The sequence below is a fragment of the Staurois parvus genome, unplaced genomic scaffold (assembly GCF_062004578.1).
Source record: "Staurois parvus isolate SC_StPar_1 unplaced genomic scaffold, SC_StPar_1.0 ptg000564l, whole genome shotgun sequence".
NCBI lineage: Eukaryota > Metazoa > Chordata > Amphibia > Anura > Ranidae > Staurois > Staurois parvus.
Window position 1 is genome coordinate 10454346 of NW_028318360.1, and position 72089 is coordinate 10526434.

Sequence of the window (72089 nt, forward strand, 5' to 3'; positions counted from 1 at the left end):
TCATTTATGACCAGCTTTAGGAAGGGTTACCCTTTTTTAGGTAACACTTCTTCAAATGAAACCACTCCTCCTCCAAATGCAGTATTAGGATAAAGACAGGAGACTTTATGAATGCTGTCACTTGATAGAGAGCAGTGTGCAAAATAAAAGAGCCCTGATTGGCTCAGATTAATGACCCTCCATTTCCCAGTATAAGAGTCACTACAGCTATGTACACACTGGGGGAAAGTTACTAAAACTGGAGAGTGCAAAATTTGGTGCAGATGTGCATGGTAGCCAATCAGCTTCTAACTTCAGCTTGTTCAATGAAGCTTTAACAATAAAACCTGGAAGCTTGTTGGTTTCTGTGCTGAGCTGCACAAGATTTTGCACTCTCCAGTTTTAGTAAATAACCCCCCATGAGTTAGTTTTATTTATTTTAGGTACTTATATAGTGCCATCAATTTATGCAGTGCTTTACATATATATTGTACATTCACATCAGTCCCTAGCCCTGATGGAGCGTACAATCTAAGGTCCCTAACTTACATTCATATACTAGGGCCAATTTAGACAGGATCCAGTTAACATACCTGCATGTCTTTGGAGTGTGGGAGGAACCCAAAGGAAACCCATGCAGGCACAGCAAGAACGTGCAAACTCCAGGCAGATGGTGCCATGGCTGGGATTCAAACCAACAACCCTAGTACTGCCAGGCGGAAGTGCTAACCAGTTAGCCACTGTTCTGCCCATACTAAGTATGCTTAAAAGAGAAGAATGACAAAAGGCTTTTTACACTTACTTTTGTTCCCTAGAGTCACAGTCTTTCATGTCTGCCTTGAGCCTAATTTTATACAGACCATGTCAACAGTTTTTTTTTTTTTAAACAAAGGGCCCATTTAAAAGGGAAATGCTCATACCCACCTTTCCAGTGTGTGCTGACTCACTCCGATGAAGAACTATGGTCACAGACACCTCTTCAATGTTTAACACTTTGGTTACGGTTTAAATGCCAGAGAACAAATCTGTTGCTATTTTTTCTATTGGTAAGTCGGCTTGCACGCTAAATATGCATAACAGAACTGGGAATAGCTTGTGCACAATATAACATAGTATGCACCTATGCTGGCTGCTGGCAGCTTGAACTTTTGCAGAAAAATTGGTTCCTAGCTCCTGAGAATGTGAAGAACTGTAGGTTTAGTAATGTCAGGATAGAGTTGACATATACACACATTTATGTGTATGTATCAATGTATCATTATATAAACCAGACTGCAAACGTACCTCATCCCTCATATATCGTATAAAGAACCACAAAAAAACAAATGGGACTTTACTGGTACAGAAAATGGACAACCTATCTTGTTGTTGAAACATATCTTCCACAAATTTACCATAAAAACAGTATTTTAGCTAGTCAGCCTAATAGTTTACAGCATTATATCTCATGACATCAAAGTCGTTCAGAGGTTGATGCATTTCGCTTATTAGCTTCCTCAGGACCCCAAAAGAGTTGGAGGCAAAGAAGTTCAATGCCCTAGATGGAAGATACATATGTGCATATATATATATATATATATATATATATATATATATATATATATATACACAAAACATTAGTTAAATAATTGTAATTATTACACAAACGTTACCAAAAGAAACCATCTCCACAAACTCACATGTCACCATGAGCGGTAATAAAGGGTAGTAGCATCCACACATAGGTTAAAATGGTCATAGATAAAAATCTGCACACACGGCCAAATCCCCTCATACCCCATACAGTAAGGCCCTGTAAATATACCAAATAATCATATTTCATCCTAAGACAGAAAGTGGGGAGGGGAGAAGAAGAGGAGAAAAGGAGGTGAACAAGAAAAATCCCAAATATGACTCACACTAGGTAACTCACTGAAAAGAGGCAGTCAGAAAAACTATCCACATATCGATGTCAAACATATGCGATATGTCCTGTGCACACTCTCCATGGAGCAGTGTAAACACAATAATACAGAGTCAGTGTGAGCATCCACATTTCTCACCGTTCCATCAATACCACTCAACCTTAAATCGGTAGACTCATACCTGGGAATCCCAACATCAAGGTGGAGATAGAAAAAGTCCACCCACAAATAATAATTATGCAGTATCACTAAATTGCTTGTCCAACAACTCTTCAGTGTCAGTCACTGGGATCATCCACATATGGCTCCTTTAATCACATAAATTTGTGGCCATATTCAGTAAACAGTACTGTTCCCAACTCCAACCACTCCAAACAACATGCCTCTGTGTGCATCCTTCAACGCTGGCGCCAAATCACTCATCTATTGGGGCATTTAAATGATGTCATCAATCAAGGCCGGACTTATTCATCCCATGGGAATGAACTGCCCATCCTGCGGTCGGCGCACATCGCGCGTGCCTGTCTAAGTCACTTAGGCCCTTACCAGTTTTTGGGTGGAAGTGCATCCTCACATCTAGAAGACGGCCATGACACCTGTATATTCTCCTTAATCACCTTCCGCCTGCCATATAGTCCAATGACAGGCGCAAGGTGGTTCTCTCTTTCTGAGAGGACGTCATATGATGTCCTCCTATTCTCACCGTACATGCGCAGCTCCAGGAGTGATTGGCGGTGCGCTGTGTCCCTCGGATACAGTGGACCACCGATCCATGGAAAGAGCCAAAGATGTCGGCTCGGTCATGTGATCAGCTGTGTCCAATCACAGCTGATCACATGTAAACAGGGAAATGCCGGTTATCGGCATTTCTCTCCTCACAAGCTGTCACGCTGACAGCTCGAGAGGAGAGGAGAGCCGGTAATCGGCATTCCTCGGAGGGGACATCTACACTGATCATCAGAGTACTGATGATCAGTGCGCCCTGATGATCAGTGTAGCCCCAGCAGAGCCACCTGTCAGTGTCCATCAGTGCCAGCTGTCAGTGCTCATCAGTGCCACATCCAGACCAGACCACAAGTAGGCGTCACAAACCCCAAAAACCCCCTTCCATGACATATGTTACATTAACGTGGAGAATAATTTATCAAGGATTAAACAAAAAATATGTATAAATCAACAAAGTTAGCGCCCCATAGCACCGTTCTCACAAGTGGGATTTATGGTATCAAAAAGGGTTATATAATTGTAAATCAACCCCATAACATAATCATAATGAAGGATGATCACATATCTACCGAGAAAACACACAGAAATATCCACACCAATGGCTATGAAAATACCCATCTTATAAGAAGGGTGTATAACTCAATGCCTCATTGAAGCCAGGAGGGGAGGTTGCATTTAACCACCTCCCGTCCGGTTGTTGTATATAAACGGCCGGACTGTGACAGTGCAGGGGCGGGTGGCCGTTTATAAACGGCCTCCCTCCCCCCTGCTTGTGCTCGCTCCCTGGGAGTGCGCAGCACAGCGATCCGGTGCCCGCTGTGTCCTCCGGACACATACAGGACCTCTGTGTGAGGTCCCGATCATGTGATCACTGATTGGCTAATCAGTGATCACATGCAGAGTAGTAAGCAAGATGTCACTTCTGACATCATTGCTTACTACGTGTGAAATCTGTGAATGATCACAGAGGTCATATGGTACAAGGCTATTCACAACAGCCTTGTACCATGTGACAAGCTGTGACCAATCACACAGTATTTCTCAATGGCTGCAAGAATTCAGCCAGAGTGAAGGAAAAATGATTGTTTTTACAGCCCTTTTGGGTGTAAAAGCAATCAGTGTAAAAAAAAAAAAAAAATCTTCATCACCCCCCACAAGTAGTACAGTGTCACCATGGTGACACTGTACTGCTAGGGTGACAGTATGTTAAAAAAAGACATAAATAATAATATAAAAATGATAATATAAAATGTTTTTAAAAACTATAATTTTTGGTTATAAACTAATTTGGGTTTTTTTTTTTTTTTACTAAAAAGATAACTGAATACATTTTGGCCAAGATTTATGATGAAATATTATTTATTTGCAAAATTTTATAAGAAAAACACTTTTAAAAATGTTTGGACTTTTTAATTTATATAGCAAAAAAAATAAAAATCCCAGCAGTGAATAAATATCACCAAAATAAAGCTTTATCTGTCTCAAAAAAATGCTAAAAATTCATATGGGTACAGTGTTGCATGACCGCGCAATTGTCATTCAAAGTGTGACAGCGCTGAAAGCTGAAAATTGGCCGGGACAGCAAGGGGGTAAAAGTGTCTGGACTTGAAGTGGTTAAACTACAGTATACAGTATATCCATCTAGCCTCTTTTTGCAGCATCCTCCGATCAAAATGTCCACCACGTGGATCCTACAGAACCCTTTCAAGGGCTGCAAATCGTATACAGGTGAAACTCGAAAAATTAGAATATCGTGCAAAAGTTCATTTATTTCAGTAATGCAACTTAAGAGGTGAAACTAATATATGAGATAGACTCATTACATGCAAAGCAAGATAGTTCAAGCCGTGATTTGTCATAACTGTGATGATCTGTGATGATCAGGGAAGCCTACCCCACCCTCACCTAACGGCCATCCTCCCTCATTCCTCCTACCACTTCATCCCCCTCAGCCACTTCCTACTGTACCTTTACCCCCTCCCTCCTAGATTGTAAGCTCGTAAGAGTAGGGCCCTCGTACCCCTCGTACGCTATCTGTCTTTGTTGTACTGTGCCATGTATTGTCCCCCCCTATTGTACAGCGCTGAGCAAACCCTTTGGCGCTATATAAACTCGTAGTAATAATAATAATAATAATAATGATTATGGCTTACAGCTCATGAAAACCCCAAATCCACAATCTCAGAAAACTAGAATATTACATGCAATCAATAAAACAAGGATTGTACATAGAACAATATTGGACCTCTGAAAAGTATAAGCATGCATATGTACTCAGTACTTGGTTTGGGCCCCTTTTGCAGCAATTACTGCCTCAATGCTGCATGGCATGGAAACTATCAGCCTGTGGCGCTGCTGAGATGTCATGGAAGACCAGGATGCTTCAATAGCGGCCTTCAGCTCTTCTGCATTGTTTGGTCTCATGTCTCTCATCTTTCTCTTGGCAATGCCCCTTAGATTCTCTATGGGGTTCAGGCCAGTCGAGTTTGTTGGCCAATCAAGCACAGTAATCCCACGGTCATTGAACTAGGTTTTGGTGCTTTTGGCAGTGTGGGAAGGTGCCAAATCCTGCTGGAAAATGAAGTCAGCATCCCCATAAAGCTCGCCTGCAGAAGGAAGCATGAAGTGCTCCATAATCTCCTGGTAGACGGCTGCATTGACCCTGGACTTGATGAAGCACAGTGGACCAACACCAGCAGATGACATGGCTCCCCAAATCAACACAGACTGTGGAAACTTCACACTGCAATTCAAGCATCTTGCAGTGTGTGCCTCTCCATTCTTCCTCCATACTCTGGGTCCTTGGTTTCCAAATGAGATGCAAAAGTTACTCTCATCAGAAAAGTGGACTTTGGACCACTGAGCAACAGACCAGGTCTGTTTTTCTTTAGCCCAGGTACGACGCTTCTGACGTTGTTTGTTGTTCAGGAGCGGCTTGACAAGAGGAATACGACATTTGAAGCCCATGTCCAGGATCCGTCTGTGTGTGGTGGCTCTTGATGCACTGACTCCAGCCTCAGTCCACTCCTTGTGAAAGTCCCCAACACTTTTGAATGGCCTTTTCCTGACAATCCTCTCCAGGCTGCGGTCATCCCTGCTGCTTGTGCACCTTTTTCTTCCACACTTTTTCCCTTCCACATAACTTTCTATTAATGTGCTTTGATACAGCACTTTGGGAACATCCAGCTTCTTTTGCAATTACCTTTTGAGGCTTTCCCTCCTTATGGAGGGTGTCCGTGATGGTTTTCTGCACAACTGTCTGGTCAGCAGTCTTTCCCATGATTGTGATTCCTACTGAACCAGACTGAGAGACCATTTAAAGGCTCAGGAACCCTTTGCAGGTGTTATGGCTTAATTAGCTGATTAGAGTGGGACACTTTGAGCCTAGAATATTGCACCTTTTCACAATATTCTAATTTTCTGAGATTGTGGATTTGAGGTTTTCATGAGCTGTAAGCCATAATCATCGCAATTATGACAAATCACGGCTTGAACTATCTTGCTTTGCATGTAATGAGTCTATCTCATATATTAGTTTCACCTTTTAAGTTGCATTACTGAAATAAATTAACTTTTGCACAATATTCTAATTTTTCGAGTTTCACCTGTATCTATATTATGAATGTGTTTCAGAGCCACATGTCTTCCAATAGGTGTGTAGAGCAAATTTCATCTAATATAGTAGATGTTGTCATATATCCTTCTCCAAAAATTTTGGGGGGAGCTGATAAACACCGTTAATGAGACTCTGCCCATGAGATTGTAATAGATGTAGTTTGAACACTCGGCTATGGATGATATCTGGTGGACTGGACTGTTATTGGCCTTAGGCCCACCTACCAATGTAAGGTTGAGTGGTATTGATGGAACGGTGAGAAATGTGGATGCTCACACTGACTCTGTATTATTGTGTTTAGACTGCTCCATGGAGAGTGTGCACAGGACATATCGCATATGTTTGACATCGATATGTGGATAGTTTTGCTGTTTGCCTCTTTTCCAGTGAGTTACCTAGTGTGAGTCATATTTGGGATTTTTCTTATTCACCTACTTTTCTCCTCTTCTTCTCTCCTCTCCCCCCCACTTTCTGTTTTAGGATAAAATATGATTATTTGGTCTATTTACAGGGCCGCACTGTGTGGGGTATGGGGGGATTTGGCCGTGTGTGAGGATATTCATCTATGACCATTTTAACCACTGTGTGGATGCTGCTACCCTTTATTACGGCTTATGGTGACATTTGAGTTTGTGGAGATGGTTTCTTTTGGTAAAGTTTGTGTAATAATTACGATTATTAAACTATATATATATATATATACATATATGTATCTTCCAGCTAGGGCATTGGACTTCTTTGGCCTCCAACTCTTTCAGGTTCCTGAAGAAGCTAATAATTGAAACGCGTCGACCTCTGGATAACTTTGATGTCATGATATATAATGCTGTAAACTATTGGGCTGACTAGCTAAAATACTGTTTTTATGGTACATTTTTGGAAGATATGTTTCAATAAACATGTTTTTATACAATAATAGGAGGTTGTCCCTTTTCTGTACCAGTAAAGTCCCCTTTGTTTTTTTGTGGTTCTTTATATGTATCAATGTACTTGGAGTTCCCTTATTTGTATCTTTTCATTTAAAATATTGTGGCACCCAGTGCTGTTGCCCCATTTCAATCTCCTCTGCATTATCCTGTGTGTGACCCTGGTTCCATCTAGGCATGCTTATCAGTAAATATTTTATGTATTATTCCTTTATTTTGTGTATGTCTACATGGGGCTGGGTTGCACCAAATCAGACCACATTGTGTTAATATTGTAATGATTTTTTGTATTATGTGTTTTTTTATTGTTCTCTTTCTTCTGTTCTAATCCTCAGAATGCCCACTCCTGAAGAAGCTTTCTTGCGAAGCACGTCAAGATACTGGCAACTCTACCACAGCTCTACAGATTGATACTTACCTTGTTGTAAATTTCTGATGTACATGTATATGATATACACTGGAGGGGTCCAATTTATGGCCTATTATTAGATAGGTGTATGTGTTAGATGTAGAAGGAAGCTGTGGTTGAGCCCATACAAAGCTTTTGGGGTTCTGTCTACGTGTTTTTCTGACACTCTGATGTTGTCTTTTATCTTTGATCTATATGTTTTTAACATGACCAACTAGTGCTCTGGTTGAGTCAAGAATAATAAACTTAGCCTTTTATGTATATAACACCCTGCATTAGTACTCATTGCAGGATGTTAAGTGAGCACAAGATGGCAGTGGTCTGCTGTTCAGTTATGCAGACTCTATTGAAGAAAAGCCTTGTTGAACTTGTATGCTGGCAGCAGGACTTCTGCACTCAGAGTGAACAGACTACATTTCCCAGAAGCACTAGCAAATGGGCGGAAGCATCTATATTGAGTAGCCCAGGAACTGTACAGGAAAGAAGTGGATGGTGAGAGGGAAGGACGGGGTGTGGAGAAGGACTCTGGAGATCCGGGTAGGATTGTGCCGCTGAATGGAGAAGTAGGGAAAGATTGCAGACCGCATGTATTGCTGACAAGGAGGACAGACAACCCTGAAGGCAGAAGAGAACATGGGGGCCCCCAACAGAGAGACTACCTGTTATGCTGAAGAGGCTACAAATCAGGTGAGAGGGTTCCTAACCCAGATCGTCACAAGTTGCAAGTGACTGTTTAGTTCAATTGTTTTTTTTCACTTCAGTACACCTTAGGCCACAGCTTACCACACTGAGGCCCAGACCATGCTCTATTGTGGCCTACTGCTTTAGTGCTGCATTAACATCCTGAAATTGCAGGACTTTGACCACAGCATATGTACTCTGCAGACAGGATTGTATTAGTATCTCATTTCAAGTCTCTTCCAACCCCAAAGGGACCAGTTTCACCAGACTAGTTCACCATCTTTAGGAGGAGTCAACCTCTGCTGAACTCTGCTTCTGCCCCTTTCTACATTTTTACCCAATTTGTGCCTTTATCCTTTGTGTTAAAGAGACTTTACCCAAATTCAGCATCACCCAAGGAAGGATCTGAACCTTAATGTGCACCAACTAGGGCTCCATCAAGCACGCAGACGATTTGACACCTTTATTTATAGAGTTACTCAAAGGGACACTATTACTCATAGCAAAGTATTTATCTCCAGAGTACCCATTTACCAGCAACTGAGAACCCAAAAGTGAGTTAGCCTGATGGCTTGAAAGTTCCCTCAAGCTCACTTGGGGAGAGACGTTCCAGAAGCTGGAGTTGATGTTTAAATTCTGATCCTGCAGGACATTTGAGATTGCTTAAAGTAATACTGTGTTTTATTACTTTGCTGAACCTTTTAGAGTGTTAACTTCTTTTATGCACATCTACTGTCATTTTTGTTATGTTTACACTTGTTATATTCTGATCTCAATATAACCAGAATATCTGCTTACTCTAAACTGTGTGTTTATTTCATGGTTCAAGGCCAGGGGCTGTGCTTTCAAAGCAGGCTAAGGGCAGACAGGAAACCCAAAAATACTCAACGGTCCAAATACTCAGCGGCCCTCAAGGGGGTAGCGCTACATGTAATTATGGTGTATTGGTTGTCAACAACTTTATTAGAGGTCACCCAACTGTAAAATCCCAGAGTTCTGTGTTTACAGCCCAACTTGGGAAAGAGGTTCAAGTGTCAGGATAGCAGTTAGGATGCTTTTAAACCAGGCTTACCCGCTATCCTTTGAGAGACCTTGGATGAAAACTTAGGGTATATAAAAAAAAAGAGTGCTAAAAAGGATGAATTGATGAAGCAGTCAATGTAGACCCTGAATAGTGGATTACTGTGTCAAAGCTTCACTAAACTGACACCTCAGTAACAAAAAAGAAGACACACACAGATCTTTGCTGCAGCAGCTGCAATTTATACTGCTGAATTGCTTTCGTATACATTCAAGCCTTGAACAAAGCAAACTTTATTCCTAAAGTATGCTGGTCACCAACTTATATTATAAGTTTCTGCCTCATCAGTTTGTCCTTTTTGGCACTTTGTTTCTTCTACACTTCAAATTTTGAACCTTTGTTTGAGTTTGATATAGTAAATAAAAAACACACAAATTACTATATAAAATATTATTTTATGAAATTTTTGAAAAGCTAGCAATATTCCTCAAGCATACAAACTGTCTATATTACCTATTTACATACAATTCCCAAATAGATTCAGAACTAGGTTCTCTTACATAAAATGATCAGTTTTTGTTATTCAGAAATTTCCGTTTTAACCCTTAATGGGCAATTCAGTACCTCACAACTCTGCTTTCAAAAACTCCATATGTTCAATTCTACCTTTTACTATACTTTATGCTAGAAAAAATCCACCTTTCTTATCTTTCTGATAAAAAAAAAGAAAAATTAAACCTCACTTGTGCACACTAATTGTAAAAAGAGCGGAAAGCAGCAACCATACTATAAGATATTCATCATAATATCAATGATTTGAAATAGACATGTTGTGCCGACTTATCAAGCTTAATGTGCAATAAACAAATTATCAATCAATTATTCATCAATAAACATAAATTAAGTGAAGTGAAAAAAGTGTCCAGTTATTAAAGAGTTCATGAGAAGTAAAGAATTAATCAGTTCTTGTATGTATATCACAAATCCACCACCATAGAAACTTCAAATCCACCACCTGTGTAAACACAGAGCACAGAACTCTGTATGTGATTGGACACAGCCAAACAGCTGACTTCAGCCAAAATCATTGGCTGAATTCAGCTGCCAAACTAGTGCTGTGTTCAATCACAGCACGGATCGTCAGGAGGCATGCACATGCATGCCGCAGACCCAGGAGAAAGATCGCAACGTATGGGTATTTCACCCAGCCTGGAGCTCTCGCCCACGCGCAGTACAACTACTGTGGGCGAGCGGCATGCAGTAAAAATGGGTGTAAACCTTGGACATGAAATATAAACAAAGCACATCACTCTATAATGTATAATTGTCTCAGTCCAGAGGACAGAGGGTGAGATTTACTAAAGAAACCAATCATCTTCCAGATTTTATTGTCAAAGCGTAACTGAGCAAGCTGAAGTTAGAAGCTGATTGGCTACCATGCACAGCTGCACCAGATTCTGAGTGCTCCAGTTTTAGTTAAGTCTCCCCCTAAGTGTTATTTTTCTCTACTGCCTCATTCGTCTTCTATCTGCATGAGCCACTTCTGACAAGTTTTCCTGACACCAAGAGAAAAAAGGTGACAGGGGAGGAAGCTCCAGTGCACAGCCTGTGATTGACAGCCTCAGCTCTGTTCATGTGTGCTATGTGAAGGGGGAAGTATCTCTTCCCTCCTATCAGCTCTCACTGAGCTCTCCTCTCTGAGCTATGCAGAGCGTAACTTCAGCTCCCCACCCCCTGCTTTTCAGAGATGAGAGATCCTGTGTAAATACTACACTTTTTACAGATGTAGAGAAGAAAGGCTGCAGATAAACAGGTACAACTATAGGAGGATTTGTTTCATCTCTGTGTATCATCAGTGGCCAGTCACTTCCCTGGGTATATGTAAGGGTTTCTAACCACTTTAATACTGACAGTAATATTTTATACTCTAATGCCAATACTGACATTGGATAACAACCCTTAGACAAATCACATTTCAACAAAATGGCGCCTGTCTGCACACAGACATCAACTCCTTCTTGCATGAATGTAAATAGAATAGGTAAAAGATGGCTTCAGCTCCTGTTCCCCACCTGTAAAGAACTTCTCAGATGCCTTTCTCCCTTTTGGGGCTTAATTATAGAGGCCCCTACGATGACGGCTTGCAAAGACACAGCCATTCAGTTAAAATTGGACTTAGGCTCTTAAACCCTCGGCTATATACTGCATGTCAACTAAGTATGCATGAAACGTTGTAAGACATCTCTAATGGTATATCTGCTGAGCGAAGCCCAAGCTTGTATCCAGAACCCATGGAAACAATCTGGAAATTCAGGAAATGGAAGACTAAATGTCCACTCTGCACAACCAGTAGGATAAATTCTGTACTACCTGGCTCCCATGGACAGCCTTCAGTTGCTTCACTCAATTCGTTTCAATTTTGACCCCAACTCCTAATGTTCTGGTGACCTGAAAAATGTACACAATTGGATACAAATTCTGGTAATACTGCCTTATGCACACTCTGACCACCCAGGGGCTTATGCAACCCTAATTGCTGACCACCACCCCCCTTCGCAACCCCCATCACCCCAGCTTCCCCCACCCTTTTAAAAATTTTGTTTTCTTTCTCTGATTTATCTTATCAGGAAGGCTTACTTTCCCTTCCTTCCCCTCATAGGGATCCATACTCTAATTCCTCCTTACCTTCTAAGTAAAAAATTATGGACACTGATGATGTTGGACTTCTGTTTAGGATTCCTTGAACAGTCCCTTACATCTGCCCTTGAAAATGATCATTGTTGTATGGTACGGTTTGAAATTCTGAATTTGGAATAATGTTGGACAATGTATGATTGTTGTGGAAACTTTGTTTATTACATGTAATCCAATGACTCACAGTGTACATTCTCCTGTTGTCCATGTGTACACGAATCAGCCATAACTTCGTAACCACTGACAGAGTAAATGAATAACATTGATTATCTTGTTACAATGGCATCTGAAAGTCAGTGGCAGCAAGTAAACATGTTGGCCCCAAAGCTGATGTGTTGAAAGCAGAAAAAATGGGCATCACAATGTTGTGTATGGGGTCGTGTAGCCACAGATCGGTTAGGATGCCCATGCTGACCCGTGTTCATAAAAGTGCATACATAGGGCACATGAGCATCAGAACTGGACCATAAAGCAATGGAAGAAGGTGGCTTGGTCTGATGAATCACATTTTCCTTTACATCATGAGGATGGCTGGGTAAGTGTGCATCATTTACATGCGTAAGAGAAGGCACCAGGATGCAGTATGGGAGGCAAAGGCAGTGTGATGCTTTGGGCAATGTTCTGCTGGGAAACCTTGGGTCCTGCCATTCATGTGGATGTTACTTTGACATATACCACCTACCTAAATAATTATGTCAACACAAGGAGATGTGCTTGCTGCAGGCCAAAAGCAATAGTCACAGTTAGATGGCCCTAGAGGCAGACTTGACCTCTGCTGATAAAAATGGGGGTTTTGGGATAGAATACAGACATAGACCTTATTGTGAAGCCATCTTTATTTCTAAAGGATAGTCATTGCTGTGACTGTTTCTTCACCTGCAAATCTATGACTGTTTATACAATACTGTGAAATTGTTGCTAACCAAGCATTCAACTGTTCCATGCTAGCTCAAATCCTCATTTGTCAAAACCTAGAGTGCCCACAAGGGCATTTTCTCCACCTCTTGCCTTACTAACCCTACCTCAGTCTTGACAGATACTGTTCATAAAAGCAGTTTCACTGATCACTGTTAATCAATGTGAATAGAAAATGCTTTTTATAATTTTTTTTATCTCATAAACAGTTCAGCTTGATTTCACACATACTGTGCTGAATGCGAAATGTTAGTTCATTTATTGCAAGTAGGCATCAAAACTAGTTCACTTTCTTCTACTTTCCTTTTTTGTGTCTGAACAGGCAGCAGGTGTTTCAGGACAAGTAGTGGCTCCAATAGAGCAGACAGTAATCTGCTCATAGATGGCAGCAGGATCATCAGAGCAGGCAGCAGGATCATCAGAGGAGGCAAAAGGAATATTCGAGCAGGTAGCAGGATCACTGGAGCTGGCAGCAGGACCAATGGAACAGCCAGCACGTTTGTCAGAGCTCTCTGCAGGGTTCCCATCTTTGTTCTTCATTGAAAAGTAGTCAAATGATTCATAAACTGTTGAGATAGCCTGTAAATCCACAGAAGAAAATGTAAAGTTTAATTTTATGGTGTTGACATCACCAGGCCTGGTAAAACTGGAAGCTTGAGTATTTAGGATGGGTAGTGTACATATAGGGGTATATTTACCAAGTATTGAATGTGGCTTTTACCAAACATTCACTGGCTGTGAATCAATCACAGTCATTTAAAACACATGCACTGGGGAGATTCACCTGCAGTGATTGTTTGGTGAATTTAATTTATTTATTATTTGATAAATTAGGGAATGGCTAAGACCCTTTTCAGCTGTTTTTTTGTGAGTCTGTGTCCTGTTGGAGGGATTTCCCATCACTCTCTGTAAGACAGGACAGGAAACCCTCTCTTAAGACAGTTGTCATCAGAAACAGTTTCCTCATTGAAAGAGTTTGACTCACCACCTGTTCTGAAACATCTGAAGCATTTTGGATTTTCTATTACATTTTTGTACTGGAGATAAAGGCCACCCAAGCCAGTAGTGAGGGCAAGTCTCCCTAGTGGGAACACAGCAGTAGAGGTTCTAACATGCTCCACTCTATTCTAAACAAATCCACTTTTGGCTTTACATATACTTTGAAGTAATGAGAGAAGTATAATGGTTTTTGGAACAATTATATTTTAAAGGTAGGAGGAGGGTTAAAATGGTTGCAAGCTTCAGATTTTTTAAAATAATAAACATGTAATATTTACCTGCTCTGTGCAATGGTCTTGCACAGAGCAGCCAGAATCCTCTTCTCTTCTTGGGTTCCCCACTGGTGCTCCAGGCCCCTCCTCCCCGCTGAGTGCCCCCAATGCAAACTGCCTGCTCTGGGGGCACTTGTGTGTTCTCACTCCTGAGCCGCCTCTGTGTGTTTGTGTCCCGCCTTCCGCTCCCTCCTCACTGACTGTGATTGACAGTAGATGGCACCCGCTGCTGTGTCTCTGTCATTGAGGCTGAGGCTGTGATTTTGTGCACATCACTGAATCAGGATTAGGCTCAGGTGAGTATAAGGGGGGGGGGGGAGCTGGGGGGGGGGATCTGCACTGAAGGTTTTGTACCTTCAAGAATAGAAAATATGGAGGCAAAAAGCCTTTAGAACCATGTTAAATCAGATTAACCATAACACCCAAAAGCCCTGAGCCAAGAACTTCTGTTTTGGAGCTGAAAATGAAGAACCAAACTAAGTTCTCCAATAACAAGGTTTTCACCTAATGTATAAAAATGACATGGCTTCCTTCTGGGTATTGTGACATTATCATAGCATAAATGACCTCATTTGGATTATATTAATTCCCCGGAGTCCTTTACCAATTTACTTTAAGGCTCACAGATCAGCAAATTTTCTGGACTGTTGAACACATGGCAGAGCCAGATATGGTAGCTCACCAGAGGGGGAGGGGGGGATCCTAATAGAATTCCATCAGGATTATTAATTAGAATTTTTCTTGGAGTTATCAGACTTCAGTATACCAAAGTCTGACGGTTTTTATTGTACTTTGTACTTGAGCTTTGCCCTTTGTGCTGCCTTAATGCAAAAGCTTCATTTATGCAGATACTGTATGTACATATAGCTAACCACATTTTATAAAAAAGGGTTGTGATTTCAATGAGAACACAGACTGTTTCACTATTTATTATTTTTAGCAGAAGGGGACTTATATTTCAGTTCTCTGTTTCTCAACATCTCTATATATGTAACATACTGTCTATTACATAAGCAGGATGGTGTAGAGCACTAGTCTCCAAACTTTCTAAGCAAAGGGCCAGTTTACTGTCCTTCAGGCTTGAGGTGACCAGTGGAGTAGAAAATGTCCTGACATCAGTAGGAATAAACAATGTCCCATCATTGATTTTAATTAGAGGAATACGGCCCCATTGTTGATATCAGTGTGAAGAATAGTGCCATCAATGGTGTAAGTGGTAGTAACGGTGCTCCATCATTGGTGTCAGTCGGTGAAATAGCACCCCAAGGTCCAGATAAAGACAAGCAAAGGGCCACTTCCAGCCCCCAGGTTGTAGTTTGAGGAGAACGGGTGTAGAGTCTTGCATCAGTTTGAATATCTGAAATATTTTTCAGGTGAATGGATTTATTATTGTAAGGTTTATTGGTCAGGATTACAACTAGTTGAGTGTTGGGTGTCCACTACCAAACAGGTGTCTGTGATCAAGGACAACTGTGAGTTTACGGTTTGCTCACTGCTCTGACTCAGTGTATGGTGTGTACTGGTTATGCTGCATACCTATTTAATAGCCAAGGGTGGAACTGAGGCACTAATGGAGCTCCCTAACTGGAGGCTGTCTTTGTTCACTGACAATAGATCAAGACCATCAGTACTATTAGAGATGAGCGAATCGAACATGACGAAGTGGAATTCGTTCCGAAGATTTGGAAAAATTCTATTCGCGACGAATCCGAAGATTAGCAAACTTCAGATGCACGAATCGAATTTTCCCAAAAATGGCGGCGACATGTGTGGCGACGGAGAAAATGGACAGAGAAGATGGGGCGGGGATCTCTAGGAAGGCGCGCAGACAAGGCGCGCTGACCCATAATGCATTCATGACATGTGATCGCATTAGCCAATCAGCAGCCAGCCAGCACTGTGTAATGGTGGAGCTATAAATCGCGGCCATCTTAGAATTCTCCATTAGCCTCCGGTCATTCAAGAGAGACAGACCTGTGTGTATTAAGGGACAGAGTTAGGGCCACAGAGACTTTAGGGCCACAGAATCGTTACTCAGGGACACAGAATCGTTACTCAGGGACACAGAATCGTTACTCAGGGACACAGAATCGTTACTCAGGGGCACAGAATCGTTACTTAGGGCCACAGCTATCAAAGAATCGAAAATTTAAAGTGACATACACCCTTTTTTTTTTTGGTGGCTGTCGTGCACAGTTGGTGCTGCAGTTTGCCGATTGTGCAAAATAAACTGACTTTCTGCTTCACAACCACTATTGTACGTTCAAAGAGTTAAATCCATTTACACGCCGGCTGGCGGTAATATTTTTTGGGTGATTAGTGCATTCCAGTGACACAAACGTACAGTTTCCAGCCAACGGCAAGCTGCAATTGACCGATTGTGTACAATAAACTGACTTTCTGCTTCACAACCACTATTGTACGTTCAAAGAGTTAGATCCATTTACACGCCGGGTGGCGGTAATATTTTTTGGGTGATTAGTGCATTCCAGTGACATAAACGTACAGTTTCCAGCCAACGGCAAGCTGCAATTGACCGATTGTGCTAAATAAACTGACTTTCTGCTTCACAACCACTATTGTACATTCAAAGAGTTAAATCCATTTACACGCCGGCTGGCGATAATATTTTTTGGGTGATTAGTGCATTCCAGTGACAGAAACGTACAGTTTCCAGCCAACGGCAAGCTGCAATTGACCGATTGTGTACAATAAACTGACTTTCTGCTTCACAACCACTATTGTACATTCAAAGAGTTAGATCCATTTACACGCCGGGTGGCGGTAATATTTTTTGGGTGATTAGTGCATTCCAGTGACATAAACGTACAGTTTCCAGCCAACGGCAAGCTGCAATTGAACGATTGTGCTAAATAAACTGACTTTCTGCTTCACAACCACTATTGTACGTTCAAAGAGTTAAATCCATATACACACCGGGTGGCGGTAATATTTTTTGGGTGATTAGTGCATTCCAGTGACATAAACGTACAGTTTCCAGCCAACGGCAAGCTGCAATTGACCGATTGTGCTAAATAAACTGACTTTCTGCTTCACAACCACTATTGTACGTTCAAAGAGTTAGATCCATTTACACGCCGGGTGGCGGTAATATTTTTTGGGTGATTAGTGCATTCCAGTGACATAAACGTACAGTTTCCAGCCAATGGCAAGCTGCAATTGACCGATTGTGCTAAATAAACTGACTTTCTGCTTCACAACCACTATTGTACGTTCAAAGAGTTAAATCCATTTACACGCCGGCTGGCGGTAATATTTTTTGGGTGATTAGTGCATTCCAGTGACAGAAACGTACAGTTTCCAGCCAACGCCTCCTCTTGCTGCTGCCAGGTCCAGAGTGTGTCATGGGTCCCTGTACGGCCTCCCATTGCTGCTGACTTCATCGCCAGACTCTGCCATGTGCCACTTTCAGGTCTCCTTACACTGTTGGTGGGTTCCATTTTGTGATAGGGTGCTGTATGGCCTTCCATTGCTGCTGCCTCCACCGCCACCCTGCGCCATGTGCCTCTGTCGTCTGCTCACGCTGCTGACGGCTTCCGCTTTTTAACCGAGGCCTGTGTTTGGCTTCCGAATACTGCTGCATCCACCGCCACCCTGCGCCATGTGTCTCTGTCGTCTGCTCACGCTGCTGCCAGGTCCATACTGATTCATGGCCCCCTGTACCGGCTCCTCATGAACGTGGTTCAGCGGGTTTGCATCACTTAACGGCAAATCGTTGACAAACGCTGGGACGTTCAGTGTTGTGCGCATTAAGCCAGACACCAAAGGGCAGCACAGACCTGTTATTACTCGCTCAAGCATGGCTGAACAAAACCAGTCTCTACCACAAATTGGACCCAGACCTGCCCAGGGTCTCGTAAGTAGATTGCACGGAGGAGTAGAGTTCGTTATTGGAATTAACTGTGAGGGACTTTTAAACCTAGGCCTGTGTATGGCCTTCAATTGAAGCTGCTTCTGCTCCGCCACTCTGCCATTGGACTCTTGATAGTCGTCTCCCCACGCTGCTGCTGGGGGGACTTTTTAACATAGGCCTCTGTATGGCCTTCAATTTTAGCTGCTTACGCTCCGCCACTCTGCCATGGGCCCCTGTACCGCCTCCTCATGCTGCTGCCAGGCCCGTAATCTGCCATGGGCCCCCGTACCGACTCCTCATGTTGCTGCCAGGCCCGTAATCTGTCATGGGCCCCTGTACCGCCTCCTCATGCTGCTGCCAGGTCCAGAGTGTGTCATGGGTCCCTGTACGGCCTCCCATTGCTGCTGTCTCCATCGCCACACTCTGCCATGTGCCACTTTCAGGTCTCCTCACACTGCTGGTGGGTTCCATTTTGTGATAGGGTGCTGTATGGCCTCCCATTGCTGCTGCCTCCACCGCCACACTGTGGCTCCACACTCTGGTTTTGGCCCCGTGACTGCCCAAATGAGTGAAGTGTGCGGTGATTCTAAGATCGACGGCACTCATCTGCATGTCATACTGACTGACAGTATTATTTCTCTTCCCCAGCAGACTCCAAGGGCATTTAAATTAAAGGTACAGTGTTCTGCACTAATATAAAGGCTCTCTGAAGCCTAGAAACACCCTTTTTATAAGTTAAATTCGCAGCGAATATATTCGGCTCGAAGCAAATTTATTCGGCGAATTCGGCGAATCAGCCGAACCGAATTTTTGAATAATTCGCTCATCTCTAAGTACTATCAATTGAAAACAACCACTAGTGCAATCTAGTTAGCTGAGTAATATGCTCCCTGGTTGTGGGGGTGAGACAAAGAGCTTAAAGGAAACATACCGAGAATTATGTCGGCTGCCATTTTTTTTTCTCATTTTGAAATGATAGGTGCCTTGCTGTCTCTGGCTTTAATTCTGTTCTTTCTGATTCACTCAGCAGATACAGCTGAAGTGAATGAAGTCAGAGCCACATCTCTATACTTGCTCAATGTCATTCATTTTAAAAATATTTAGCATAGCAACCAGGAAACTAGCATTTCATAAAGCAGAAGCATTCTGCATACCTACTCAGTAAGGGGTCCTTAATAATATTGTCTAGGGCTGGATATTGCTGGTGCATACTTGTTTAAAGTGGAAATGAACTGTATCTGAGCACCACAAACCTTAAATGCTATTTAAATCATTTTAATATTCAAAGCAAACTCACCATTCCATCCATTGTCTCCATGGTTTATTTTGTTGAGAAATCACTTTGAAAAACATACTCCTAGCATTTTTAGCCATGACCATCTTGAGTAATTGCCGGTTCACACCGGAATCACACAAGAACGTGTTGTGCTTTCCTGTGCAATTCAGGGCAATGCAATTTTCATCCCATTCATTTGAATGAGCTGAAATCACATTGGAGCCTACCAAAAGTTGGTGCATGCACTACTTTTTAAAACACACTTCCATCGGATCGCATAGCACTGTGGTAAAATGTGATTCTGTGCAGGCAAATTAATTGATTTTGTGATCTGCGTTTGGAGTATTGTTAGGATTACAATGACATCCACAGCAGATTTCACACCCAGTGTGTTTTGAACGTGCTGCGGTAAACTCGCAAGGAACGTAAATTTCCTTCACCGGGTTCTTGTGTGAATGAGCCTAAGAGCAGATGATTCACGTAGCATTTACTTCCTGGAATCCATCTGCCTAGCTGAGAAAGTCCCTCCTCCCTTTCCCCAGAGGAAAAAAAAACAAATGCCCATGAAGGAAACCAAGAAGCAAGATAAAATGTAAAATAAAAGATTAAAAAAATACATACATAATTTGCAATCTATTTACTATTATTATATATTTGCTAGCAGCATAAGGATTAAAAAAATGTAATGTTGATTGAGAGAGTTTAGTTGCGCTTTATTACTGTGTTACTATATGGATGGAGCTGGCACCTGAGCTGGAGTACACAATGCAAGCATTAAGGTGGGACCTGCATGATGTTCTGTTCCATTATGATGGTCTGGATGGAGATTTATTTACTGTGGTAGATTGTTTTGAGTGAGATTGATTTACTGAGACGAGAGGTTATCACACTATATTTTGTTGACACAGCTCTGTGATTAGATGACAATTCCTGTATTCACTGCCTAGATTATATTCTGCAATACGTTTTACAATTACTTGCATGATGTACTTGTTGGCAAAGGCAGTTGGCAGCAAAAAGCAGAAACTTTATACATAAGTCAGTTAAGGTTTTCATTTCAGATTTTTTTTTTTCAGTTGCATTAACCCCCTACTATTACTGAGCCAGGGCACAACAGAAAAGACACTGAAGCAATTACCCATGTCACAGAATTGCTAGAAGAGGGGCTCTGGTCAGCATCATTGTTGTCCTCATACAGGTGATGAAGTTCCACAGATTCTTGTTCAGTTTTTTGTAAGATTCTTCTCTCTTGGAAAATATAACAAAAAAACATGTGAAACACATATCCATTATTAGAATACCCCAAAAAATACAACTAAAATGCAACTATTTCAAGAAAAAAATTAAGTCATTTTGTCAGAGATGAAAGGTATACTAAATAGCCTCAAATGCTTTTTTTTACATCATGATATCAGAAGAGGTGGGTTGCATATGTTGAATTAAAATTTTATACCACTCCCATGTATAATGACCAAGTTTTTATACTGTTTAATTGCAGTATAAAGGCAAATGGAATGTGAAGTTGAGCTGAGAAAGTACCACACTACTGCAGGTTCTTTTTAATTGTGTCACCATTAAATTAAAATGTAAAATTAAAATTTGTATCACCATTAAAATCACTGCATAAATTACACAAAAAAATGTTTAAACCGATGTTCAAAAAGTTTCCACTTTGTTTACTATTGACTAGTTAGTTACAATAGTTAAATGGTATTTATGTTGTAAATAGCTTTGGGGTTCATTTACTAAAGATTTTTTGGCTGTTTAATTAGTTTTTGTAGTTTTAGGGAATATTTTTAAAATCTGCTGACTTCAATCATCTAATCATGTGCAAGCAAAAGTTCATTTATAAAAAAAGTCCTTGCACATGATTGGACATTTAAGGTAAACACATCCTTTCTAAATTCACTAAGCTAAGTGAAAATTTACTTTGCAAAATCAAAATACTCTACTGCTTTAGTAAATCAACCTCAGTATATTCTTATCCTTAGAACATAACTAAAGCAAAACTTTTTTTAGATTTGTAAGAGGGGGGGGGGGGGGTCGAAGAACACCACAGTAATAGAGGGGAAATTTTCCAATGGAGATACTTGTTCCTATCCAAAAGGTGATTTCCTGAACATTGGAATTATATCCTGTTAATTCCTGTTGAGTGTCCAGGACAGGAAGCTAAGGGAAATCTCCCTAATGAGACAAAGATGGCAAAAAAACTGACAGTGGTTTTGACCCTTGCTTACTCTATCCAAAATTAAAAAAAAAACAACCAGAAGCATTAACTTTCTGTAGACACCTGTAATGTCGTACCACAGTCTCCAGGACAACTGAGTGGCTTAAATCCTGAGAGATTGTGCTATAGTACGGGATGCATTTTCACAGGATTTGGAGGTAAAAACATTCCTCTGTGTCCTTTTTGCCAGGTATATAACCAGAAATGCTGCTTTACAAAGACTTTTTACAGCTTGCCTGACTTTTTGGAACACCCCACTCAACTGGGAGACTTGTAGGGTACCCCAATGCAATAGCTAATCTGTTGATAGTGAGGTAAGCCAAAAGTAATTTAAAAAATACTTCATTTTGACCCAGATGGAGGTAGTCCCCTACTGTTTAGGATTTGGGGGTTGCAGCAGGAAGATGGGCAATGATCTTTCATAGTCTTCCGCTTTTTCTTGCCCTATTCTTCACTCCCTCAAGTCTCTCTCTCCTTTTCATGTTCTCCCTTCATTCCTTCTTCCCCCCCTACTCCCCCATGTTTTTTCCCTCTCTCTTTCCCCATTTGGTTTTCCTCTCAAATGTTGTCTTCTTGTAATCTTGTATCTGTTCTTCCATCTCCTTTCTGCATTTTCTCTAGGAAGATTGATTCTATTTGCTTTAGGTTCTCTTGGCTGCTTGTTCTATTCATGACTTACTTTAGTCCTCTCAGAGGAACCTAAAAGATTTGTGAACACCATGATGTTTTTTGTCTCATATGCTATAACAATTACCTTTCCTGAGGATTTTCGATGTTTTTCTTTCTTGACTTTCTGTCGCTATTGACTCTTATCCTAGTTTGCAAAGGCCTGATCTGTACCATGACCACTTTTCTGAAAATGTATATAACTTGATTCTTTCTCTCTACTGAACCACTCAAAATAAACCATTTATGAAAAAAAAATGTTCTACTAAATCTCCTAATAGTTCTACATAGTGAAGATTAATTTCCCCCTTTTTAATCTCAGTTTGACATGCCTGCTTTATCATAAGCTCGAGAAATCATACGCTAAATGCTCATGAAAACTGTGCATGTTCCCTGTATTTTACATGTCAAATTTAGAATATTAAAAAGAAGCGATATACTTACTTGGTCTTTTCTTTCTTTTCCAAATAAGGTATCCAGCAATTATCGCAAAAACAAATACACAAATGATGGCCAGCAAACCACTTATTAGGAGTGGAGAACCCAAATGATTATCTGTAAAAATATTAATACAGCATTATTTATTATTATTCCTACTTATTATAGTTTATTGTTGACATTACGCGTGTAAGCATCGCAAAGCTATCCTGGAAATCCAATAGCTGAGTGAAATATAAATACAGTACATCGGTTATACCAACATCTGGTATCTTATACCCTCTTCTAGAGACTTTATATATACTTTCTGACAATAGTTTGTATCTCAACTTCACACTACCAGCAAAGTTGTGACACAACTGTTAGCCTCTTGGTGGCTACCCCTCTTAGTCATGTACAGTTGTGGCCAAAATTATTCAACCCCCAATGCTGTAAAGGGGTTTAGGGACTATAGTGTACATTTGGAATTGTATTCAGAATCAAATCCTACAAGGACGTTGTAACTACCCAAATGCAACTAAAATGACATCAATTGTTTATGTAATACAGTAGTAAATGGTTCTTATGTGGTTTCTTCATTGCCACAATTATTCAACCCCTTAAAGACTACCACTCTGAAGAACAGAGGTTCATACAGGTGCTTTCCATCAGGTATTGAAAACACCTGTGGATGTCACCGAGCAGCAATCAAGCATAATAAGCACCAATTAGGCAGCTTTAAAATGACTGTGATACTCAGCTCCTTCTAGACATTTACTGGTGTGGTTACAAACATGGTGAAGGCAAGAGAATGGTCCAGGAAGACAAGAGAAGAGGTGATTTCTCTTCACAGGAAGGGCAATGGCTATAAGAAGATTGCAAAGATGTTAAACATACCAAGAGACACCTTAGGAAGCATCATTCGCAAATTCAAGGCAAAGGGCACTGTTGAAACGCTACCTGGTCGTGGCAGAAAGAAGATGCTGACTTCGACTGCTGTGCGCTACCTGAAGCGTAGAGTGGAGAGAAGTCCCCGTGTGACTGCTGAGGAACTGAGAAAAGATTTGTCAGATGTGGGTACAGAAGTTTCAGCCCAGACAATAAGACGCACACTGCGTAATGAAGGCCTCCGTGCCAGAACTCCCAGGCGTACCCCCTTGCTGTCTCCAAAGAATAAGAAGAGTCGACTGCAGTATGCCAAAAGCCATGTGGACAAACCACAAAAGTTGTGGGATAGTGTTCTGTGGACTGATGAAACAAAATTAGAACTGTTTGGGCCCATGGATCAACGCTATGTTTGGAGGAGGAAGAACAAGGCCTTTGATGAAAAGAACACCTTGCCTACTGTGAAGCATGGTGGAGGGTCAATCATGCTTTGGGGCTGTTTTGCTTCTGCAGGTACAGGGAAGCTTCAGCGTGTGCAAGGTACCATGAATTCTCTTCAGTACCAGGAGATATTGGATGGAAACGTGATGCAGTCCGTCACACACCTGAGGCTTGGGAGACGTTGGACCTTTCAACAGGACAATGATCCCAAGCATACCTCCAAGTCCACTAGAGCATGGTTGCAGAGGAAAGGCTGGAACATTTTGGAGTGGCCATCGCAGTCACCAGACTTAAATCCGATTGAGAACCTCTGGTGGGACTTAAAGAAAGCAGTTGCAGTGCGCAAGCCTAAGAATGTGACTGAACTGGAGGCCTTTGCCCATGAAGAATGGGCGAAGATACCCGTAGATCGCTGCAAGACACTTGTGTCAAGCTATGCTTCACGTTTAAAAGCTGTTATAACTGTAAAAGGATGCTGTACTAAGTACTAAGATTGAATGTCACTTGGGGGTTGAATAAAACTGATAATGCTGTGAGCACAGAAAAGACATTTGTGGTTATTTCATTATAACTGTTATGTTATATTTGTCTGACCTACAAGTGCCTCTTTAATGTAAATGTAAGCAAGATGACTGAATGATCAAAAGCAATGTCAAACTGGCCAAAACACTCAATTTCAGTGGGGGTTGAATAATTTTGGCCACAACTGTATTCTAGTGGAAAATACAGCCATGGTAAAAAATATTGGCACACCTGCATTTCTGTCAGATAATGCACCACTTCGCCAGAAAATAGTTGCAATTACAAATATTGAGACATTCTCATGTTTATTTCTTTTGATTGTATTGGTATGGCATAAAAAAGTAGAGAAACAAAAAGCTAAATCTGACACATTCCACGCAAAGCTCCAAAAATGGAGTGGACAAAGTTATTGGCACCTTCTAAAAAATGTAAGAAATAATTGCATTCCAAGTTTGTGATGCTCCTGCAATTTATAATTAAACTCACCTGTATCAATTAACAGATCGTAATATTGCTGTGTCTACTGTATGCAACATTGTCAAGAGGTTTACAGCCCATGGCACTGTACACTAATCTCTCTGGACGTGGATGAAAGAGAAAAAGATGGTCAAAGATTGCAACGAATTGTTCGAAGGGTGGATAAAGAACCTTGATCAACTTCCAGACAAATTCATGCTGACCTTCAGGCACAGGGTACAACTGTGTCCGCTGGCACTATACATCGCTATTTGAATAAAAAGGTATGCTATGGTAGGAGACCCAGGAGGACCCACTGCTGACACAGAAACATAAAAAGCCAGATTGGAGTTAGCCAAAACTTACCTGAGAAAGAATGTGCTGTGGACAGAAAAAACAAACAGATAAAACAAATGTACAGCTTTTTGGTAAAGTCCATTATTCTACTGTTTTCAGAAAAAGAAATGAGGCCTTTAAAGAAAAGAATACAGTCAAACAAGGTGAAGATTCACTGATGTTTTGGGTTTGCTTTGCTGCTTCAGGCACTGGATATCTTGACAGTGTACATGGCATTATGAAATCTGAATACTACCAATGAATTCTGAGGTGCAATATAGGGCCCAGTGTCAGAAAGTTGGCTCTCCATCAGAATTCATGGGTTTTACAGCAGGACAATGACCCAAAACACACATCAAAAATCACAGAGAAATGGTTTCAGACAAAGCGCTGGAGAGTACTGAACTGCCCAGCAAAGAGTCCAGATCTCAATTCCATAGAGCGCCTGTGGAGAGATCTCAAAACAGCAGTTGGGAAAAGGAACCTTTCCAATCTGAGAGACCTGGAGCAGTTGGCGGAAGGACAGTGATCCAAAATTCCAGTAGAGAGGTGTAAGAAACTCATTGATGGTTACAGGAAGCGATTGAGTTCAGTTATCTTTATCAAGGGGTCTGCTACCAATTATGAAATTGAGAGTGATAATAATTTTGTCCAGTCCGTCTTTGGAATTTTGCGTGGAATGTGTCAGATTTGGCTTTTTGTTTCTCCATTTTTTGTGTCATACCAATACAAACAAAAGAAATAAGATTGAGAATGCATAAACATTTGTAATTGCAACAATTTTCTGGGCAATGTGGTGCATTATCCGACAGAAATGCAGGGGTGGCAATATTTCTGGCCATGACTGTACATAGAGAGAGTAACACCATTACACTTTGTAATAGATGCTGCGTTTTGGCAAGCCTGAAAATTCTGGTGGATGTATCTAAACCCTGACATTTTCAATTATTATAAGATGCTAGCTTCTAACATAAAGCCTAACTCCAGGTTCCAACTTGGCCCAAACAGACAATTTAAAGTGAAATAAAACCTGGTATTGGGCTTTAAGAGGAACTTTACTCCGTCTTCTTTTTTTAACCCCTCCTTACCTGCTATACTGGGTTGTTTTCAGGGGCGGACTGACAACTCATGGGGCCCCCGGGCAATAGGGTATCATGGGCCCCCGTGTCCTCACCCACACCCAAAAAAGCCTATGAAAAAGCCAATGAAACGTACCAGGGGCATCTCATAGAGCCCCCTACTGACCCTGGGCCCTCGGGCAGTGCCCGAGTGTTCGAATGGTCAGTCCGCCCCTGGTTGTCTTTGATACATGTGTTTACCTGCCCCATGAAACTAGCTTTCCTGCTTTCACTGCTCAGGTGCCATAGCCTGGGTCCTATGTATCCATCTTGGTCTTCCTCAGTCATCAGATACCAACTGCTTCTTCCAGGTTCAGACAACGGCCCTGATGAGCTCCACCCACTGTCTGCTGTGTATCCCTGCTTCTGCAGCCTACTGGGACATGTGACAGGGATATCCTAGTAGGTTGAAAAAGCAGGGACACATCATTCTTGCCTAGACAAGAATGGCAGTGGGGGGCAAGGTCAGACATAATATGTAAAAACAGGAGTAAACAAACCAAAAAGTCAACAATGTATATAGCATAGGGGGAGGAAGTGCAGGGAGCTAAAAGTGGATCTCGGGATTGAAGGTCTACTTTAAACTTACCATTGATTTACTATAGGCAAGGGACATTGCTCTTTGCAAGGAAATTTCACTTTGCAAAGAATCATGTCCAAGGAAAAAAATAACAAAAGCATTATTGCTTGGATATGATTGGTTGGTGGAATTAAAAAAAAGCTTTGCCACATTCACTGGGGAAAAATCCCTGCAAAGGGAACAGTCCATTTGTAAATCAACCCCCACGGGATTCTAATTAACACTGTACATGCAACTATTTCATGGTTCTCTTGTATACAAGATTTTCTAGGATATTCTAAAACCCATGTGCTACTTCTGTTTCTTGACATGGCATTATTATAGTTTGGTTGAAAGAGCAGACCAGTATATAGAGTGGCATCTGACGTCCTCAGTAATCAAAAGATGGAACATATCTCTGTTATAATGAGAATTTCTATTTACTGACTAGGACTTCTCCAATATAAATATTAAAATATCACATAGTTTACAGAGTACTGTTGTAGCTCACAGTAGACATAAACCGTAGTTCGCTAAAACACTGTGTATCATATATAAGCACTAGCCAAGATACATTGTAGATCTATTTGTGAACTATTTGCAGGCTTTGTTCATACATCTGTACAAATACAATACAATACAAATACAACAAATACAATACACCTGTACAGTAACAATATTGTTACAATGATTGTATTGTAACTATAATGTCTACCTTAATTTTGTAAAGTGCTGCACAAACTGTTGGCACTATATAAATCCTGAATAATAATAATAATAATGATGCCACATTTGCAAAGTTCATTCAGAAGCCAATGTCACCACTCCTGATACATACAGCAGGACCCTACTGTTAAACTGAAAGCAGAGCCCTTCAAATTACATGGACTGGTATAGCAGGTCCCCAGCTGAGCCATCTTTTTGCAGAGCCCAGGGACTCCTCTTCCAGTCCAGCTTTTAATATCAGGGAAGGTTTCTCTTTTGTTATCTCTTGATCTTTGATGCTATGAGTTGATGGCCAACCAAACTCTAGCCCAGGGGTCCCCAAACTTTATAAAAAAAGTGCCAGTTTACTGTCCTTCAGACCTTAGCGGGGCCAGACTGTGCCCAGTGGGAGTGAACAATGTTCCATCTTTTGTTACATATCCTTGGTGTCAGGAATAGTGTCTCCTCATTGGTGTCAGTAAAAGGAAAAGTGCCTGATTAATGCTGTCAATAGGAATGATAGTGCCCTATGGTTGATGTCATGTCGGAATGTATTATTTATTTATTTATTTCAGGTACTTATATAGCACCATCAATTTTACGCAGCGCTTTACATATATATTGTACATTCACATCGGTCCCTAACCCTCAAGGGGTGTACAATCTAAGGTCCTTAACTCACATTCATACATATAATACTAGGGCCAATTTAGACAGGAGCCAATTAACCTACCAGCATGTATTTGGAGTGTGGGAGGAAACCGGAGTACCCGGAGGAATCCCACGCAGGCACAGAGAGAACATGCAAATGAATTATGAAGAATTATGCCCCCTCTTTGATGTCAGTGGGAGAAAAAATGCCTCAAGGGCCAGATATAGCAAGCAAAGGGCCACATCCAGCCCCCGGGCCGCAGTTTGGAGACCACCGGCTCTAGGCCTTTATTTGAAAGCAAGAAATTCATCAACCCATATGAAGAGGACTTTCATGTCATTATTTGGTGCAGATGCAGAACTAATAATAAATTGTATTGACAGTGCCTGCTGACTTAAAGCCCAACTTCGGGCAGAAACAAAAATTATCCCATGCAGTGGCACTGTGCTCGCACTGCAAGGGTTAATAGATCATTTTATCCAGGGAAGAGGAGAAACAGTTTTACTTACCTGACCTTCCTCTCCCCTGGCAGATGTTGCTTTCCCACAATCAGGAGGTGGACTGTCCCTCGGCAACCTCACTCCCAGAGCAGTGCTATGGACCGTACTTGGGTCATAAAGATGTCTCTAGACTGCTAGAGAGCAAAGGAGTACAGAAAGTGCGGGGATCGGTCTAGCTGCAGGGAGATGCGGATGATCAGGTAAATACAGTTAGGTCCATATATATTTGGACACAGACACAATTGTAGATTTTTTCAGGTACTTACCAAAACATATTTAAGCTATAGTTTTATAATGGATATAGGCTGAAAGTGCACACTCTCAGGTTTAATTTGACGGTATGTACATCCAAATTGGAGGAAAGGTTTAGGAATTACAGCTCTTAAGAGTAGCCTTCCCCCCTTTTTCAAGGGACCAAAAGTAACTGGACAATTGAATATAATCATAAATAAAATGTTCATTTTTAATATTTTGTTGAGAATCCTTTACTGGCAATGACTACCTGATATCTGGAACCCATGGGCAATACCAAAGACTGGGTTTCATCCTTTCTGATGCTTTGCCAGCCTCTAACTGCAGCTGTCTTCAGTTGTTATTTGTTTGTGGGTCTTTCTGCCTTTAGTTTTGCCTTCAACAAGTGAAATGCATGCTTAATTGGGTTGAGATCAGGTGATTGACTCGGCCATTGCAGAATATTCCACTTTTTTTCCTTCAAAAGCTCCTGGGTTGCTTTCGCAGTGTCCATCTGTACTGTGAAGCGCTGTCCAATCAACTTTGCTGCATTTTGGCTGAATCTGGGCTGACAGTATATCTCTAAACACTGCAGAATTCATCCGGCTACTTCTGTCTTTTAACCACTTGCCTACCAGGCACTTATACCCCCTTCCTTACCAGGCCAATTTTCAGCTTTCAGCGCTGCCGCACTTTGATTGACAATTGCGCGGTCATGCAACATTGTACCCATATGAAATTTTGATCATTTTTTTCTCACAAATAGAGCTTTCTTTTGGTGGTATTTAATCGCCACTGGGCGCTTTACTTTTTGCGCTATAAATTAAAAAAAGTGCAAAAAATTTGAAAAAAAAAAAAAAGTTTATTTGTTTCTTTTATAAAATTTTTCAAACAGGTATTTTTTCTCCTTCACTGATTTGCGTTGATGAGGCAGCACTGATGGGCACTGATGGGTGGCACTGATGGGCACTGATAGGCAGCACTAAAGGGCACTGATAGGCAGTACTAATGAGGTGGCACGGATAGGCGGCACTGATAGACAGCACTAATTAGGGGTCACGGATAGGCCGCACTGATATGCAGCACTGATAGGCGGCACTGATAGGTGACACTGATGATGGGTACTGATAGACGGCACTGACTGGCATCACTTCTGGGCACTGACTGGCGGCACTGACTGGCACAACCCCTGGGCACTGACTGGTGGCACTGACTGGCAGCACTGCTGGGCTGCACTGGTGGGTGGCACTGGTGGGCAGCACTGGTGGGTGGGCACAGGTGGGTGGCACTGGTGGGCACAGGTGGGTGGCACTGGTGGGCACAGGTGGGTGGGCACAGGTGGGTGGCACTGGTGGGCACAGGTGGGTGGGCACAGGTGGGTGGCACTGCTGGGCACATGTAGGTGGCACTTCTGGGCACAGGTAGGTGGCACTGCAGAGTGGCACAGGTGGGGGCACTGCTGGGAACGGGTGGGCGGGGCTAGTGGGCGCACTGCTGGGCGGAACTTGCGGGTGTCACTGCTGGGCACCGATCATCAGGGCACTGATCATCAGTGCCCTGATGATCGGTGCCGATCCCCGCTCTGACAACTGCCGGTTCTCGGCAGTACTTTCCTCACGATCTGACAGCGTGAGGAAAGTGCAGCCGAGAACCGGCACTTGCATTTCCCTGTGATCAGCGTGTCATTGGACACCGCTGATCACGTGGTAAAAGGCCGGTGGGATCGGCCTTTCACCACATCACGTGATCAGCTGTGTCCGTAGGACACAGCGATCACGGAGATCGCCGGGTGCGCGCCCCCTGGGGCGCGCAGGAGAGTGCGTTCTGGGAGGACGTCATATGACGTCCACTCAGAACTGGCCGGCCGCGGTGAAGCCGTCATTCGGCTATGCGCGGTCGGCAAGAGGTTAAGATATCATCAATAAACACCAATGACCCAGTGCCACTGGGAGCCATGCATGCCCATGCCATAACACTGCCTCCATGTTTAACAGATAATGTTGTGTGCTTTGGATCATGAACAATTCCAAGCCTTCTCCACACGTTTTTTCTTCCCATCATTCTGGTACAGATTAATCTTAGTTTCATCCGTCCAAAGAATGCTTTTCCAGAACTGGTAAGGCGTTTTTAGATGTTATTTTGGAAAAGTCTAATTTGGCTTTTCTATTTTTCAGGCTTATGAATGGTTTGCACCTTGTGGTGAACCCTCTGTATTTGCTCTCGTGAAGTCTCCTCTTGATTGTAGACTTTGGCAATGATACGCCCACCTCCTGGAGATTGTCCTTCACTTGTCTGGATGTTGTGAATTGTTTTTTCTTTACCACAAAGAGGATCCCGCAATCATCCACCACTGTTGTCTTCTGTGGACGTCCATGTCTTTTTATGTTGCTGAACTCGCCAGTGTGTTCGTCTTTCCTCAGAATGTACCAAACTGTTGATTTGGCCACTCCTAATGTTGCTGCTATCTCTCTGATGGATTTGTTTCATTTTTGAAGCCCTACAATGGCCTGTTTCACTTGCATGCACAGCTCCTTTGAACGTATGATGTAGGTTCACAGCAATAGATACCAAATGCAAATACCAAAATTAGAATCAACTCCAGACCTTTTACCTGCTTAATTGATGAAGAAATAATGACGGAGTAGCCCACACCTGGCCATGAAACAGCTTTTGATTCAATTGTCCAATTACTTTTGGTCCCTTGAAGAAGGGGGATACTCTTAAGAGCTGTAATTCCTAAACCATTCCTCCAATTTGGATGTACATACCCTCTAATGAAACCTGAGAGTGTGCACTTTCAGCCCATATCCATTATATAACTATAGCTTTAATATGTTTTGGTAAATACCTAAAAAAACTAAAATTGTGCCTGTGTCCTAATATATATGGACCTAACTGTATATTTCCTTTTAAAGTTCCCCTTGACATAAATTAGCAGTTAGCCCTTGCAGCCCAACTGCAAGGGATATTTTTTTTGCCTAGAGTTTGATTGTAAAGGAAAATTCCACTTTCACTAAAGTAACACACAGAATTGTTACAAAAGACATTTTGCGATGTTGTGTTATGAATAATTATCTTTCTACCTGCAGTCTCTACTATTTTTTTTAAATTGCCAAATATTGTATATCTTTCTTGCAATGTGGCAAGCTGAGGTAATTCTTCTGTACTATTGCACAGACCCCCACCCCCTTTCTCCCCCAGAAATCTTACTCTATGCTTGTGTGACTGATTCACTGTTTACCTACACGAAGCATTATATTACTTGCCATGGCCTACAACAGTAGTTTCATTTTTAGTCAGGTACTTTCTAAAGCTGGCTATACACTAGTAAATTGTCATTTTGAAATTTTTCATTTAGGGAACATTTGTTTGAATTTCTAATTATTAAAGGAGACAAATCAATGATTTTTTCTGACCACAGTAATGAGAAAATTTGATGGAGTATGATGAAAAATTTTTCTCTAATGAACAAAGTTCCAGAAGTGAATGTGCTTTTCGTTTGGGAAAGTCCATTCATTCCAAAATCTAATGTTAAAATCAAACTAAATTTTGAAGTACCGGTACTTTTGAACAACAGCAATGTGCACAAGAGCCTCGGCTCCCCATGGGCTCTCCCTCCTCATTGGTTGAGACAGCAGTGGGAGCCAATGAGGAGAGAAAGGGGACATGGCCGAGCCGCTGCTTTGTGTGTGAATGGACATGCAGAGCAGTGGCTCAGGAATGAGCCTGCTTGGTTTTCCCCATAGCAAGCTGCTTGCTCTGGGGGCACTTGGCAGGAGGGAGGTGCCAGAAGTGCTGGCGGGGGACCCGAGAAGAGGAGATTCTTGGCTGCTCTGTGCAAAACCACTGCAGAGAATCGGTAAGTATGACATGCTTATTTTTTTGGCTTTTTTTTTTAAATTATCTTTATTATCACTTTAATGCCTCAAACATTAACACGCGATACAACGTGCATTACATGTCTTAAGAAATGTAAATAGGCCTTTTGGGAAGATTTTCTTTCACTTTCTGTCTCAAGGACACAATAAGAAGTAAGGAGGAATCATATTTAGATAATTGTTATTAGAACACGTACCCTCACTGGAAGAATTCCCCTCACCTCCTGTTCCGGTGACAACTGTAACATATTTTGTAAATTTATTATTTATACAAATGACACATACGCATGGAATGTGATGGTAATATATATATAGTTTGCCCAAGCAACTCAGTGCTCTAGGGCAGTGGTGGGCAACCTTTTTTTTCAACTGAGCCAAATCTCACCAAAACCACGATTGAAATTTATTTTGAGAGCCACATTTTTAAAACTGAAAATACATCTCCCATATAGTAATTCATCCCCCATAGTAATTCATCCCCCATATAGTAATTCATCCCCCATAGAGTAATTCATCCCCCATATAGTAATTCATCCCCCATATAGTAATTCATCCCCCATAGTAATTCATCCCCCATATAGCAATTCATCCCCCATAGCAATTCATCCCCCATATAGTAATTCATCCTCCATATAGTAATTCATCCCCCATATAGTAATTCATCCCCCATATTAATTCACCCCCCATAGTAATTCATCCCCCATATAGTAATTCATCCCCCATAGTAATTCATCCCCCCATATAGTAATTCATCCCCCATAGTAATTCATCCCCCATAGTAATTCATCCCCCATATAGTAATTCATCCCCCATATAGTAATTCATCCCCCATAGTAATTCATCCCCCATAGTAATTCATCCCCCATATAGTAATTCATCCCCCATAGTAATTCATCCCCCATAGTAATTCATCCCCCATATAGTAATTCATCCCCCATAGTAATTCATCCCCATATAGTAATTCATCCCCCATAGTAATTCATCCCCCCTATAGTAATTCATCTCCCATATAGTAATTCATCCCCCATATAGTAATTCATCCCCCATATAGTAATTCATCCCCCATATAGTAAGTCCCCCATATAGTAAGTCCCCCCCCATATAGTAAGTCCCCCCCCATATAGTAAGTCCCCCATATAGTAATTCATCCCCCATATAGTAAGTCCCCCATATAGTAAGTCCCCCATATAGTAAGTCCGCCCCCATATAGTAAGTCCCCCATATAGTAATTCATCCCCCATATAGTAAGTCCCCCATATAGTAAGTCCCCCATATAGTAAGTCCCCCCCCATATAGTAAGTCCCCCCCCATATAGTAAGTCCCCCATATAGTAATTCATCCCCCATATAGTAAGTCCCCCCCCATATAGTAAGTCCCCCCATATAGTAAGTCCCCCATATAGTAATTCATCCCCCATATAGTAAGTCCCCCCTGTGTCAATTCACTTACCTTTGCTCCGCGCGTTCCTCTCGCCGTGCTTCCCGCGCCGTTCTGGTCTTCAGGGCGGACTGTGAGAGGAGAGGAGTTCGTCACGCTGCCCCGCCTACATCCTGGCTGCCCCGCCTACATCCTGACAGCTGCAGAGTCCTGACTTTTGGGGCGGCCGCCCGAGAGGAGGGAGGGGAGCGGGCGGCCGTCCGAGAGGAGGGAGGGGAGGGGGCGGCCGCCCTGCACACGCCCGTCCGAGAGGAGGGAGAGGAGGGAGAGGAGGGAGGGGAGGGGAGGTGAGGGGGCGGCCGCCCTGCACACGCCCGTCCGAGAGGAGGGAGAGGAGGGAGGGGAGCGGGCGCCCGGCACACAGAAGAGCCGCATTTAAGCTGGTAAAGAGCCGCATGTGGCTCGCGAGCCGCGGCTTGCCGACCACTGCTCTAGGGCAATGTTTCTCAACCTTTTTTTCAGTCCCGAGGCACCCTTTAAAATTATGGACAGTCTTGAGACACCCCATTCTAAATTATGAAAAACTATTCTAATAATTTTATATAATGCAGCAACATCCACACATGTAGGACACCCAACATTGATGGAGAGGGGCAGGCGAAGGTCAAACTAGGATGCTGTGCAGGCAGCTGACATCCTCCTTATCAACTGATGATGTCATTGGCTGCCAGGATGCCGGTGGCTAGAAGATCCTAATGGTGCACAATGAAAACCGTGGCTTTGTATAACTAAAAGGCAGGTTTGTTCCACCTGCTGGCTTGTAAACAAGTTTTGGGCAATTTTTGGAAATTTTGCCAAAGCACCCCTGAAGAAACCTCAAGGCACCCTGGTTGAGAAAGGCTGCTCTAGGGAATCAAGGTTTAGTGCATTAAAGCTGTGAAATGAATGGCACATATACATTCTGGGCATGATACATCCAATACTTTTTGAGAACTCTAAGTGCAGAAGACAACCAATTGCAAGTGTAAAGGCTGCATGTGGAAGGGAACTGTAACATTTTTTATTTTGCATCACTTTCTGTCCTGAGACACTGATCACCACAGTTTAGACAAAAAAGGGGTGAATCTCATGGAAAACAGACAGCCAAAGGCCTTGTGCTCACTGGTTTATTGTGATCACTGTTTCTCACGACAAGAGAAAATCAGAGTTAAAAATGCACCTAGGTGGTATTTTTTCAAACACTTCTAGGCACATTTAGGTGCCTTTGGCATTTGGATGTTTATTTATTTAATCGGCTAGAATTTTAATTTATTCTGGCCCTTGAAATGAATAAACACTCAAGCGCTAAATGAGCACTTAGGCACATTTAGAGGCATTTAGCCACTTTTAGTGTCTTTATATCTAAAAGCTCCTCTCCTGAATGCGATGTTTCTGCATTCAGGAAAAGGTGCTTCGATTGCCTCTAAACACTGCTGCTTTTAAACTCCTCTAAAAGCCTAAGTGTGCATGGACATATAGGTTTATTGAGGTGCATTCAGGGGCTTGGGCAAAACACGCCAAAAGCCCCAGAAATGTCAGTTTAGGAGCAGCAGTGTGCATGAGGCCAAAAAGAAAAAGATTGTACAATCCAATCAAAAATCGTGTATCTAGTATATTTTCCTGTGAGTGTAATTTCCACACTACACATTGTTCTTCTCCCCAGATCACTAACCACTAACCAGCACGGATCTTATTGGAAGCCACACTGGTTCTCCACATTCTTAATAAATATTTGGCTTCACCTCCCTTAAGTATATTTTTACAGCTGTATACAATTGACATTTTATATAGAAGTTTATATAATGTACACTTACCACCTGAGGTATTATTTGGGACCTGTAACAGAGTACCATTTCCTTGTCCTGTGATCAGTATGGGTATTTCAGAAACAATCTTACAGACATACAGTCCTTCATCTTCCTCTGTGATGGATTCCAGTCTCATCACTGCTGTGTTATTGGTAATGTTATAGGAACTTCTGTTTTGGCTCATCGGCATAAATGTATTCGTATCATTTGGACTTGTCCACAAGCCACTTGACAAGAGTGTTCCATTGTCGTCCCATGTATATAACTTGTGGTATTTTCTCCATTCCACTCTGATCCGTTGGGCATCTGTAATATTCCAGCTACAGATCACAGAGACAGACTGCCCTTTAGATATGTGTAATTCATTTGGAACCTGGGTGATAATCAACTTTCCAAAGGCAACGCCTGTTAAATAAAGCATAGAGGGAGGAAAATCAGCACACTGGCACATGGTCCATACTCGCCATTGACAATATCTCTAGCAATATGCAAGCCATATACGAGTAATGGCGAGTTCACTCATGTCTCTCCAGAAACTATTATGTCCTGCTATTGAGTCAGGAGAGTACAAATCTTGTCCTGGATATAATTGTGTGGTTAGAATGATATTGTCACTTTAGTTTGTTTTGTGCTGTTGCCACTTCTTATCTGCATTGGAGGCCTCCATATACTCTAGAAACCCTACTTTACAGTGTATGTAGTGTTGCAGTCCAGGCCCATTTATTTTTAGGAACATCTGGACCCTAGGAACTATGAGGAACATTCAAGTCAAACGGCAACTTTTAATTTTACAGGTATAAAAGGGATGCTAGCGTGACAGTACTACACACAGTAGTAAGTTGCAAGTGTGTCCTATTACTGATAGACAACAGACATTTCATAGGCCAGTGACTGTTAATCAAGATGGCAGACAACAGTGTTAGTGCTTGCATGGAACAGCGCGTGGTGATGAAGTTTTTTGTGAACAAAGGTGTAAATCTTGCAGTTATCTACAGACTGCAAGCACAGTACGGTGATGAGATGCTCAGTCATAGTAAACATTTGAATGGTGTAAGCATTTCAAAGATGTCCATATGTCCATCAGTGATGACGGCCATGGTGGTTCTCAGCCCACAGCAGCCATTCCTATGAACAATTAGTGCGTGGAACTCCTGATCCTGGATAATCGATGCATAACCTGTCATGAAATTGAACAAGAGATTAATCTTTCTCTGCTTCACTGATGACAAATGAAACAGGCTGTCCTAAGATGGTTCAAGCGTGCTGACAAATCTTCTATGTCAAAGCTTTCCAGGCATTAGTTAAACGCTGGGATATATGTATAAATGTAGCAGGGGAGTATTTTGAAAAATAAATGCAGTTTCCACTCCTTGAAATGTGCTCTTTTATTATATAAAGAAAAAAGGCTAAAAAATAGATTAGATCTTAAGCATTGTGCCTAAAAATGACTAAAGAGAAACTAAGATCTAAATTGATTGCAGCAAAATAAATGTGGCAGGGTGCTTTGTTCAATCTATGAAAGAGAACAGTCATCAGTTATATTTTCAGTTACACAGTGACACATGCCTTACTGTCCAAAGACACAGAAAGGGGCAAATAAACACAATCTGTACGAGGGTGCATGTCCCTACGCACCTAAAAAGCCCACTAACTAAAACATAACCTTTTTTTGAGGTATGTTATAAAATATGTATATTCAGAACTGTCCTCATTAACAAACACCCATAAGGCAAGCGGAGCACCTACTGTGCACAATGCATGTATTCCCTGTTTACATAAATAACAGCCTCAGTGATAATAGTCATATCTGATAATCTGTTAGCATAGAGATAACTATTAAGTACCATAGTTCATAGGTCACCTTGTGTCCAGAAAGGAAGAAAAGATCTGTTGATGTCAAGATATCCCGTACTACATATCTGTAGCAAGAGAATCAGTAGTTTTGGGGTCAGATAGGAGGGGGTTACCAGAGGATGGATGGAATATCTTGATATCAACAGATCTTTTCTGTCATCCTGGACACAAGGTGACCTGTGAACTATGGTAGTTAATAGTTATCTCTATACTAACAGATAAATGCATTGACTACTATGGATGAGGCTGTTATTTACAGTATGTAAACAGGGATCATATACAATGTGCACAGTAGGTGATCCCCTTTCCCTATGGATCGGGTTGAGGTGAGGACTCTGTGCAGGCCAGTCAAGTTCCTCCACCCCAAACTCACTCATCCATGTCTTTATGGACCTTGCTTTGTGCATTGGTGCGCAGTCATGTTGGAACAGGAAGGGCCCATCCCCAAACTGTTCCCACAAAGTTGGGAGCATGAAATTGTCCAAAATGTCTTAGTATGCTGATGCCTTAAGAGTTCCCTTCACTGGAACTCAGGGGCCAAACTCAACCCCTGAAAAACAACCCTACACCATAATCCCCCTTCCACCAAACTTTACACTTGGCACAATGCAGTCAGGCAAGTACCGTTCTCCTGGCAACTGACAAACCCAGACACGTCCATCAAATTGCCAGACAGAGAAGCGTGATTCCTCACTCCAGAGAACACGTCTCCACTGCTCCAGAGTCCAGTGGCGGCATGCTTTACACCACTGCATCTAGCACTTTGCATTGCACTTGGTGATGTGAGGCTTGGATGCAGCTGCTCGGCCATGGAAACCCATTCCATGAAGTTCTCTACGCACTGTTGTACTAATCTGAAGGCCATATGAAGTTTGGAGGTCTTTAGCTATTGACTCTGCAGACAGTTGGCAACTTCTGTGCACTGTGCGCTCTAGCATGCGCTGACTCCGCTCTGTCATTTTACGTGGCCTACAATTTCGTGGCTGAGTTGCTGTTGTTCCCAGTTGCTTCCACTTTGTTACAATACTACTAACAGTTGACTGTGGAATATTTAGTAGCAAGGAAATTTCAAGAATGGACTTGTTGCACAGGTGACAAAACGAAGATGTAATTGGCGCAAGAGAGGTTGTGGTGGGTATAGAGTACACTCAGAAAATCTTAGTGGTAAGAGGAGGGGGGGGGGAGGGGGAAGAGGACTTGTGGTACAGACAGTACTGGGTTGAAATAGATGGTATATATATATATATATGTGTATACATATATATACAAAGCTGCAATGTAGACCCTGTCGTGAGGCTTGCACTCTCTGGAGTAAACCGGACTCTGTAGTAGAAGAATGGAGGAGAAAGAGAGGTGCACCAGACTAAGTGCAGTACAATTATAACAGTTTATTGCACACAAGATATTAAAAACTCACAAGACGTGGGTAGGTATCAGGCATCAATATATAAAGAGAGGAGGACGTCATATGTGCTGCATATCACGGGCGGATGGCTGCAGTGCCAGGGTATTCAACGGCTGGCGCTCTAGGCGGGTCCCACAGGAGGAAGCGAGGATGGCAGGCGCAGTAACCAGGAGTCGCGGCGCAGAGAAGAACCGTCATCCATGGCGGGTGCTACTGGTCTCTCACATCAGCGTGGGTGATGGGGCCAGCTTGAGGCGCATCCAAGATGGCCACCGAGCGGAAGTGACGCCAAGACGTTGCTGGGAGTCGTCTCTGCGCCGCGACTCCCGGTTACTGCGCCTGCCGTCCTCACTTCCTCCTGTGGGACCCGCCTAGAGCGCCAGCCGTTGAATACCCTGGCACTGCAGCCATCCGCCTGTGATGTGCAGCACAGATGACGTCCTCCTCTCTTTATATATTGATGCCTGATACCTACCCACGTCTTGTGAGTTTTTAATATCTTGTGTGCAATAAACTGTTATAATCGTACTGCACTTAGTCTGGTGCACCTCTCTTTCTCCTCTATTCTTGTTGCACAGGTGGCAACCTATCACGGTACCACACTTGAATTCACTGAGCTCTTGAGAGTGACCCATTCTTTCACAAATGTTTGTAGAAGCAGTCTGCATACCTAGGTGCTTGATTTTATACACCTGTGACCATGGAGATGATTGGAACACCTGAATCCCATGATTTGGAGGGGTTTCCCAATACTTTTGGCAATATAGTGTATATTAGTCTCCTGCACTCTCACTACCTGTTTCTGAACTTCATCCATATATCCTATACCCACCACATCCCCATCTAAACTGGTGCACTCAGAATCTGGTGCAGCTGTCCATGGTGTTCAGTTAAGCTTTGACAATAAAACCTGGCAGCTGATTGGTTTCTATGTAGAGCTGCACCAGATTTTGCACCATGCAGTTTTCGTAAATAACCCCCAAAGAGACCACACCAGTCTACACAGGTGAGCGTTCAGTACAGAGCAAGTTCTGTTGATGGTCCTCTGAGGCTAAAGGTGGTGAGCCATGATTAAAGCGGTTCTTAAGTTTCAATGTTTTTTTACCTTCATGCATTCTATGCATGAAGGTACAAAAAAACCTTATGTGTTTGGCAACCCCCCTAACACTTACCTGAGGCCCCTCTTGATCCAGCGATGTCCACAAGAGCCTAGTTTCTCTGGGGACTCTCACTCCTGATTGGCTGAGCCAATGGCTCCAGCTGCTGTCAATCACAGCCAGTGAGACAATCAGGAGAGGGAGGGGGCAGGGTCGATCCGCGGCTCTCTGTGTAAATGTAAATTGTTTCTCATCAATAAATGGACACTCTTTAGCTGATCTTCAGGTGCCGGATTCCTTTTTTGGATTGTGGAGGTGGTGAGTGGCATTCACTTGCCGAAGATGTGAAAATAAAAGTGAGGTTGAGATACTTTCTTAGGGCTCATGTACACTGCAGCTGATAAACTCATGTTTAGGAGCCCGTTAAGTGGTTTTTTCAGCAGCCCCTGAGCTCACCCTAATGTATTCCTATGTGTTCATGTACACATCTTTGTTTACAGTCGTTCACAGGCATTTGAGTTTACAGTCGTTTTTTAAACGCAGAAAACTTGCGTTCAGCAGTCGATTTTATCAGCTTTTCAAATGCAAAATGCTTGTAAAGGCGGCAAATATCATTTATAAGCGTTTGCTTCTGAAACTTTTTTTTTTAACTCTTTCAGTTCCTGATGCTGTCCAGAGCCTTTTTTCATCATGAAAAATGCATGAAAGCGTTTTCAAGGTACTCAAAAGGACAAAACACTGAACACAGGATGTTCCTACCAAGCTTGTCACACATTGTAATGACCAATTCACACCTCAGACCTCTCCCAACCTTGAAAGATATGTTAATGACCATTCACACCTCAAAATCCCCCTGCCAGGTGGCCTTAATGACTCACTCCACCAGATACCGTTCCCACCCTTGGAAACAAAAGAAATGTTAATGAGCAACTCACACCTAAGCTAATCTCAACACATACTGCTGTCTCTGCTTCTACTCTCTGTATTTCTCTAAAACAGTCTGAAATAGTTAATAATTTACCACTTTTCAGTACATTCTTGGCATTTTGGAGGTTCTTCTGTGCTTATCTTTAAAAAATGCTTCTAAACGCAAACATGCATAAACTCGTTATATAAACGCGGCTAAACAGACGTTTTTTAACCTACGTTTTCATAAGTGTCCTGTGTACATGGGGCCTTATAGCACCTTGAGGCTTTGGCGATGGTAGAAAGAGCTACTTCTGTCAGGAAGAACCTAAGTACATTATGTGTAACTGTTGGATGATGCATTTACCTATATTTGCATATAGTACAGTGTCATGTTTATGCCTATATGGTTTCTGCATTCTTATATCATTTGTATCTATGCTTTGTATTGTTTCAGAAATTTGTAAAATAGAGAGTTGAAAAAAAAAGAGTTCAATTGAGGAGCATACAGCAGTCTTTCCATGGCACATTAAAACGACATCTACTTGACTTTGACCTACAACAATCTATCTTAACTTTATTAAAGAATTTACCCCTTGAGCCTGGGTTCACACTTCTGCGGTTGCGGCATGTCACATGTGATTCGCACAGGAACTGCACTGCATTCCTGTGCAAATCACATGCAAATTCTGTGCAGTGCAATTTGAGCCATACATTTTGTATGGCTTAAATCGCACCGCATCCGCACCAAAAACGTGCAGGACCCTTTTTTTGGTCCGCACTAGAATCGGATCACATGAATATTCACACCCATTTGATCCGATTCTACATATCTCAGTGCGTTTTGTGGACTGATTTCGAGGTGTTAACTTAGCATACACACTCGCAGCGGTTCGCATGAACGGGGTGCGATTCTGATGTGGTGCGGAATTAACACAGAATCCACTGCAAATTCCACACCGCATCAATGTGAGCCCAGGTTAAAAGCCCTTGTTTATTGGTTACCACCCTGCATAGCTCCTGTCACATAAGAGATCTACTGATATTTACACAGTCATTGGCTTAATCTTAGCTAAATCCTAATAATGTATGATTGCTCAGAGATGTTTTTAAATAATAAAATATTAGCTCACATCCAGCTTATATTGAATGTATTGTTTGTTAAAATTATAATCAATTACACTTACAATAGGTTGGCCATAGGGGGATTGAAATTCCTTTCTGAACAGGCCAACTTTCAACGGGAAAAAAAAAAAACGGGGGCCAGCTTTACATTGGCAAGCAGAAGTAGTTTCTGAACCCATCACAAATATATCTCCTGGTTCTGAAATGTGTTGTATATCAGCGCACATGTAATAGTAGTTTTCTTTAAAACAATGTTTAATTGTAAATCTAATTTTGTCTATATTCTGCGCAAGGACTTTTGAAAATTTTAAATATTTATTAACATCATTGGATTACAGTTTTATTAGCGCTTTTATCTAAAATTGTAGGTTACAAAAGATTGCAATTTCTCCCTCCTCTGTCACCAATGTATATATATTTTGAGAAAGTTTTAATTCATTTATGCATTTGTGTATTTATTTAGTTATGTATGTATTTATTGTTAAGTGCAGATTTTCTAAATTGTATACATACAGAAGATATATAATGAAGACTGAAAACATTTTCAGATGTAAAAAAAAAAGTAAATCATTTCCCTGATGCTACCTAACAATAGAGTTGTCCATTATTTAACAATGTCATTAGCCTCAAAGAAGGTTACCTACGGTATTTGTTTAGTATGATGTATCAAAGAAATTCTTTATATTACACATGTTTCAATTTAAATTAGATATTTTCTTTTGTAGTGAGTAGCAGACAGTGACTGTTATACATTCCACCAAATAGAACTTTCCAAATAAATAATGTACATAACTACGGTAACCTTTTGTATTTTTAAATAGGCCACACACATATATCATTTCCATCAAACTGGAAAGAATTGGAGTGCATTTTTCTTTGACAGTGCTTGACATTTGCTGTTTATTTTTTAATCAAACTTCTAATCAGAAAATAATTCACATTTTAGAGCTTTAAATGTTCAATAATAATAATAATAATAATAATAATAAAAAAAAAAATAGGCTTGCATGCTACAGCCATGATACAAATAATCACAGATCAGAAAATGTAAAGTACTGGAAAATGAAAAGATTGCTCTCATAGGGTTGACATCACTGCTTTTGAATGAATAAATAAATAATGAAAAAAAATTATTCGTGTTCGGAATATATATATTATAATATATATATTTATTTTACATGAGTGAGAATCAGGAACACAAGCTGATTAAAAAGACAATAAAAATACAATTAATCCCACAAGTGTAACATACTTTTATATACATAGATGTATGCGTTTTCCTTATGCCTTTGCATAATAAAAATGAATAGAATGGTCACTCCACACAGAAGTAAAAGATTTCTGGTGATGTCTGGTCAGTCCAACCCTGGCATCCTATTTATTTTGGATACTCCATAAGCCAAATCTATGACTTTTTTCCTGTCTACCTGGGAGATTTTGGTGTTCCCACCCACCTTTTTGTTTTCCAAAGACTTCCTAGTGCTTCCTTCATACTATAATTGGATCAAGCAGGGAGAGTGCAAGCCCCCAATAAAAGGTGTGCAGCCCCAGGAACTCAAGTACAATAGTGTACAGCATCTGCTAAAATGTGAGACATTTTGGTTGAACTGAGCCTTTAAGTGGATTCCCTTAATGTCTAAGCACAAGAACAAAAATATAATACTGTATATTGCAGCTTATGAAGCCTTAGGATTGGTTCACACTAGCCGACTCCAACGGTGTGCAATTTTCAGTGCGACTTTGGAGTCCAACTTTGATACGACTTTTACACTCTCTGGCACTAAAGCCATATCAAAGTTGCATCAAAGTAGTGCAGGAACCTTTTCTGAAGTCACAGCAAATTCAGTAGTGTCAATTGGAACAGCTCTCACAGAGATACATGGCATTTCACATGTCCTGCGACTTTGCGTCACACAAGTTGGATCCAGGGGCGGACTGACCATTTGGAAACTCGGGCACTGCCCAAGGGCCCGGGGTCAGTAGGGGGCCCCATGAGATGCCCCTGGTACCTTTTTCATAGGCTTTTTTCAGCTTGGGCAAAGACACAGGAGCCCCATGATCCCCTATTGCCCGGGGGCCCCATGAGTTGTCAGTCCGCCCCTGGTTGGATCCTAATTTTGCTTCCACACTGAGGAGTTTCTGCAGTGCTTTTGCATTAAAAAAAAAAGTGCCAGAAAAGCTGAAGAAAAATGCTTCCCTATGCATGTCTTCACACTGGTCTGCTGCGGTGTAAAAAAATCTTGCTTACTGTATTTTTGCAGCATATTTGGTTGGTTAAAAAATACAGAAAATGCACCACCCTATTCAAATGCACTCAAAACACTGCAATAACGCAGCTGTGTTGCGTTTTTAATGCAGTTTTTGAGTCGCATGTCCTGTTAAAAATCGCACCGCAATTGCGGTAAGATCGTGGCAAAAACGCATATGCGTTTTTACTGTGTTTTTGCTACGGATCAGTGTGAAAGTGCCCTAAGTTGCAGGAGTGTTAACCGAGCCTTAGATGTAGTGTCTTCATTAGTTTGCTTTTTTCAGGCTTGTTCTTATTTTCACGTGGCAATTCCTGTCTTAGGATGGCTACACTCACTTCACTGTATCTATGGAAGAGCAGCATGCTACGGGCGGTTTCATTATATTTTCCCATACCCTTATTTGTAGCAACAGAATTTCTTCAAAAACAACTATCTTCAGAGATTACCGTACTTTCCTAAGAAACCTAAAAATCATTGAATTCTTTAGATATTGTTTTTGCCCCTATATACAGAAATATGATTGTTTTTTATGTGTATTAAATCTTACTGCTACAGAATCATTTCTATCCTAGATTGTAAGCTCCAAGGAGCAGGGTCCTCCTATCCCTCTTGTATTGACTATATTGTTGCTGTATTGTCTCCTGTTATATTGTAAAGAACTGAGCAAACTGTTGGTGCTATATAAATCCTGTATAATAATATATGGCCACCATGTCTTTTCTGATTCTCTACTTTCAAAAGGAAGCCAAATGAGCTATTCAATTAATGCTCAAATAGCTACTCCTTAAAGAATTAGTGCACTTGTTCTTCCCCGGGACCCCCAGCATTCTAGTGATTGAACACACCTAAAATCTTCCTGGTGATGGTTGCTGAGTGGTCTTCCTGCTCACCTGAAAAGCAACACGGTGCGTGTCCCCTGGTAGCACAAGAGACCTGCACTCTATTCACTTCTGTGAAGGTTTTAAAGTTCTTGCATTGCTCTGATTTTGAAGTAAACAGAGTCCAGGTACAAGTTGCACAGTGCAGGAGTGAGCAGATTCAGAGAAGGTGCTGTGCTGATAAAGTGTCGCATGACAATCGCTGGACATGCATGTTAGGCAAGTATGTGATATTACAGGAGAAGGGGAGCCCAAGAGAAATGCTTTAAAAGATCACTTAATATTTAAAGTGAACCTCCCAGTATATGAGAAATATGACAGCTGCCATTATTGGCTGAGCTGAAACAAGCATGAAGTCTGCAACATGTAATTGATCTTCATGCTTGTTCCAGGTCTGTTAGATAGGTTAGCTCTGGTGTAGAAGCTAGGAGGATCAGGATGACCCTGAAACTAATGTAATGGACCCTAATATCCAAGTTAGCAAGGGAATTTTCCATGTTCTATATTGACAGGTCTAAAAGCTAGAGCAATAAATTATGCAGAAGAAGAAAAATGGACTTACATCTGCAATATATTTGAAGCCACACAAGGAAAAGTAGAAGTTCCATGATATCTCTGGATGGTCATAGCTGATCTAACTGTTTGCTGTGAATGCAGGAAACCCAGATATGACAGCTGGTGACACACACACGGTCCCTTTCACACTAACTTCCTCTTCATGTTCGTCATCTCAAAGAAAAAATCTAGTTTGCTGAGTTCATTCAATTACCATCCTCTTTGCATCTCTGATCATAACTAGGATGTGGTTATGTAAATATTCAGTTAGCTAGAAAATTGTATATAATCAGTACATTTATATCACATCATCTGTTTGAAAGAATTTTTCAGTTATTAAAGACAAGTCTCTGCCAATAGCCAAAGTATTTATATTGTCAATTGACTGAAAAAAAACCCGAACCAGAAAAACTAATGGGGCTTTAAAAGGTATCAAACCATACCAATAAACTTGAACTGAACAAATATAGGAACAGTAGATACAATTGAACACCTTTTATTAGGTTAAAAAACCATGCATAGGTGGAGCATATTCAACAGACATAGACAGAGAACCATAAAAATAAAATACAGAAAGTAAGACCTGGTCACAGTAAATTGTTGCTGATGTCCTAGACTTAAACGGCGTCACGGGTATCAGCTGCAAAAAACAGCAGCCATAGCCTTAGAGCAAATAGGCTGATGATGATTTTTCGCCCAGTAAATAGATACCAGACATGTCAAGATTTAAAATTGCACACACCTGTGAAATGGCCACAAACTACAGTACCTAAAATTCTCCATAGGTGATGCTTTAAAAGCCTTTACAGCAGGGGTGTCCAACCTTTTGACTCTCCTTGGCCAAATTAGAAGAAGAGGAAAACACTATATAACATACGACAATAATTGCTGATAGTCCCAAAATGCAATAGAACTCTAACCAGGTCACTGAGAATTTATGAAGCCGTTGAGTAATTATCCTTTGGTTTAAGTGTACCACAATCAAAAACCTCCCATGTAACAGAGAAAAACACGAGTTTCCATTTGCATGTATGTGCGGGGAGGCAAGTGTGCTTTTCAATTTTATTTACATTTATTGCTTTTACCCTTTTTTTTTTCATTTACTGTTAGGAGGCTAACAAACCCACTTGTGATAGCTTTGGGCAGGTAACAGGTACTCTTTATGGAGATATTAGGGTACTATTAGGCCCTTGATGTCTCCTTTGCCCTCCAAAGCAGCTAACCAATCACTGACATGTAACAGCCAGGGAATGACAGCTCTGAAGCCATACGTGACAAAATATTTGTAGCTTCCAGCTTCATTCATCACAGAGAACAGATGTTCCTCCATCTCCTCTGTCTTCACACAATGATAAGAGGAGAAAATATGGCTCATTACCAGGACCAGTAGCCTACAACCAGCCTAATACATAATACATAGTACAAAAAATGGTATGTTGAAAAGAGTCCTTATAAGTCCTTATTGTTCTTACAAAGTCCTTATAAGTCCTTAGGTTCTACAGATTCCAAACGTTCGTAAAAAGCACAGGTGGCAGCCATCCACACAGTGTGACCAGCTCTGTAAAGGAACATGGAAAAGAAGAAAGGGAGACGCCAGCTAAGTGCAATTAGTATGTAGGAAGGTTTATTAAAATCGGTTAAAAACACTCACAAGATAGCCGAGTTTCAAGGCTTTCAATATAGGTACACCACTCACTCCATTCTGCAGAAACCACTGGTATAAGCCAGGCTGGGAGATGGAGAAAGATGGCCGCCCCGTGTACCTCAGGAAGTGCCCCAGAACCAGCTTGGAATGCGTAGGTGGACGTGATGTCACCGGAAGGAGGAGAATATTGGGATCAGGATCAGGCTGCGAACTCGGAGCAGCTGGCTCCTTCTACAGGCATGGGGCTGCATTGTTACTACTGTCCTTATATAGTGAGCGAAGGGAAGGAGGGAGGAACAGTGCAGTGGGACCACAAGGATCAGCGGACCAAGAAACCTTGACATTATTAGATATTCAGGGAGCATACTCAAAGAAAATAACCTGATGCCTAAACAATATTACCAAGAAAAAAATATAATTAATAGATTAAGAGCATAATTACACATGAGTAAAAAGGAGAAGAATGTTACAAGCAAGTGTACAATCATTTCCAAAAAGGTCTCCTCAGCTGCACTTTCCCGTGGTGGCCTCTTCTGGACTCACTCGCCCAGACCAAGTGGACGAAAAGGTGGTGGAGTTGGACTTCTTTCCCCACAAAGCACATTCTAGGTTCCTCCTACACCACCCTCTCTTTCCCTCTGCTCTTTTGAAGCTCACTGTATTCGTGTCTTTTCTCCTGTTTGTCTGAGGAACGCAGTCATCTACCGGCCTCCTGGCCCAGTTTCGCACTTTCTTTATGACTTCTTGGTATGGCTACCGTACTTTCTCTCCTCTGAGGTGCCTGCCATCATCCTTGGTGACTTTAACATCCCAGTCAATGTTAGCACCTCAGCCGCTTCTCAACTACTCAACCTAACCTCCTGTTTTATCCTAACACAATGGACCAAACCACCACCCACTCTAACGGCAGCAGCCTTTACCTTGTATTCTCCTACCTATGCACTCCCTGTAACCTCTCTAACACCCCTTTTCCTCTCTCTGATCACAGCTTTATCATCTTCACACAGCTTCACACTCTTCCTGTCTCCTACTTCCCATGTCTGAAACCAAGAAACCTCCACCACCTCAGCCCTGATATTTTCACTCTGCTACTGAGTGCCTCTATGATAAAATTGCACTCCTGTCCTGCCCAGACCTGGCCACATCTGCCTACAACAACTTACCATCATCCTTCCTGGACGCACTTGCTCCTCTCTCTACACATAGAACCAAGACCCATGCCTTGCCTGTCACAACCCTGACAAACAGATGACACCAGAAGTCAAACTAAATCCCTGCAAGACTTCACCATCTACAAATCCGCCATTCTCAAATACAACTCTGGCCTCCACACTGCTAAACAAACCTACTACAACATTCTCATCAAAACCCTCTCATCCAATCCTTGTCAACTCTTTTCTACCCTTAATTCCTTACTCCACTCCCACTGCCACCACCCACCAACTTACTTACTGCACAGGAGATTGCCAGTCAGCTCAAGAACAAGATTGATACAATTTGTGATGAGATATCCAGTGTCAAGGTTCCTCCTCCAACCAACATACCAGGGCCAAAACCACACTCAACAGTCTCCTCCATTAATCCTGTTACCACAGAGGAAGTTACCAAACTCCTTTCCAAGGCTCACTTCACCAGCTGTCCCCTGGACCCTGTCCCCTCATGATTATTGCAGCATCCTTCTTTCCTTCTTGCTCTAGCCCAGGGGTAGGCAACCTGCGGCTCTCCAGCTGTTGCAGGACTACAAGTTCCATCATGCCTCTGCAAGTCATAGCTGTAACTGTCAGTTTTGTAATGTTGCAATGCCTCATGGGAAATGTAGTTCCACAACAGCTAGAGAGCCGCAGATTGCCTACCCCTGCTCTAGCCTAAACTCTCTTACCCACATCTTCAACCTCTCACTCTCCACGGGCACCTTTCCCTCCCCGCTCAAACATGCACTGGTTACTCCATACTTAAAAATCCCTTGCTGGACCCCACCTATTTGTATAACTTAAGACCCATCTCCCTTCTCCCGTTTGCCTCCAAGCTTCTCAAGCACCTTGTTCACAACCGTATGAATTGCTACCTGACTGACAACAACCTTCTTGATCTCCTACAGTCTGCCTTCTGTTCAGTGTCTCCAGTAGATTTCCAGTCCACATGTCCTCTAGTGACTGGAGTGTGCCCTGTATGTTCAGTTTCTCTAGTACATTCCCAGTCCACGTGTCCTCTAGTGACTACAGTGTGCCCAGTATGTTCAGTTTCTTCAGTACATTTCCAGTCCACGTGTCCATTTTTCCATTTCAAATTGCCATTAGAATCAATTAATCCAATTTCTTCCATTGTAGATGAGTTTTTACAGCAAGGAATTTTAAAGAAAGTACAATCAGTGGTGAATAATTGTATTTGGCCTATCAAAGCTGATAATTCATATTCTTTATCAGTTGATTTCAGGACATTGAACAAATGCATCACAAATAACAAATCTATTGTTCCTGATTGTAACATAATGTCACATCTGGATGCCAAGGCCAAAATATTCTCTGTACTTGAAATCGCCAATAGCCATTTGTCAGTACCCTTAGCTAAGAGTTGTCAATATAAACTTGCCTTTAGCTTCAACAAAGAAATGTATACATTCACAAGATTAGCCCCAGGCTTAGATTTAAGTGATGGAATTGTTCATGAGTATTTGGGAAAAATATTATCTAAATTCTCTAGGCCAGAATGTATTGTCCAGCATGTAGACAAGCTTCTCTTGTCTACACAAAATATAGCTGAACATATCACTCTTTTGTCTGAAATATTTACGTTGTTACAAACAGCAGGATTGAAATTGAATACAGAGAAAGTTCAGTTGATGAAAAGACAGGTGGAATTCCTTCATATGCAAATTAGTCATGGACAGAGACAGTTGTTGCAAGAAAAAGTTAGAACTATTTCTGCTTATCCAATTCCAACAAATCGCAAGGCTTTGCATCAGTTTTTGAGCGAAGTAAATCATTGTAAAGATTTTATACCCAATTTTGCAGAGAAGTCTAGATCATTATTTGATCGTTTGAGACAAAAAGATGGTGTATTGGAACAATGGGATCAAACTGAGAAAGAAGCTTTTGAACTATTGAAATGGGATTTGCAGAATGCTACTACATTAAATACTGTTGAGTTTTGTAGTAAAATTCCTTTTGTTTTAGAAACCAATGTTTCCAATAATGCAATCTCAGCAACTTTGTCACAATTAAAAGAAGGTAATCAGAAAATAATAGGTTTCTTCTCAAGAACTTTGACAAATATGGAGAAAAACTTTGATGCACATATGAAAAAATTGTTAAGTGTTTTCTTTGCAGTCAAAATAACTGAGCACATTGTGAGGTCTAATCAGATCATATTACAGACACCTGATTCATCACTGAAACTCCTAGAGGGAGATGGTTCAACAGAAAATTATCGTGAAAATTATCCTATATGGTACAAAACACTGTCATCCAAACACATTCAGATAGATGTAACAAAAAGACATTTTCAGGAAAACATACCAACACATGTTTGTACAGCTGTAGGTGAGAAGTTTGTACCTCATGTTTTCAACATAGGAACTGAGAAAAGTTTGAAACCAGTATGTATTACTGCAGATCAGTCTTACACTACAAGAAGTGAGCCAATACAGAAAACAGTTACGCATTTTTCCAATGTTATAGAGATAAGATCAAAGGCATGATCCTTTGTCATCTCTGGGTTGATACAAAACCTTTCTTTGGTTTTGAAACCAAGGTTTTGAATCATGACCAATAATGGAGATGTAGCGTCCTGTTATATTTATTTTTGTTTATTTCTGGTACATATATAGCGTCGTCAATTGTAGTACTTTTTACATATATAGTACATTCACATAAGTCTCTAACCCTCAAGAGGTGTATAATCTAAGTTCCCTAACTCACAGTCATACATACACATACTAGGGCCAATTTAGATAGGAGCAATTCTCCTACCAACATGACTTTGGAGTGTAGGAGGAAACCGGAGTACCTGGAGGAAACTCACACAAGCACAGAGAGAACATGTAAACTCCAGGCAGGTGATGCCATGGTTGGGATTTGCATCAGCAACCCTAGTATTGTCAGGCGGAAGTGCCCGCATTCTAAAATAGAACACTACAAGTCAATAAGAAGTGTTATAATCAAAATATGTCTTCCATGTCATGACTAGAAATGTTTGTGATTGTGATATGTAATGTTAACAGATAAATGTAAGAGGATTAATCAATGTAAAATTATCAATGCCAAAATAATGATACTGCATTTCTGTTACAGGAAATGACCTAAGAGTAACTGTTAAAGGAAGAAAACTCAAATATTTCTAAACCTTTCAGATGATAATACATTTTCCAAGAAGGAAATTTATTCTGGAAGAAGCTTTGCAACAAGAATTTCATTCATCATAGTTTTTGTTGTTCTTTTTATGTTCATTAAAGTTATTTTAACTTTACAGAGCGCTAGAAGAAGACAAGACATCTCAAGGCATCTCATAGAGGAAGAACTTATAAAACAATTGACTTTTGACTACTGATGAAATAATTCATTCATCAGATATATTGGTTTTTTTTTGTGTGTACATTTTATTTTGACATAATATGTTTACCATATCAAGATGAGATCAGTTTTCACATGAACATTTGCAATCACACACTATGTATTTTCAGAAGTGAAAGGGTTAAACTTTTGTTACAACAGAGTCACTCTACTTAGTTAGAACATCTGTTGTTAATTAAGCTAGAGATACGTTTTTCTAAGGTACATATAGAAAAACTTAGGCAAGCTTTACATTGTTATATGTATGTTTTTTTAAAAAAAAATCATTTGATATACATGTATGGATTGAAGTTAGAGAACATATGTTATGTTTAAATGTTGATAAGGTAATTTGAAAAATGTATGGATTATAGAACTGTGTGCTACACACATTTTGGAGGGAAAATATGAAACATCTATTTTTTAAGTGACATATTTTAAAGTATTGTACTATAATGTTAGTTATACATTTATTAAGGGGATGAATTATTTGGTGAAAGGAAAGGAAAATAATAAGGGTAAAAATATTTTTATGTGATACATAACAAAAGGTTTATCAAAGAATTTGTTTTCCTATTATAGAATCAAATTAAAGATATGTTCAGATCAATTATCTTAAGATCCAAAAACGCATGAATGGATACGAAAGTGACGAGAATGTGTATAAATGGATTAAGATAAGGAAAATGATTAAGATTCGATAAAATCGATCATTTTGAGAGGGAAATGTTAGAAGCTTTCCTTAACCTAATATCTAATATCTTCTTATTAACAGTACTAACATAAGTATGAATGAGTTGGATCTTAATAGAATAATTGAGTTATTATATTTATATTTGTTCTAGATTGGGAAAAGTAAGTAATTAGACTTCATAGTCTGTGAATATACATATGAACATATATCTTGGGTTTTTTCTTTACATTCAAGCCACACATATGGTAGCAATTGGTCTAGCCATCCTCCCCCATCTATGTAAGAGATAAAGTTACACTCAGACTTTGAGAGAAGTAGACTGGAGGTTTGTTATATATACACATCTGTTTCCAATTATCTTTGTGGGACTACAAGTATACCAGCCCATTTTTAGGAGTTGGTGGGGGCTGGATTGCTTTTTCTAGAGCAGGACAAAGGTTTAAAGCACACATTCTTTGGGCAGCAAGGCGAAGGGAGCTGCTTGCTCATATCCACACACATTCATATTATACACACACAATTACATACAATTTTATTATTAAGAACTTAACTATACTTTTTGGACTTTATTTAAACATTCTGTATTCCAATATTTTATTTCTAATTTTATGCAACATTATAATTAAATCATCTTTTTGAGTTTATGCAAGAAGTGGAAGGACTTTCTATTTGAACATTTCTCATCAATACAAGTTAATAAAATATCGAGACAATACGATATTTTACAGGGTGTGTGGGAGGGGTGGCGGTGGTTGCAGTGACAAGCAGCGATCTCCTCTATGGCTTTCAATGAAGCAGCTGGAAGCCACGCCTCCTCCTCTCCCTCCTGCGGCTTTCAGCTGCTTCATTGAAAGCCTTACAGGAAATCGCTGCTTGTCACCGCAACCACTGCCACCCCTCCCACACACCCCTAGTCCCGCCGCTGCTCGCCGGCTCCACCTTATTTCCACTCGTGGGCAAGTGGAAATTTCGAAGGCTGCAGCCTGCAGGGATGGTTGGCAACTCTCCTCTGGGGGGTTCAGACCCCCCTGACACCCCCCTCCCCTTATCTACGCCCCTGTGCTAGACTCATACACCTTACCAATCGATCAGTGACTGCTGCCTCTCTCTGCCAATCCCTTCATTGGCTTCCACTAACCCAACGTATAAGATTCAAAATACTAACCACAACATACAAAGCTATCCGCAACACTTCCCCTATCACCAACCTCATCCTTATATATCGTCCAAATTTCCCGCTCCTCTCCTCCCAAGACATCTTGCTCTCTAGCTCCCTCGCCACTTCCTCCCACGCTTGCCTCCAGGATTTCTCCAGAGCCTCTCCCATTCTCTGGAACTCCCTACCGCAGTATGTCTGGTCAGCCCCCACCCTGTCTGCCTTTAAGCGATCTTTGAAAACTCAAAGTGTTAGTTGTTTTCGTCCCTGGCCTCTTGTGTAATGCAGAAATGAGTCATAGGTACAAATCCAAATCTTTTCTGCTTTCTTGATAAAAATTTCATTTATTCTGCAGGAAGTTTGTAAGCCGTGTACCGGGGTGGGCTCCCCAGGATACAGTGAAGTCACGAACAAGGAAAGCAACCCCAACACCAGCTTTTGCCACAACAGAATTTTACTTAGATGTGGCAAATAAGCACAACCACAAATGCTGGGAACATACAATAAATTTACATACACCCAGCCCAAAGGCTGAGATCCTTGTGCTGCACAGCATGGCACCTTCTGATGGATGAAGGTAGAAAGTGTAGTAATTTACCTACTGGTGGGCACAACTAAGCTGCCACGCCTTACCCGTTATTACCCTAAAAGAGCAGGAATCAGTGTATGGGTGTATGGTATGGGCTAGCCTGCGGTGCAGCACAACAGCTTACAATCTTACACAAATCTACAGGATTCCCCCTCCCATAACTGGTCCTGTAGCACATGCCTGAGTATTCCTTCTGAGCAAAACGCCAGTCTGGTTTGAGTTTGTGGGATTTTATCAGTTCTCCAATGTGAAATGTCACTTTAAGTTATGGAGTCCTTCCAATGATCAGTAACAACACTTGTGGCCTGACACAAACAGACACCCTAACTAACTAACTATAGACCTGGTCTCAGTCTATAGGCGCCAATACTGAAATGAGGTGCGTGCACGATCTTACCGACCCGGGTCTGCTTTGGATCCGCTGGTGACTCTGAACAGAACAAATGTCTCTCCAACAACCATGCGATATCACAGTATATGTTGCATTGTTCTTCTGCTCTCATCAGCATTCCTGGCAGCAATCTTCCTTTCTCTGAACAGGATCAGGGTCTTGGACACGACCAGCTTCACTTAGCCACAGCTCTGGTTACTGAGGGATGCATTTACACCTGGATGTCATCGGATTCTCAGCTCACACGGCCCCTTCGTTCAGCATCGTCCAAAACATGGCTGCAGTCTCCTCTTCCTGTTCACTAAACTCCATGTGAAAACCCCAACTCTTATTGAATATAGAAATATCTATGCAGTCTGAGGCTGTGTTAGAAAAACAGTGACGTCTTGTGGCTAAACCACAGAATGTCACTCCAGAACGTTTAATTTACTGCACACAAACAGTGTTCAAACAATGAGAGCTGTTTCCCCATCTCACAAGTTTCAAACCACAATGACCATGGATGAATGGATGTCTCACTGATCTACTGTAAATATTTCAGGAATCTGTGCCGTAGTCTGAGAAAATAAGGGTTTACACATTCTAATGGAGGCCATACATGGAACAATTTTATACTGTATATGATTTTGTTACTGATAAATTTACTGACCAATCAGAAATACGATCAGAAGATTGAAAAGATCATTTTATGCACCATACACTTATCATACCGAGATATCTATTTTCCTACAATTGGATTTTCCTTTCCAGACTTATCAGAATCATTTTTATTAAATTGATTGCTTTTGCTCAAAATCGATTGATGACACAGTATGCATTTGTTTGATAACTCACAGATCTAATCATATTATCCGATTCTGTGAAGAAGTACTTAATCAGATTGTTTTGTGTATGGCCACCATTAGAGGGAAAAAGGTGCTAGCTGAAACTTTCTTATATAAAGCACCCAGGTTCCCTATGTGCAGAAGTTGACTTTGTTATCACCACCGAGGCAAGCCCTACAGTTGCAAGAAAAAGTATGTGAACCCCTTGGGATTACGTGGAGTTTTCCCTGAATTGGGCATAAAATGTGCTCTGAACGTCATCTAAATCACAACAATAGAAGAACACAGTCTGTTGAACATAATACTACACAAACATTAGATGTTGCCATGGTTTAATTGCACATAACATGTAAACATTTACAGTGCAGGAGGAAAAAGTATGTGAGGCCCTAGCTTAATGACTTCTCCCAGAGCTAATTGGAGCCAGGAGTGAGCCAACCTTGACTCCAATCAGTGTGATGATATTGGATGTGTTGCTGACAGCTGTCCTGCCCTTAAAAAACACACACCTGTTTTGGGTTTACTGGTTTCAAGAAGCACTGTCTGATGTGAACCATGCCTCGCAGAAAAGAGCTCTCAGAAGACCTACGATCAAGAATTGTTGACTTGCATGAAGCTGGAAATGGTTACAAAAGTATCTCCAAAAGCCTTGATGTTCATGTGTCCACGGTAAGACAGACTGTGGCTGCAACAGCACAGAATACGCCTTCTGGAGTGGCCCAGTCAGAGTCCTGACCTCAATCCGATTGAAATGCTGTGGCATGACCTTAAGAGAGCAATTCACCCCAGACATCCCAAGAATATTGCTACACTGAAACAGTTTTGTGAAGAGGAGTGGTCCAAAATTACTCCAGATCGTTGTGCAGGTCTGATCTGCAACTACAGGAAATGTTTGGTTGAGGTTATTGCTGCCAAAGGAGGGTCAACCAGTTATTAAGTCCAAGGTTCACATACTTTTTCCTCCCTGCACTGTGAATGTTTACATGTTATGTGCAATTAAACCATGGCAACATCTAATGTTTGTGTAGTATTATGTTCAGCAGACTGTGTTCTTCTATTGTTGTGACTTAGATGATGTTCAGAGCACATTTTATGCCCAATTCATGCAAAACTCCACGTAATCCCAAGGGGTTCACATACTTTTTCTTGCAACTGTATATACCCATTTCAGCCATAACTTTATGACCACTGACTGGTTTAGTGAATAACATTAACTACCTTGTTACAATGGCATCTAAAAGTTGGTGGGATGTATTAGGCAACAAGTAAACATGTTGTCCCTGAAGTGGATGTGTTGAAAGCAGAAAAAATGGGTATTGCAGTTTGTTGTGTATGGGGCAGTGTAGCTGCCGATTGGTCAGGGATCCCATGCTGACCCACGTCCACATCTAAAAGCACCTACAATGGGCATGTGAGCATCAGAACTGGACCACGGAGCATTTGAAGAAAAAGATGGCCTGGTCTGATGAACCACATTTTCTTTTATATCCTGTGAATGGAAGAGTACATGTGTGTCATTTACCTGGGAAAGTGATGGCACCAGGATGCAGTATGGAAAGAAGGCAAGCTGGTGTAGGCAGTGTGATGCTTTGGGCAATGTTCTGCTGGGAGACCTTGGGTCCTGCCAATCATGTAGATGTTCTTTGACACGCAGCACCTACCTAAACATTGTTTCTGACAAAACACACCCCTTTATGGAAGCAGTATTCCCTGATGGCAGCGGCTTCTTTCAACAGGATAATGCTCCCTGCCACATTGTGAAAATGGTACAAGAATGGTTTGAGGAACACAACAGTGAGTTTGAGGTGTTGGCTTGGCCTCCAAATTCTACAGATCTTGGTGTAATTGATCATCTGTGGTATGTGTCTGAAACAAACTCTGACTCATGAAGGCCCCACCATGTGATTTACAGGACGTGAAGGATCTGCTGTTAATGGCTTGTGGTCAGTATACCTTCAGAGGTCTAGTGGCGACCATGCCTTGATGGGTCAGGGCTGTTTTGGTAGCAAAAAAGGGACTTACTCAATCTTAGGTGGATGCTATAAAATCTTTTGCCTGGCCATCATATATGTACAGTAGTTGTCTTAAAGCGGAGCTCCAGTCCCCCTAATAAATTTTTGTTAAAAGCAGATCCACGATGACCTTTCAAATAGCATTAACAATTTGAATAATTCATTAGTAAAAGCATTGTAATTACTTAGTATTTATTAAAAAAATTACCATGATCTCGGAAGCAGGCAGGTGCCATGATGGCTGTGGGCATCTGAAGCCCGCAGGTATTTATTTCCGGGAATCGGTGCTGCTGGCTATCCCAACATGCACCACTCGTTCTTGCGCCTGCGCAGTACAGACACTGATTGGCGCAACGTGTGTAGTACAGGTTGCCATAACAACGGTGGGGACGGCTGAAGTTCCCTCCCCCTGTCCTCATCAGTCAACCTGTACATTCGCGTCATTTCCGGTTTCCAAGTCCTGCGATTACAGGAAACCAAAGGACTCCTGGGATACAGGAAATGACATTCCAGGAGACCTTGCAAATCGCCTTACGACATCATCGCCTAGGCAGTCGGAACCGGAACTGCAGGCTTGCCGTGGATTTAAAGGTATGTATATTAAAAAAAAAATATCCAACTTGTTCTTTATTTCACAGAGACAACATAATCAGGTAAAGTATGAACAATGGGTGGAACTCCGCTTTAAGACAGGTTTTTTTAACTGTTTTCTGTTATAGCATTCACATAGTTTGAAACTTGTGATTTTGCACAATACAAAAGCAGATCTCTTTCTGTGTAATTCATTTGTACTACCAGTTTTGTATTCATTCACTGGTTTTCCTTTGTGGGCTAGTCTTGGAGCCCTGCACAAAATGGAAAGCATGTTTTCAGTTTTATTTCTTTATATACGGTACATTCTCCAGCTGTTTTAAAAATTGCAGCTCTCATTGCAATACTCACCTCATCTCCAGCACTGTCCCCTGTAGAAAGTCAGCTACACCGCCAATGACCAAATCAGGGTACAGGACCTTGGAAGCTAAATCGGGGTACAGGACCTTGGAAGCTAAATCGGGGTACAGGACCTCAGGAGCAGAGATGGGGTGCAAAACTTCTGGACTTGAGGCAGGGTGCAATACCAATGAAGTAGAGACTGGGTGCAAGGCATCTGGAACACAAACTGCTAGATTTCTGGAGCTGTTTTATGGTGCATGACCTCAGAAGCAGAAATGGGATGCAAGACTTTTGAAGCGGAGACAGACTGCAACATCTTTGAAACGATGGAGATGGGTTGCATGGCTTCTGCAATGAAGGCAGGGTGCAAAACCATTCAAACAGAGGCAGGGTGCTAGGCTTCTGGAACACAAACAGATAGACTTCTGCAGTGGATTTATTGTGCATAACACCAGAAGCAGAGACGGGATGTAAGATTCATGGAGCAGAGACAGGGTGCAAAGTATTTGGAACAGTGGCGGGAAACACAAAACCACAGAAACAAAAACAGGGTGCAGTGTTCCCGGAACAGAGTCAAAAAGCTGGACTTCTGGAGTAGATTCAGGATGCAGGACCTCAGAAGCAAAAACAAGATGCATGATTTCTGGAGCAGAGACGTACTTCTAAATCTTCGAACAGTGTCAGGGTGCAAAACCACTAAAGCAGAGACAGGGTGCAGGGCTTCTGGAATATAGTCAAACAGCTGGACTTCTGAAGTAGATTCAGTGTGCATGACTTCAGAACAGAGATAGGATACAGGGTCTTTGGAGCAGAGTTGGGGAGCTTTAAGGAAGGCTGTAGGACCCTACTGAGCTGAATGAGCAAGTTTGTCCAAAGGATGGATTGGACTTCTTGGGAAGAAGCTGGGACAAATTATTACAAAAATGTACTGTAAAGCTGAGGTGATGAGCTTTCCAAATGCAGAGTAGAAGCACAAAGAGATGCTGACACAGGAGTTGATTGACTGAAGGCAGGCACATAGTATGGCTGGACTAGAGCTGCTGGTGCAGAGACAATCTGGACAGGAACAGATGGCATGGAGACAGACTGGACAGGAACAGGCAGGGTGCATAGGGGCCCCATGATCATCTTGCATTACATCACACTTGCCAACTGTCCTGTATTTGCCGGGACAGTAACGCTTTTTACTAAGCTGTCCCGCCATGGCCCGGGCAGCATCCTAGAACCTGTACTGTGCCCTTCTGATCTCAATATTGTGCCCTCCTGACTTCCCCTGTTCTGTGCCCTCCTGACCCCCCCTGTACTGTGCCCTTCTGCCTCCCCCCTTGTACTGTGCCCTTCTGACTCCCCCCTTGTACTGTACCCTTCTGCCTCCCCCCCTTGTACTGTGCCCTTCTGCCTCCCCCCTTGTACTGTGCCCTTCTGCCTCCCCCCTTGTACTGTACCCTTCTGCCTCCCCCCTTGTACTGTGCCCTTCTGCCTCCCCCCTTGTACTGTACCCTTCTGCCTCCCCCCTTGTACTGTGCCCTTCTGCCTCCCCCCTTGTACTGTGCCCTTCTGCCTCCCCCCTTGTACTGTGGCCTTCTGCCTCCCCCCTTGTACTGTGCCCTTCTGCCTCCCCCCCTTGTACTGTACCCTTCTGCCTCCCCCTTGTACTATGCCCTTCTGCCTCCCCCATTGTACTGTGCCCTTCTGCCTCCCCCCTTGTAATGTGCCCTTCTGCCTCCCCCCTTGTAATGTGCCCTTTGTGTTGATTAGTCTTTGATTTATTGCATGTTTTCTTATTGTTTAAAATCAATTTTATTGAAAGTATTAATAAATATATGTATAATTTTTATCAACTATTTATACTTTAATTCTTGAGGAGTAGGTGCATAAATTGGGGCAGGTTGGTAAGGGTCCAAATGCATTACTTTGCCCAGGGGCCCATAATGCTATTAAGATGGCCCTGGGAACAGCTGACACAGAAACGGGATGGGCAAGAAGAGCTGACACAGAAACGGGATGGACAAGAACAGCTGACACAGAAACGGGATGGACAAGAACAGCTGACACAGAAACGGGATGGACAAGAACAGCTGACACAGAGATGGGCTAGATAGGATCAGCAGAGAAGGACTGGACAGGAATAGCTGGCATGGGGACAGGTTGGACAGGAAAAGCTGAGACAGAGACGAGCTGGACAAGAACAGCTGACAAAAAGATGGGCTGGATAGGAACAGCAGAGATGGACTGGACAGAAACCGCTGTCATGGAGATGGGCTGGACAGGAACCGCTGTCATGGAAATGGGCTGGATTGGAACAGCTGGCACAGAAATGGGGCTGGATAGGAACAGCTGGCATGGAAATGGGCTGGATAGGAACAGCTGCCATGGTAATGGGCTGGATAGGAACAGCTGCCATGGAGATGGGCTGGATAGGTACAGCTGTCATGGAGATGGGCTGGATAGGAACAGCTGCCATGGTAATGGGCTGGATAGGTACAGCTGTCATGGAGATGGGCTGGATAGGAACAGCTTGCATGGAAATGGGCTGGATAGGAACCACTGCCATGCAAATGGGCTAGATAGGTACAGCTGTCATGGAGATGGGCTGGATAGGAACAGCTGTCATGGAGATGGGCTGGATAGGAACAGCTGCCATGCAAATGGGCTGGATAGGTACAGCTGTCATGGAGATGGGCTGGATAGGAACAGCTGTCATGGAGATGGGCTGGATAGGAACAGCTGGCATGGATATGGGCTGGACAGGAACCGTTGTCACGGAGATGGGCTGGGCAGTAACCGTTGTCATCGAGATGGGCTGGACAGGAACAGCTGTCATGGAGATGGGCTGGAGAGGAACAGCTGGCATGGAAATGGGCTGGAAAGGAACCATTGTCATGGAGATGGGCTGGACAGGAACAGCTGTCATGGAGATGGGCTGGATAGGAACAACTGTCATGGAGATGGGCTGGACAGGAACAGCTGGCATGGAGATGGGCTGGACAGGAACAGCTGGCATGGAGATGGGCTGGACAGGAATAGGTGACACAGAGATGGGCTGGACTGTGGCTGGAGTTGACACAAGGACAAACTGAGGAATCGCCACTGGCACTAGTACAAACAGCATTAGTGTGTATCAAGACCTCACTCCGGCCGTCATACTATACCATGAGCATTACCGATGTGCGTGGTGACGTCACGTCATGTCCAAGCCCTGCCCTACGCATTTCGTCATTCAACGTCCTCAAGGGGCTACCTTGAGGATTAATAGATTGATTAGAAAATGCTTACACACCTGACATCATGCATTCAGACAGGATGATAACATTATATAGTGTCGTCTAGTTATTTTCCACATGTCTATAGTTGATATATTATCAACCAGATAGCTGCTGTACTTTTGTAATTTTGATTGTTTGTATTGGTTTACATTGTTTTTTTTTGTCACTAATTGCCTAATAGTAACACAGACCAGTCTGAGGCTGGCACAGTAAAATGCTGGTGAGAAGCAGGAACAAAGTCAGACTGGACGGAGACTGAAACTGGCAAAGGATCTGTCTTAGTGGTGGTAGAGGCTGGATTGGATTGAATAATGTGGGTTTGAAAAAACATTTGCTTTTTTGGTTTGGTCACTAGATTTTTACTGGTAATTGCTGGGAACCAATCAGGCTGTTTTGCTGGTGGAAGAATTGGAACGACAGTGGGAAGTTGAGAGGGCATGGTAGTAGTTGTAGGACTGGGTATCTGAGGGTTGCCATGAATAACAGGGCTGTGGAAAGAAAATTCAGATGACTGGTTACAGGGGCTGTATAACTGGTGTGGACAGGAAAAGAAGTCCATGGAATAGTGTACTGATGTATGGTTGGGAGTAAGGAGTACTGAGTTGCAACTGTGGTTGCTAGAGGTAGTGGAAATGAATACATTTGGGAAGACTGGTATCTGGAGGAAGGAATGGATTGGTCTGGCTGAGGATGACATGTCTGACCAGGCCTGAGGCAGAGGTTGAGCAAAGTCAAGTTACATTTTCCCCGTCTAAGGGCTCGTATACATGCATATTCGCACTCTGAAGAATGATCCATGACAGATTTCTCTTCAAAGGGCATTTGAGAGGTGAGGGGGCTATATGTAAATGGATTGCATTGAGCAGGCGATACTACCCAGTGAGCACGACAGTGGATATAATTTCTGCCGTACTGCAATGCAAAGCATGGTGGCCACTGCATGTGAACATCCCTATCCCATGCCTCTGCAGCTTAATGGGGATCGTTTGTGGGAGACGGAAAAAATTGGGGCTCAGTTGTTTTTATTGCCCATAATTGCAAGTGTAAATGAGGCCAAACTAGACAATGTACAGCATAATCACAGTTCAGCAGGGTCTAGTGTGAATGTACAGAATAGTGTTTATGGAAAGTTCATCATCTTCCAACAATCACAGAAGAGATACACTAAGAGGAGGTGCAAGATCCTCATCACTACAACCAGCAGACAAATCCAGATCAGACCAGCACTGAAGCAGTGGCTACATTTCACCAAATGTAAAATGCCCGTGATTAACACAGGAATAAGCCAAACAAATATATTGCAGCAACTGCTCTTTCGTTCAATCTGAGCAAGCAAGCAACACATGAGATTTATTACAAGCACTTATATAGCAATGTCAATTTATGTATCACTTTACATACTTATTATGCATTCAAATCAGTCTCTGCCCTCAAGGAGCTTACAATCTAAGGTCCATAACTCACATTAATACATACCAAACAAAACGCACTCTCCGCTCTTCACAAGACCTCCTTCTCTCTAGTTCCCTGATCTCATCCTCCCTGCCCGCCACCAGGACTTCTCCAGGGCATCACCCATCCTCTGGAACTCCCTACCCCAATCCTTCAGACTATCACCTACTCTCCTCTCCTTTAGGCGCACCCTAAAAACCCACCTCTTCAGGGAAGCCTACCCCACCCTCTGCTAACTGCCGATCTCCTCCACTCTTCCTACCACTCCATCCCCCACAGCTTTTCCTCCCGTACCACTATCCCCTCCCTCCTAGATTGTAAGCTCCAAGGAACAGGGCCCTCGAACCCCTCGTGTATCGCACTGTATTGTTATTGTACTGTCTCATGTATTGTCTCCCATTGTAATGTACAGAGCTGAGCAAACTGTTGGTGCTATATAAATACTGTATAATAATAATATTATACATACTAGGGTCAGTTTAGACAGGAGCCAATTAACCTACCAGCATGTCTTTGTGTGGGAGGAAACCAGAGTACATAGAGGAAACCCATGCAGGCACACAGAGAACATGCAAGCTATAGGCAGGTAGAACTGTGATTGAGATTTGAACCAACAACCCTAGTGCTGCTAGGTGGAAGTGCTGACCACTTAGCTACTGTGCCATGGCATTGCTTGTATGCATCTTGATGCAGCTAAATATGAGCTTTGAACTCCAACCCACTTGTTTGTATTCATGTCAGCTGCAGAACAGGGAATAGCTGAGTCCACAGCCCATTGGAGTATAAAATAAATGCAACAACCTATACACAACCTAGTGACCACACATGAAAAGTGAAAACTAACTACCCACTTATACAGAGGAGAAGGGGAATCAGGTAGGGCAGGGTCGGGTTGTAGATAATGGAGAGGAAAACAGGTCAGGACCAGAGACCAGACCCGCTAGTAGGCTCAAGGAGTAATGTCTTGTTTGCACAAATGGCCAGGGAGCGCTATAAACAGGTGGATGAGCTGTGGTTTTACTGCCCTCCTTATTGCCCATCTAACATGGAGCCACTCAGGGCTGTAAACGTGCTGCCAAGATGTTTTGCTTCACAGCCACAGCAAAAATGATATCCCCTGTTGCTTTTGGCAGACAATACTGCTACCAAACGCCACCCATTCAAGTGAATAGGGCTTTGTTGCAGGCACCCTGCAGGCACGTGTCATGCGCAAGGTTGTGGTGCAGTGTTGGAGGCTTTTCAGGGTTAAAACAGGCAGTGAGGAGGTGACATAAGGGTCCTTGCACACGGGGCAGATTCCGCCTGTAATCTGCTTGCTCTGCAGGGGATTTGTCTGTTGGTCCCACTGAGCAGGCGGATGACAGGTCCATGTCCACTCTGCACAAGCGGGGTGGACACAGCCTGCTCTCCTCTATGGGCGCTTGGATGTAAACGGTCCACCTGTACATTTACACCCGACTGCCATCTGATCCGATCCACTGGACGGAAGCAGAATGGATCCCCATACATCTGTTTTTGCAGATCGGATTGGATGTCCATTTATACCATAGACGAGAATGGAGGTTCCGATCCAGTCCACCTGAAAAAAGAACAGGCGGACCCAATCGGAATGTTCGTGTGAAAGGGAACTATCACCTCAAAGTCACCTGTCAACAACCCTCTGAAAAGCTCAATAGCATGCTTTTACTGCCTTCAACCAAGAGTGTAAGCAAGGATTTACAGAGTTTTGATTGTTTTGCATCCTGGGTCCACAAACTCTTTGGTCTGGTAATACCATAATACCAGCTGCGATTTGAGGCTCTGAGCAAGAAGGTATGGCCTTCGAAACGCGTCAGCTATACTGAGTGTCTGCCCCCATGATGAGATTCACGCTGGCTTCTTATCTTTGAAGTCCCTTTGAGAACTACATGCCTGATTTTATTCGCTGTTTGTGCGTACCTATCTTCTATTAATAAATTCTGTTACTGAGGTAATGCGCAAGGTTGGTGTGCTTCTTGTTTTTTGTTTCACTTTGCAATACCATAATACCATACACATGCATATGTTACTGCCTTGACAATCGCTCACCAAATGTACAATTGTATAATTTTATGTGACTATGTTAAAGTGTTAATAAACCCACAACAGTAAAATCAGTCTGTATATGCAGTAAAGCATGCTTGTTATACTCACTGTGGAACCTAAGGGGTTAATCCTCTGCACTGTGTAAAAAGGCTGTTTGATCCTGACTTCTCTGCTCCTCCCCTTCACCTGATAAGACAGACTGAACCTGTAGCCACATGCACATGCTCAGTTTTGTGTGTATTGCTAGAGGGTTTTTTTTTTTTGGGAGAGTGCATGTGATCAGCACAGGGCCAATCAGCACTGTCCAGACAGAGGTCAGGGGTTTTGCATCCTCCTAGAGCAGAAAGAAAACTCATCTTACGAGCTTTAACCAGTGCTCTGCTGAAGTCACTATACTGCTGATGAGAAAACGTATTTAGAAGTTTATATTTACTAAAGTAATTTCATTTCCATGTTCTGTGTACTGTGGGAGACCAGATATAGTGAATGCAGGGTCCTGGATTTAATAACACTTTAATGATCTTTAGAAATATTCAGTAATAATCTAATGACAGTGAAAAATGTGGAGGTTTGCAGCACATTCTGATTTAAAGGAGCCATCCCAATTAGCACACTACTTTCTTTAGAGTAAAATCTGCAGTGGATGGGGAACAGAAAGCAGAAGTCACATTCTAATAAATACATTGCTGTATGTAGGTTACACTTGCGTGTAAGGTTCAAGGATGGAACTCTGTGGCTAAAAGGTGAGAAGACTGCACCTACGTATGAAGAAAACAGATAAACATCTTGTGAATCTAACACTGTGGTCATGATTACATGAAATGTACTCTATACCTCAAAATAAATATGTGTTTTTTTGTCTTGAAATATTCACTCATCAATAAATATGGCAAAACTTAATTTTATAAAAAAAAGTTGCTGTGGCGAATGTGGTATTTTCTGGGTTGAGGTGTTTCAGGAAAATACCACATTTAAGCCACCAGATAGCGATGACTATCCTAGAAAATAATGTATTAGGCGAATTATGGTGAAGATTTGTGATGGTTGTGCAAATTCTTTGGAAATAGTCCCCACAATAGTGTAAAATGAAAGCCGTTTACCCGAGCATGTTTTAGATTTTGGGTACAATGTTTGGCAGGTAAAGATGCATGAGTTTTAGGCCAGGCTGAGATGTTATCCTGTGCTCTGTGGGTTTACATGCCAAACTAGCCATTACACTCAATGCAGCCCTTTTCCCCATATATAAGGAGTTTTCAAACCTGCAGGGAGGTATTTTGTAGCCAACAGGTACTCCTGTAGGTCCCGATAGCAGAGAGGTCAGATAGGCAACCTTACACACAGCTTCTTTTATATAAAACATTGTGGTTAATATTCCTCCTACTGAGCTCAGTGCAGAAGAAAAACTCTTTTTTTTTTTCTTTTGAGCCCGTGGTGTGCAAAAACAAAACACCAACCGTGAACTAAAAAGGTGAATGTGAATACAAACAAAAAGTGCATTTAGGTAGGGGTGCTCTGATGCCCTCTGATGTGGCCCTCGACCTCAAACCAGGGAAGCGCATGTCCGGGGTCAGCCAGCAACCCATTGATCGCAATCTGGACTCAATCCATCAACCTAGAGTATCAGAGTGCATTGAACCTGTGCTGGCAGTGGAGGAAGCAGGCGGTCACGGAGGGAGCAGGAGCTGCATAAGCTGATGCTTTCTCTGTAGTGCCAGCTAATGTCCCAGGTGGAGTGATATGTAGGATTTTTGGTGCATTTTCAGAAAGTGCACCCCCAAGATATAATAGACATATTTGCAGCTAACCTGCAGGAAAGTCGCATTTGCACTGCGCTGCACCCACGGTGCTGGTAAACCGCAGTGCATCAGTATGAAAGCAGCCTCATAGGGGCTCAGGACAGTAAGGGCTCATTTACATTTGTGGTTTTAGGGGGCAGTAAAACCCTATAATATAGATGTGTTTTTACCACACCTCCTCCAACCACTGGTGTAGCGGCTGGGGTCACAATGGTAACCCTGCCCCATGCTCCAGGGGCCCGTGTGGCCTCCCTGTCACATTCTGTTTTGCACTTGGACAGGAGGTGTGGCAGACGTGGCATATACAGGAATTGGTCCTTTCCATTTTCCTTCTGCAACCACTGAAATCCGGCTTCTCCTCCTTTCCCTCCCACTAGCATTCAGCGTCTGCAGGAGGAAAATGTTCATTATGCTATTCAAAATAAAAAATGTAAAATTCTAAACCTTTTTATTTTATTGTGGCCTGCGACTGGTTATCTTCACTCTTCAAAAGGTTGAGCACCCCTGATTTAGGGTGTGCCTTGGTCCTCTCCCAAAGAGAAAGGACCCCTCCCTGACCCCCCAAGGCACAGGACTCCTGACGTGGCTAAGACACACTCAGTTCCACCTAGCCAAAAAGACCTGCAGACCTATCTCCTCATGGTCAGACAAAGCCAACCAAGAACTAAGTAGGGCATCTCACAAAGAGAGACCCCCACCCAAGGCAGAGGAGGAAGGAACATAATGGTCACACATCCTCCCCCTAGACTTCAGGGTAGGCCCAAAGACCCTCACCCTACTGTATGAGTAAAGTGGAACACATACAGAAGTGCAGAGATGGAGAGAAAATATAAATTTGTAAAAATGAAAAACTTAACTGGCTAGGCTTTATAGCCTGATAACAAAAATTGCTCTGGTTTTAGCCAAAAGGTCTATTCCAGGAGGCGTGCAGAAAAACACATAGGTGTCATGGTCTAGTGCACTTTCACACAGTGGTGTCCCAAATCCAGAGTGCTACTCCAGCACCCCCAGGGCACCACTCCCAGGGGGTGCTTAACACCACAGGCCCACTGCCTGCCCAGCCTCTGGCCAGACCAGGTAGCAGTGCTCAAATTAGGAGACGCTGGACCCCTTGGAATCCCCCAAACTAGGGAAACACTGCCAACCCATACCTTACATCTCCCACAAGAGAGATCCCTCAGGGAAGTAGATTATTCTACCCTTCACCCTCAGGGTGATAGAGGGAGGGTGATACCTGTTCATGTCTATGACAGCAGATGCATACATGAATCTGATACAGAGGCATGCTTACCTTATCTTCTTACTAGTCCCACGGCAGCTGATGCTCACCTCTTCTTCTATCCAACCTTAAAATATGGATGGGCCCCTTCAAGGAATATCTAGGGAATGTCTGATTGCCTCATGGGGAATCAGGAAATATTTTTTTCCTTGCTGGAGCAAATAGGACCAGGCTTTTTGGGGTTTTCTTTTTTGCCTTTCTCTGGATCAACTGTGGGTAAAGGATTGTGCATATGGAGGTTTTTTCTATTTTTTCTTTTTTCTATTGGTTGAACTTGTGTCTTTTTTCAACCTGACTACCACTGGTCCTGCATTATACAGGATGATGTCAGGCAAGGAACAAGAAAATTTTAGTGGTTTCAGGGAACTAGTCATCATTACTGACAGAGTAAAGTAAGTATTATTCTCTTTTAGGACCCCCCCAAACAAAAGGAGCATTACATCCTGTATATGTGCCGGGGGAGTCACTTTTTATCTTTTTGGCCAGCTGGAGTTCCAGTTTAAAGTGATTATAAAGGATATATTTTAAAATTTAAAATAAAAAAGATGTTATACCCACCAGAGAGTTAGCTGAGGGGCGCCCCTGAGCTGGATTATGCTGATTCGAAGACACACACAGTGCGGTTTGGCAATGACCCCCTTCTCCCTCCTCACAGGATATGGCTGACGGCAGCCTAGAGCTCTCCCTGCTGCCTGTGTCTCCTGGCTGCAGACGGAACAGTGCTGGATTGGTGGAGGAGTCAGGTGAGGTGGGAGGGGTGATTCATACATAGAGTGCATAAAGATAAAATATGCTTAGACTTTTGAACCACCTGTCCAGGGTATGTATATAGACGTCTTGGATGAGAAGTGGTTATACCACCACTATATACATATACATTATATACACCACTTATAATAGGTGTTGGGGAGTGGGGGGCAGGTTGTGGGGCATTTTATACCTTGTTGCATGAAATCCAGCCAGACAGCTACAAGTGGTCAGGTCGGCTGAGCACAGAGGAGCAGGAGGAACATCATTTGCATGCACAGCAACAACCAGCATTTTATTCTGCAGGGTCTCTGCTTTCAGAAAATATAAAATCATATATGAATCACTATTCCTTCCATTATCACAAACAATGGGGGTACTGTTCCTCCCACTGAACCCAACATCAGGGCACTATTCCTCCCACTGACACCAATGATGATGCACTATTCCTCCCACTGACACCAATGATGGGGTGCTATTCCTCCCACTGACACCAACAATGGGGGCACTGTTCCTCCCACTGAATCCAACATTAGGGCACTCTTCCTCCCACTGACCCCAACAACGGAGCACTGTTCCTCCCACTGATCTCAACGACAGAGGAACTGTTCCTCCCACTTACAAAAGCGACGGGGCACTGTTCCAACCACTGATACTAGAAATGGAGAACTAATTATCCCACTGACATCAATGATGGAACACTGTTCCTCCCACTGACCGCCAAGCCTAGAGTATTTTTTACTCCCACTGATGCCAGAGCATTTTCTACTTTCACTGGCCACAATCTGGTCCCCCTAAAGTTTGAAGGGCAGTCAGGGGTGGACTGACAACTCATGGGGCCCCCGGGCAATAGGGGATCATGGGGTCCCTGTGTCCTTGCCCAAACTCAAAAAAGCCTATGAAAAAGGTACCAGGGGCATGTCATGGGGCCCCCTACTGACCCCAGGCCCTCAGGCGGTGCCCGAGTTTCCAAACGGTCAGTCCGCCCCCGAGGGCAGTAAAATGGCCCTTTGTTTCAAACGTTTGGAGACCCCTGGTTTAGAACAATTGCACACAGCTATATTTTGGTAGTTTTTCCCCGAGCTGACCTTACCTCTCTAAGGCACTAATGCACCCCTATTTATATGATATGACTTGCAGGGAGCAGTAACTTTCCTCAAAAGAGAAGGAACCAGCAGCATTAACTCTTCCTTCTCAGGAACCACCAGCCTAAAAGGTCAACCCAGGACACAGTGAAATAAACCTACATTGTAGCAAATTACTTTCATACATAAATACAGTTGAAACAACCAAACCCAGGGCATAGAACACAGCAGAAGAAAACCTTTTAACACACAGAACCTTTTGGAAGCACCAGTTTACAAGGGATTGTGGCACTCCAAGATACGATGAGAGTATAAATATGATGCCACAGAAAAGTTACTTTAAAATATTGATTGGTATGAGCTATAATTCCTCTGCCCTGAAATCTTTTTTTTAAATAATTGTATTTGTGTTGATATTTGTTTCAGCGAAGTGTAGATCAGGGGGAAAACAGTCTCCGGAGTAGACCATGCGTCATCTGCTTTGCACTCACATATATATCTCAGATGTGTGGTTTGGGTTGTGTGTTGTCTGCCAGTACTATTGGCCAAGCATTGAAATAACTCTCCACTCATCTAAATTTAAACACAGTTTGTAGTAGCATTAGTGTAAGATATGTCAAGATGGTAAAAATATAACAAAATAAAAATGTTATACATAAGAAAATACAATATATTATCAATGAATGCCCTATCACTGCACATGTATAAGGTTGCAGGTTGCCTTTATATGAACATTGTTGTGTATAACTAGGGATTTTTTTTTTCAGAGAATAGATGCAGGCACCCATCCCCCTCCCCAGTCAACTCCCTGCCCCAAACCCTGCCCCCATTCCCACCATTCCTTGGGAAAGAGAAGTAAAGTGTTGCCAAATAATGGGGGTGGTCAAGGTTAATCTTCTACCCCCTGTCCACAGCTCACCTCCCCACATCCACACCCCACCTTCTCTCCCCACTCACAGCTCATTCACTCACCCCTGTCCACAGGTTTCCCTCTCTCTCCCTCCCCCCCCCTCCATAGCTCACCTCCCCCCATCCACACCCCACCTTCTCTCCCCACTCACAGCTCATTCACTCACCCCTGTCCACAGGTTTCCCTCTCTCCCCCCCCCCCCCTCCATACCTCACCTCCCCCCATTCACATTCCACCTTCTCTCCCCACTCACAGCTCATTCACTCACCCCTGTCCACAGGTTTCCCTCTCTCGCCCCCCCCCTCCTCCATAGCTCACCTCCCCCCATCCACATTCCACCTTCTCTCCCCACTCACAGCTCATTCACTCACCCCTGTCCACAGCTTTCCCTCTCTCCCCCCTGCCCCCCCCTCCATAGCTCACCTCCCCCCATCCACATTCCACCTTCTCTCCCCACTCACAGCTCATTCACTCACCCCTGTCCACAGCTTTCCCTCCCCCCCCCCTCCATAGCTCACCTC

General features: G+C 42.4%; 1 protein-coding gene across 1 annotated transcript; it reads right to left on the minus strand.

Annotated features, from left to right (window-relative positions):
- Window positions 1-12096: 12096 nt before the first annotated feature.
- On the minus strand, window positions 12097-46359 carry LOC149450741 (uncharacterized). Its single transcript, XM_089691597.1, has 5 exons — window positions 46186-46359; window positions 36116-36514; window positions 22630-22740; window positions 20431-20540; window positions 12097-13450 (listed from the first exon to the last, which is right to left on the minus strand). The coding sequence occupies exons 1-5, from the start codon at window positions 46229-46231 to the stop codon at window positions 13157-13159; spliced, it is 960 nt and encodes a 319-aa protein (XP_089547723.1). The 5' UTR covers window positions 46232-46359; the 3' UTR covers window positions 12097-13156.
- Between the last annotated feature and the right edge of the window lie 25730 nt (window positions 46360-72089).

Excerpts from the sequence above, each read along its gene's own strand:
- LOC149450741 (XM_089691597.1), bottom strand. The coding sequence starts at position 46,231 with ATGGAACTTCTACTTTTCCTTGTGTGGCTTCAAATATATTGCAGAT. Across the intron at positions 36,515-46,185 it reads GCTTCAAATATATTGCAGAT|GCGTTGCCTTTGGAAAGTTG; the intron begins GTAAGTCCATTT and ends TTTATTTAACAG. Across the intron at positions 13,451-20,430 it reads CTAGCAATTCTGTGACATGG|GCTATCTCAACAGTTTATGA; the intron begins GTAATTGCTTCA and ends GTGGATTTACAG.